This window comes from Marmota flaviventris, chromosome 16 (genome assembly GCF_047511675.1).
Source record: "Marmota flaviventris isolate mMarFla1 chromosome 16, mMarFla1.hap1, whole genome shotgun sequence".
Taxonomy (NCBI): Eukaryota; Metazoa; Chordata; class Mammalia; order Rodentia; family Sciuridae; genus Marmota; species Marmota flaviventris.
The window spans coordinates 64,764,309-64,836,397 of record NC_092513.1 but is presented as its reverse complement, the minus strand read 5'-3'; the positions used below and the strand labels follow the sequence as shown (position 1 = coordinate 64,836,397).

The 72,089-nt window shown below is 37.7% G+C and overlaps 1 pseudogene; it reads right to left on the bottom strand.

Annotated features, from left to right (window-relative positions):
- Positions 1-37,552: 37,552 nt before the first annotated feature.
- Positions 37,553-57,102, bottom strand: LOC114080238 (rho guanine nucleotide exchange factor 28-like; annotated as a pseudogene).
- Between the last annotated feature and the right edge of the window lie 14,987 nt (positions 57,103-72,089).

Below are 72,089 nucleotides of genomic sequence, written 5' to 3'. Positions count from 1 at the left end.
ATAATTTATGAAATCTCATCTGAACTCCTATCATTGCATTAAAACTTTGTTAGCTTATACTATTAATCTTCAATATACCATCTACGTCTCAGGTTTATTCCAATCACATAATCCCATAGTTGAACATTGAGTTATTTGGAAAGATTTTAAGATACAATGCTTTCCAATAAAAAATGTTGAGTATGCTGTCAAGCCATATAGCCTGCACTGGGCAAAGAATAACATGATTATAAGCATAGAATGGGCCAGGTTCCTAGCAATACGTCATGAAAACTTGCCACTCCACTGATATTTTTATAGAAAACCACACAAATAATAGCGTTATCAGTAATGGAACACAGAATATTTTTCCCCAAAATTAGAAACACACTTCTAATCAATATCTCAGTAGAGGTACTAGCTACGGCAGTTACACAAGAAACATTAAAAAGTACCTCCAAATTAGAAATGAAATAAAATTCCATTTAAGAAAAAATTATTAGAATTACAAAAGGACCTCAGCTGGGTTGAAGACTATAAGATCAATATACAAAAATCAATTATATTATTATACAGTGCCAACAAAAATGCAAAACTAAAATTAAAAAGTTCTGTATACAATAACATATAAAAAGTTCTCTTTTCAATAATGTAAAAAGAATATAATATTTACAAATCAAGTAAACAAAGAAAGTGAAAGATTTATACTTTAAAAACTCCAATCTGAATAAATGGAAAAATAATATCTCATATCCATGAGCCAGAAGATTTAATGTTGTCAAGATAAAAATACTCTGCAAATTGATCTAAAAAGTCAGCATGATTCCTATCAGAATTCCAGGTATTTTATTTGTAAATTAGACAAACTAATTTTAAAATTCATATAGAATGGAAATGACACAGAATAGCCAAAACAGTACCAAAAAAGATGAACAAAACTAAAAGATTTACATCTCTTTATATCAAAACTGATGACAAAATAATAATCATGGCAGTATGGAACTAACATAAGCATAAACATATAGATCAATGGAATATAGTTAATCCCAGATATAAATCCATATGTCCATGATTTTCAGCAAGTGTGGCAAGTTTATTCAATGGAGGAAAAAAATAGCTTTTTCAACAAATGAGTCTTGGATAAGTGGCTAGCTACTCATGCACAAATGAAGTTGAATTCTTCCCTCACACTGTATAAAGACATTTACTCAAATGGATCAATGCCCTCATTATACAATCTAAACCATAAAACTCTCAGAAGAAAACATATATCAAAAATAAGCTATTTCTATACAGACAGAAACTACATTAGTTGTGGCTATGGTTGGAGAGGGGAACTTGGGGTGATAGGAAGGAGATAGCTTCAAGGCTTGGGATTCCTTACAGATTATGGAACTACTTTGAAATTGACTGTAGTAATGCTTGCACATAGCTTCCCCAAGGACAATTAATTGTACACTTTAAGTGGGTGAATTTTAAGGTTTGTGAATCTGTGCATAAATGTAAAGCTGTTTGGTTCTAAGCAAACAAATAAAAACCATGTTAGGTGGAACTAAGTCTTAGAAACAATAATGGAGAAGAGCTCTCATGTATATGGAACACAGAAAGAACTTGCTCTGACATGCTTACATTGAGTGAAGCACTATATTGTTAATATGCATTAGCATTGTTCTCTTACTATTCACTGTAGGAAAATCTCTTCTCATTCCTTTTTTCATATGTGGTAATTGGCTCCTCTGAGGGATCCATGGAAATGAGAGAACAGGAAAACTACAGTACTACTCTAAGAATTAAATATTTACCCATAATATTCCTTATCATAAAAATATATTACAGAGTAAGTAATGCCATCAACTCACTTTTTCCACCAATTCTTTATCTCACTCTTCTCCTTTTTCTAATTCTTTTTTTTCCTTCTCTGTTTCCATTATACTCTCCTCTTCTTTCTCTTGGTCCTCTTCTCTCCAATGCCCCTTTAGCCCTTCTTTCTGTTCTATTTGACTTTAGTTTATTCATTTTTAGCATTAGATAGAAGTGAAAATTAAAATAGGTCACATATTCCTATATGATAAGCCCAAAGTCAACGTAACTGTGTTTTTTTTTTCCTTTCTTTTTTTTCAAGCAAAGTCAATAATTAAGCTATATGGAGAGTGTCTTGTATGCTTCTTCACTATGAAAAAAAAAAACCAGGGTAATTATGCTGGACGATTCTTTTGTTGTTTTTGTTGTTGTTGAGAGAAGCTGTGCTGTGCATTGTAGCATGTTATGAGTAACCCTATCCTCTCTGCATTCTACATGTCAGTATCCTGTCCCCCATGGCCTTGACAATCAATAACATGTCCACACATTGTCTAGTGTTACCTGGGGACAAAAATCTTTGCTTCTTGAGAACCATTACAAATGAGACCTGCAAGAAATTTTCTTTTTCTTGCTTTACTTACATTGTATTGGGGTATGTTCTTTTTTCTTTTTAAATGAAAATTAGAATTTGAAATATATTTACCAAATCTGCAAATGGGCTAGAAAAGTAGCTTAGATTTTTATTTTATTTTTACTACAGAAAGCAGCTCCACTGATCTTCGGAATGGGAGTGAAAATTTTCACTTTAACGTTTGTACTATATTCCATATGTGATAATGACGTTCTGTCATCTTTGGTTTTCTCTCTGAAAATCCAACAGGGCCTCTTATTTTCTTTTGCTTTGCAGCTCCTGTACCCACTTTCAACTCACATCAAGTAGCCTCTTTTTTGACTTTAAAACCAGCTAACATTCAACATGTGAAATATTGACAAATCTGAGCAGATTCTGCTATTTCTGCTATAACTTGAGCAATGGTTTACCTAAAGACACATTATGAAGGAGACCATAGTTTCTCTATGACTTAATTTTTGTCTGGCTATCAATATCATCTCCCTTTCTACCTCCTTAATTCCAATTGTCAGGTCAATAAACACTTACTGGATAGATGCAGTGTGAAAGGCACACTGCAATCTTCAAAAATGTCATTAAAAGATAGTGAGGAAGGGAGCAGCTAGAGTAAGCAGAAGACTGGAAGAGTTGTGAAGGCAGGTGAGACCTCACATACCAGCTGTTACCTGCACTCCCATCATGTTGTATTTGAATCAAGTCTCCAAAACAATTTCCCAGCATCCTATCTATCAGGGAAACAGGCATGCACCACCACCAAAGTAAAATATTACCATTTGAGTTTTTCATTTTACCTTACACGCTATTTTAATTACTAGAAAGCTCCTTCTTTCTGCCATGACTGCTTTATTTGACAAATTTTCAACTCTTATTGGTATTGAACTTCCAAGATTGCATCCAGTATTTTCTATGAATATTAACATCAGACATATTTGAACTCATATTATGGTTTTTGTACCCGCCAAACTTTTCTAGGTTAAAATGTTGTTTACTCCCTACCGTTTGTCAAATAACATGACTCAATGCCCTACATGTAATGAAGGTCTTACTTCAAAGATCATTTTCAGTCTCTAAAATGTGGCATGCTCAAATTCCAACACAAGACTGCAGTCACCATCCAGCAACTAACACCCTGTGTTGTTTAAGGCAAAAAGGATCTAGGAGATGGGTGCAGAGGGTGGGACCACCTTCATAAACCCAGTGCAGCAATATACCCACCAGTGAACAGAATCAAAACCAGAGTGCCTAGAGAGGTAAACCACCAGATTTCCAGAAGTCTCACAGCTTTTCAGCAAGGCCCAGTCATCCCTGAGATGTGAATAAATTTCACCCTCTAGCACTACAAGGCATATGTGCAAGGTCTTGCTCTCCTAGAGTGCAATTATCAAGCCAGGCAGGCAAAAAAAATGTCCTTTGGGGTTGGTGAAGGGAAAGATCAAATGAGAAATATATCAAACATTTTTTTCTTTTGAATTAAACTGCACAGTTTAAGCCATATTTCAATTATGAGCTTGACATTACTCTTTAAGCAAATGACTAGAGTTAACAAGAGAGCTACTACATTTTTAATACATTGATTTTCTGCTTGGTGTAAACTCTAAATAGCCAATTAGAAAGCTTTGAATCATACAGACTCAGTGTACCTAATACCTTCTGCAATATATTACAAACTGGAAACATTCGGATCTTTGAAGGTGAAATGAATTGAAAGCACATGGTTGTTACAACTTCAATATATAAATAGTAACGACTTACTAGCTCTTATCTGGTAATTTAAAAAATTGTCCACATTTGGTTTTGCACATCATCTAATGCGTAAACTACTGAGCTTAAAGGTATAAAGATACACAGATTTATTTTTCAAAAATGAATGTGAAATTAAATGAATACTTAATTGAACAGTTTTCAGTTACAGAATATACTGATGTTGCCCTCCATTATTTTCAGAAGCAACAGGGTATTTCCACTGCTGTGTCTCTTGCTTGCATCTTGCCATGACACTCTGGTTTCCACATTGAGCCAGGGCACCCATTTTATCAATCACAGAAATTCTCATCAGCTTAAACAGTGTTTTTTGAGTTAAGAATTAGTTGTCTTTTCCTAGCTTCATACCAAACACTCACAGTTTGACCTTGTAGAAATGGTCTCACCCCTCAGTACCCGAGTGTCCCTATCTATAAAATTATATTAATGAAATGATAACACATACAATGTCACCAAGAAGGGTAAAAATCTGTACTAATTACATTAGTACAGATTTGTTGTTATAATTATAGTTTCAGGAAAGGAATGCCTGTAATGCTTTATAAGACCACCTCTCCATAAAAAAAAAAAAAAAACAACCTAAAAAAGTACTTTTCACCAGATTTTTGTTCTGATATTTAAACATTATAAAAGAATTGAGAAACTGTAAGGGGGCTTTATCTTTCTGTGTGGTATGATTATTTAGTATATAGATTGCATTTATTGATGCAAAGCACCTTCCAGTAATTTTTGCAAGATGCTTTCCTTGTGCAAATCTTTTGAGCTCAGAAAACTCAAGCATGGTCAATTCATAGCCATGCAGCCTAAAGAAACGGAAGCAATTCTAGAACAAGATTTGTACCTTCAGTTTCCCTGAAGGGAAACATGTTAGTGAACTCTGTCTTTCCTTTCACCTATACTGGCCCTTCCTCTACTCCTAGCACACCTTCCACAGTTTCTTTCCACTGTCAGATGTAATGGCATTGTATCACCTTCTGTTTCCCCAGAAGGGGCCTGTGCAGTCTCTCCTCCACCCAGTTTTCCCAAGCAGGGCCAAGAGCTCCAAGTCCTTTGCCATTTTCCATATTACAATATGACTCAGAGCTCTAATTTCAGGAATCTGAAATCATATTGAGGCTTTCATAATTTTTAAAGACTGTTTTTTTTAAAAAAAGAATGCATTACCCTTCTTGTGTGTCATTTGTATTTTTAAAATAAATGAACAACTTTTGAAGCCTGATTTCAAAATCTCCATGAGGAAAGGGACAGTTTTATTGAGGCAGCAGAATATCCCCATATATTTACATATCACACTTCCTCTGCAGTCACACATCTAACTTCATGTGTAAGGTCAGCTCTGATATTGCATTATGAGAGAAGGTAGATAAAAGCTCAGCCCAGTCTACTTCATCAGATTCCACTTCAGGAATTAGTCATGCTCTGCTTGCTTGTGTTATGTCTGAATTGTCTTTTGTTTCAAAGATAGCTAGAGAAAGTTTAGAGAATACAGAATTGAAAGTGACCGAATAAATGGAAATATTTTCTTTGGGGACATCATATAATCAGACTCTTCAGTCTGTAAAAATCAAAGCTGAAAAGGCTCAAAGTCTACAAGTCTATAAAATTGAAAAGAATAGAGAGAGGATTGAGATGGACTTATTCATCAAATTCCAGAACAAAAGGCCCCCTTTGAAGCTTGAAAAGGGAGGAATTAGGATAAATGAAATCAACTCTTCTTTTTTTTAACACAGTGGGGGATAAACTTATGGAGCTCATTATCCCAACTATTGCTATTCATTAAAAATATAAATAGACTCAGACAAAGATTCATATCTGAATAAAGATCAGTATTAGGTTACTAAGGAAGGTCTGGTTTTAGTTTAATGGTCAGGTGCTTTTGCTTCATTGTTAGCCACATCTGGTTTAAGTTCTAGTTCTGCCCTTACCTGAGAGACGGCTTAACCTTCAAAGTCCCAGTATGTATTTTGCAGTAGAGATAATAACAGTAAGTACACCTTAGGATTATTGTGATAGTTAAATGAGATGGAGCAAGTTAGCTTCATAATGGTACATGATGGTGAAGATGATGGAAACCAACAGTAGAGGGGAAGAGAATAAAGGAGAAGAAAAATAAGAAGGAGGAGGACAAAGTAGAGGAGGAGATGGCAGAAGAGGAGGAGAAAGAAGTGGGAGATGAAGAAGAGGATAAAAAGGAAAAGATGAATGATGGTGTTAAAATCTGTTCAGGTTGATATCTGACCATTCTCAGCTGAATCCAAAATAGCATATCCCTGACATTTGTAGGACGTCCTACCCAACAAAGAATTATATGGTTTAGAATGAAAATAGGACTTCATTTGAGCAATACAGATTTGGACCATAAATCTACAGTAAGATGATTTCACTCACAATTCTCTTAATTATGGGTTCTAAGTTCTATTGACACACACAAACATGTGCATGAGCTCACACACTGCATGAATATTCACCCACACCTTGACTCTTTTGGTCCAATGAATCCTCATTTTTTTAAGAATGTGAACAGTTATGTTTGTAGCTGGATATGACCATGAAACTCAGTGAAATTGAGCAATTTCTATTTTAAAATATAAACTGTCTTTTGGTGTACACAAAAATCTGAAAGAGTTTTTCTTAGTTTTCATCCTTTTCTATTGGTACTGGAGCTCTGACAATGGGAGCTACTGGAACCAGACAACAATAAGTGGAAAGAAAGAAATTCTATGTAAAACACTGGAAAGTGCAACTCTGCATACTCTCAACTTGCAATACATTAAAAATCAAGCCAAGCATTTTTTTTTCTTTTTTCTTTTTTGAGCTTCTTCACAAAGGCCTGAAGGAAGGTATTATGTCTCCACTGGTTGATCACTAATACTGTTTTGCTTTACATTCTTGAAACGTTTTTCCCCATTTTTAAAAATTTTTTAATTTTATAATTTCTTATTATGTTTTTTTGCTCACACACCATATGGCTCTCCATTTTCTTCAGATATATTCCTTTTTCCAAAGGAAAAAGCAAAGCCAACTACACCTCCACACTTCTTTTATAATATTCAATTATAAAGACTCACTAGAATAGGCCACTCCTGCACACATGTGTGTGCACTCATACACACACACAGAGTGAGTGCTCTCTTTTCCTAGGGGAAACACACTTCTAATGTATGTGTGGGGCCTTCACACTTCAGGATGAGGTACTGATGTGCAATCTTCAAGTCTGTTCTACATAGAAGGGGGCAATGGGGCTGGGGGCTCTTGGATAAAATATTTGTTGCAGTTCAAAGCAAGCTGTCCTTTCTGTCTGTCTTTTTTTCCTCTCTCCTTCTTTTTCTCTTTTTTTTCCTTCCAAGATAAATAGAAGTAGAAAAGACAAGCAGTTTTGGTTAGCATTTAAAACGTTGTCAATTTTTTAATGAAAGCATAACCTCCAACCTTCAACTTCACACAAACTGGAGACAAAGTTGCAAATGCTAATATACTTGGCACACTTTCTCACACTTGTCCTTCCGTGAACTTTTCTTGTTGCTAATTTGTTATGTCAGCCCATATTAGTAGGTTTCAATAGTCCAAACTGACAAGTGTGGTGACCCAAAGAGAACCAGTGTTTGGAAGATCTTTAAATCGAAACATGGAAGCTGGGAAGTTTATTAGCTGTGTACCTGTAGTCCTATCAATGTGACTATTTTAGCTTGGAGGAGTTGCCGAGTTTCAGCAGTAATCTTCAGAGTCTTTCAAAATCCCTTTCTGAATGTGACATTTTTATTTAGGTAATAAATGCCTGCCAGTTAATCAACAACACTTATTGCAGGCAAATGATATATTTACCTAACTTCAATTGATAAGACCAAGGATAACAAAAGAAATACAGAATGAAATTATTTTCATCAAAAAGCATACTATTTTAATAGCAAAACAAGAAAACATACATGAAAAGAAGACACGACAACACTGTGAAAAGCCAGGCATGGTGGCACACACCCGTAATCACAGGAGGCTGAGACAAGAGGAATGCAACCTGGAGTCCAGTCTGGGCAACTTAGCAAGACCATGTCTCAAAATAAAAATAGAAAAAGGTGGGGGTATTACTGAGTGGTAGAGAAGAGCCCTTGGGCTAAATTCCCAGTACCATGTGTGTATGTGTGTGCACACAAACACACAAACACATACACACACACGTGCATACACACTGAAAAAAAATCTAAGTAAGTTTAAAAAATCAAAAGAAAACTGCTGAGAGGGATTGCTAATGGTGTTGTTAAGTTCATGTACAAGTGAGTGCAGGTTGGAATGTCTCTCTCAAAACAGACAGATGTTCCAAGAAAGTGCATGACAGCTTGTGCTCTCCTACCATTGATTTACTTAGAAGAAGCCAAGTAGCAAAACAGATGTATCAGGTAATCCCTGGCAGCACAAAATGGAGATTGAAAACAATGAGCCACACTGCACATGTAAAAAAAAAAAAAAAAGCAAAAAATGAGATATTTGGTTGTGGAGAATTTTACTTGAATCTTATTTAAATGTCAAAAAAGGATCACTAAGCTTACTCTTACAATATGAATTGTCATCATGAATCTACCTAAAAGTATTCAAAATCTTATGTTCACCAAAAAATATGCACGCAGATGTTTGTGGCAGTTTCATTCATAATTGCCCCAAACCTGGAAACAACAAGATAATGGTATGTAACTAGATAAATTTGTACCTTCTGATGAGGAAATACTATTCGATGCTGAGAGCCATAGCCAAGTAGGAATGACACATGGCATTTTTGTGAAGATGCTGGTAGGATTTCCCCTTCCTCTACTGTTTTCTCTTTGCTTTCCACTATACAAAGTCTAATCTGGGACAGAAAAGATCCATTCTTTATAGGACATATCAGGGCACATACAGGATTGCCTGGAGCCCTTAGTTTTGGCAATGATTTAGCAGATAAAACTACACATGACATACATATTTTCTCTACACTAGAAGAAGCTACAAATTTTCATAAAAAGTTCCATGTCAATGCTAATACTTTAAAAAAGCGTTTTAAAATAACTAAGGAACAATCTAGACAAATAATAAAACAATGTCAAAATTGTGTGACCTTTTTACCACAAGTTAATCTAGAAGTCAATCCTAGAGGATTGATACCTAACCATATTTGGCATATGGACGTCACACACTTGCTAGAATTTGGAAAATTAAAATATTTGCATGTTACAGTTGATACTTCTTCCGGATTTTTGATGGGCTCCCTTCATGCTGGAGAAAAAACTAAAGATATTATAGCTCATTGCTTACAAAATTTTGCCACTGTGGGCTTTCCAAAACAGTTAAAAACAGATAATGGTCCTGGTTATACTTCTACCTCTTTTAAACAATTTTGCTCATCATTTGGCATTACTCATATAGCAGGAATCCCATACAATCCACAGGGACAAGGCATAGTTGAAAGAGCTCATCAAGCTATTAAAACGTACTTATTAAAGCAAAATGAGGGAATTGGAAAGGGGTATAAATCCCCCAAAGATAAACTTAAAATAACCCTTTTTACTCTAAACTTTTTAAATTTGGATTGATCAGGGCTCAGTACTGCAGAAAGGCATATGTGTCCAAAACATGTACATAAGCCTAAGGTACTTTGGAAGGATATTCTAACAGGACAATGGAAAGGTCCTGACCCAGTGATTGTCTGGAGTTCGGGGTTCTGTTTGTGTGTTTCCACAGGGAGAACAGCAGCGGATTTGGATTCCAGAGAGACTAACCAAAGCGATTTCTACAGACCAAAAAGAAGATGATTTGACTCAAATCCATAACAGCTGATATCCAGAGCTCCAGCTTGGCTCTTCTTACATCTGCAACAGTGATTAACCCAGATGCTTTTTTCAATATCTATTTTATTATTGCCTTTGGCCACATCATAAAGTTTTATTTTATTTTTTGAGCTCATACAGACCTAGGTTAATGTTTTTCTGATCAGTTTTATTTTTTGACTGTGGAGTTTTTAAACATTGCAATGGAGATTTCACCTGTGTAAAGCTATAAGGCCTTTACTATTGTCTTATGTGTTGTATGTTTGTGTGCACACTTGTGTTTTGTGTTGTATGTCTGTATGTGCATATGTCCATATATCATATATGAGGAGCGCTCATGAAAAAATGGATCTGAATTTTTTTTATTCATGTGATTTTAATGGTTTAATTTAAATTGGGTAAACAGCTGTTGAGGATTGTTTTAATATGTGTACAAATAAGGAGGTTAACAGATCTGTTTGTTTACTTTCACCTTTCCTTTTCATTATATTTAATAATTCTGTTCAGGATAATGTAAATTGTTCAGAAAATTGTTTTCTTAGTACCTGTTGGAATGTTACATATTTTTTTTAGCCATCATTGCCAGAATTCCTATCTTCATCCCAGTGCCCATGAAGACAAAGATAAAACCAAACTATAGCTTCTTTGATAGCTATCACAGTAAACTGTATAAACTGATGCATCAATGAATAATAACTCAACAAGTAATGCTCAATCGAGGAGTCAATTTACTTTGGGAGGAAATGGACATATTGATAGATTCCTCCGCTTTGAACTGCTTGCAGAACTTGCCTGGACTATGTATCACTTGTATACATTGTGAACTATCTGTTGGTGCAGCGAATTGTGCTAGTGCTGGCGTATCTTTGCTGATGGTGTCACCGGTGATACAATTTTTCCAAAGGAGCCATCAATTGGCTTGGTGTCGTGGCATTTCTGTATCCTCCTCCCTTCTGCTAGTGATGGTCTAAAATTTGGGAGCCACCAGAGGTGAGGCAAAGAACCTCACCCCCCCACTGGCACCAAGGCCAAATTTGGGGGCCACCAGAGGTGAGGCAAAGAACCTCACCCCCCCACTGGCACCAAGGCCAAATTTGGGGGCCAACAGAGGTGAGGCAAAGAACCTCACCCCCCAATGGTGCAAAGGCCAAATTTGGGGGCCAACAGAGGTGAGGCAAAGAACCTCACCCCCCCACTGGTGCATAGGCCTATCCACAAGTTTGGCTGTATGCTGGACTGGTAGTCAGTGATGGGTATGATCCAATTGCAGTGGTACCAACCTAAGACAGGAGGCTGACACCAAGAGGTCAGCTCATCTGTTGACGGGTAAGGACCATATGTTGTATTGGACAACCTAACAGGCAGGGTCCCTAAGCCACATTGCTTGTTGTTTAATTAAACAGAAGGGGGGAGATGCTGAGAGCCACAGCCAAGTAGGAATGATGCATGGCATTTTTGGTTGAAAGGTGACCCCAGCAATCCATTGAGATGATGATTATGTTAAGATGCGCATTCAATTGGAGATTAGACCCCTGCTGTCTGCCTAGGCCTGCTACTTTGGAGCTCTCGTGGGACTCCAGGAGAGTTCCCATTGGTTGGGGATGTGCGGTAGGAGGGAATTGCGGAGGAGGGATTTCCTGTTGGAGTAGTGTGTCCAGGGAGGAGCTGCATGGCGTGGTTCATCATTTTATCCCGGGAGCGTGTGTGGAGTGTGCTGGTGGAGTTCAGAAATAAAGTTTATTCCTGCTTCAGCGGCTCGTGATTTGTGCCCAGCTAGACTGCGGCATTTCAACACTAAAAAATTGAGCTATTGAGTTATGAAAAGGCATGGAGGAAACAATCTTAATAATTGAAACAAGCCATCCTGGGAATTCTGCATGATCCCTATATCATGGGATTCTGAGAAAGGCTCAACTGTTGGAACAGTGAAAGGATGAGCAGTTTTCACAAGGCTGGGGACTTGGGAGATTATTAGGCATAGCACAGAGGACTGAGTACAGTGAAATTATTGTAAATGATGGTTTAATGATGGATGCATATTTTTAGACATTCACTGTAACCCATGGAATGTAAAAGACCCAACAATGAACCATAATGTAAATTATTGACCTTGGGTGAGTGTGATGTCACAGTAGGTCCATCATGTGTTACAAAAGCACTGTTCTTCCATGTGAGGTTGATAATTGGAAACTAAACATGTATGGAGGTAAGGCGTAAGGAAAATCTCTGTTTTCTGTGTCTCTAAAACTGTTCTACACCAATAATGTCTTTTAAAAAAGGCAAAGAAGACAGCCAAACTAGTTTCTACATCCAGATGATTTAAAACACTATTCTTTAGGTCAACCCCAAGTGTGTTGCACTTTCCCTCTCCCTTGATTTCTTTTTCTGTCTATTTCTCATTTTGATTCATTCATTTATTTAAATGTCAAAAAAGGATCATTCTACCAACTCGAATGCTATGCAGGGCCCACTTGCAACAGGCAGGACATGGGTTGTGCAAGATAGGGAGATGCAGTCAGAAAGAAATCTTCAGTCTTGAGAATTTTACTTTTTCTAGAACTTTCATGTGTCACCTAGTTTCCTGTTTTTCCCTGGGAATAAAACTTGTGGCATATTTTGCTTTTGGACTTTATATTAACCTATGGGTTTAGCTCATCAGAAGTAATAAATACTCATTTCAGTTTATGTTTATGAATTGTAACAGGGATATATGGTTCTTTCTGGGCAAATATATATTCATTCTCTAAGGATGTGTGATTTTCAAATTCACCCACCACCTCATGGAGGTTGATTTATACTCTGGAGAAAACTCTGCCATTGTTGTCACAGTAGAGTTTTTATTAATGACAAATGTTAAAAGTAAAGCATCTTGTCAAAAATGGAATTTAATAAACACTGAATTTTATTATAAATTGAAATATGCAAATCAGTAGAAAGAAAATCAAAGATGGAGACTCTTAACATTTTAATGTGCCCCCAGCATGCTTTAAAAATAATAGTCCCTTAAAAATATATAGTCATAGAGGTAATATAGATAAGCTGACAATAAAAATAATCATATTTATATTGTCTTTTCTCAGCCTCTGTATTTAACTCTAAAGTGTTAATGTTGTATTCAGTGTCTGGGTTAATTTAGGCAGAAACACACACACACACACACACACACACACTCATCTTTATGAAAAATAGTAATTGTACAAGAAGATGAGATAGAAGAATTAAAAGTAAAGGTCATGAAATTTGATCATCTCCATATTTAAGGTTACCCTAAGTACTCTGCAAATAAAAAGGTTCTTTAATGCCATGCCTGCACTTTCATCTCATTTAATATGAAACCTGTGAAAGATTGTTCCAGAAGTCATTATCTTCAACTGTTGAGAGCATAGATCATTTCTAAGTGACTGAAGTGTCATGAAACTCTCAATGGGATCCTGCTCAGGATCTGATATATGTCTCTTGGTATCCATCAAGATCAAATGATGTGCAAAAGAAAAGAAAGACAAAACTTTAATTTTTTTTTTTTTTTTGTGTGTGTGTGTGAAGTTTTCTTCCCACTTCAGAAAAGCTACACTAAGGCAAATTAGTTGAAAAACTGAGGCCCAAGAAAACCAAAATATGATTTTACAAAGTCATGTGAGAGTAATTTTTAAATATTCCTGAGGAAAAATATAGTATATACCTTCTTAAAAATGATTCATAATGCAAATATTTTCAATAGTGAAAGTTTCATGACTCATACCTTCTTTGTTTCTCTTCCCTAGACACAATTTAGATAATCCATGTAATGAGTATGTTCTGAATGGGTAATATTCATATAAACACAGAGGAGAATTTAAAATACATATATGATAAATTTAATTTTTAAAAAAGAGGTAGTAGCTGGGCATGTGCTGAATGCATGTAATCCCAGCAGCTCAGGAGGCTGAGTCAGGAGCATCACAAGTTCAAAACCAGCCTCAGCAAAATCGAGGCACTAAGCAACTCAATGAGATCTTGTTTCTAAATAAAATACAAAACAGGGCTGGAGATGCTCCCCTGAGTTCAATCCCCCTGATACCAAGGAAAGGAAAAAAAAGAAGAAAAGAGGTACCTAGCTGGACACTGTGGTGCAAGCCTGTAATTAATTGCAGCAGATCAGTAGGCAGAGCCAGGAGGAGCAAAATGTTGGGGCCAACCTGGGCAACTTAGAGAAGCCCTAATCAACTTAGTGAAACTCTGTCTCAAAATAAAAAAATAAAAAGGGCTAGGAATGTAGTTCACTGGTGAAGTGCCTCTAGGTTTATTCTCCAGTATTAAAACAAACAAACAAAAACAAACAAACAACAGTCAGCTGACTTGAGTGATTGGTGAGAGCATTCTTGATGAGGAAGCATTAGAAATGAACTCTAAAGCAGGGAGAGGTATGAGAGGGAATTTCAAAGTGAAAGAATCTCAATGGTAATTTCATAGAACACAAAAACGTTGCTTGCAATAAGAAGAGATTATCATTGAAAATAATTTTTGTCTGAAACAGTAGGTTGGAACAATTTTAACAGGCTAACTGATTAAAAATTTGGACTTGAGGCATGAAAAAGATGACCGAAACGCATACAAATATTTCTGAAGAACAGCCAGATAAGATGTGGAATTTGGAAAGAAATGGAGCTGAAGAAAATATTTTTTTACCTCTAATTGTGTTTTCATTATTTTTTCAAAAAAACAACAGACAAACCCACTGGCACTTCTGATTTGTGTGTATGATTGTGCCCAAATTGCTTTGTGAATATTTACCATTTCATGCAAGTTGATTTTTTTGCATGAGTCTAATAATTAAGTTATTGAAACAGTTCTGTTTGTATGATCTTTAACTTATCACACCTCCCTTCAACTTTCTGGAGGAGAAACTAACTTGAATAAGCAGAGTATATTAAAATTGTTTTGACTTTAAAATTCCACATTGCATTTTTTGCACAGTCATCTGGATTTTTGAAATATCTTTAAGATCAGAATGAAGCAACTTGGATTTAAATATTGATGTTCATAAGGGGTAAACTTTCACTGTCATAGTGTTGTAGGAACAAATGAGGCAAGGCACCAAAGACAGCAGAAAACAGTTTTATTTGGCTGCAGCCAGGTTCAGAGGGTACAGCCTTTGCTGTAATCAATCAATCCCCTGAGCCCCCAGTTCAGGGAATTTCAGAGTTTTATACCCAGCATGTAAGGGGAGGGGCTCAGAACCTCACAGTCTGCAGAAATTCACATAAAAGCAGCTTTTTCTTTCACTATTTTGGGCAAGTTAACTCTTCAAGGACAACACCTGAGAAAGGGAGAGCTTCTTCTCCCCTTTCTTTCCTCCCCCTGCCAGCTATTACCATGGAGCTCAATTGTAACTTATTGTAACTTAAGCCCATTTTTAGTTTATCTTAATAATGTAGACATCTCTGTGAAGCCCAGCTCAAGGCCAGAGGCCTTGTTTGCACATTTCTTCAAAGTACTATACTTGATATGTTTATGAAAACTAGTAAGGGGGTGTCCAGCACCTGGAGTGCTGGTATCTTCTCAGCCAGTGGCCAAGTAAACAGGGTGAACTGTTCCTATGAAAATAGGAAGTTTATCTACAATGGACTCTTTTTGCTGACAGTCCTAAAATCAGCCATGGTGAAGAGGCCTTTTCTGTGGAGATAGTGGGTGCCACTTCAACAGCAGTTGCTTATTAAGAGTGGCCTCAGTGCTGAAGAAGGCAGGAGAGGCTACGGGGAGGGCTTTGTCTCAGCTAGCTTGTATGTGTTCATTTCTCTTTGGAACATCAAAGGTGGAGATCTGTCTTTATCACCATTTAACCAATGTGTCCTGCTTGGGCACCTGTTCTGACTCACTGACCACTGTGCCAGGGACATAGTGTGAACATGCCTAGGACCTAAGCCACATTCTCTGTGACATATTTTCTTGGTCCTGATACTGGAAGGGTTTCAAGCCACAGTTCATCAGCATCTTTCAGCCCCAGCTCAGAACCCCTCACCTGGGCATTTTGATATAAATAGTAAAATCCTTTCATCTATCAGCTAGCCTGTCCCTGGAGCACTTGGATCACCAATGACTACCACTTACTGGAAGGAACACTTCCTTTCAGTTCTTTAAAGACAGAAATGGCTCACTCTTGATGAGACATGTTGCCAGATAGTCTTTTCCATAGAGGACAACTGGGACATCTTGCTTTCTGAGTACTATGGGTCTCTGTGAGAAAATAACCAGGAAATATTTTCATTTTGTTCTTCAGAGAGGTAGGACAAGCCCCAGTAGCCTAGGAGCCCTGCTTCCCTCAAGTTTAGAGTGGGTATTGGAGGGTGAAACATCAGCACATCTGAGTCTTCCTTCAGGGCTCTCTGTCTCATTCCTGCAATAGCTCCATTGGTAGGATGGCCTCCCAAAGCTGGCAGGCCCTGAGACTGGTGGAGGGTGGCTTTGCACAAATTTGAGAGCTGCCTCCAAGTGCAGAACCCTAGAAAGGATGGAACTCAATAGTGCCCATCAATAGCTCCTAGCCCAAGCGGTAGTACCACATCATGCTGTCACACCAAGTGGTAACTGATGTTCTGACTCTACCTTCCTCAGAGGTGAGGCATTGATTTCCTTTGTGGGTACCAGTTTGATAATGAGGTGTCTCAGAGGCTGAGGATCCTCTACAAGAGATAGAAGAGGCCAGTCCTGGATCATTTGTGCAAGGTCCATCTCAAGAGTAAAAAGGAAGACAATGACAGAAAGAAACACACATTGTAAGGGTGCATTGGGAAGGATAATGAACACTTGGAGAATTTTAACGCATTTTCTTTGCAAGGAGGTGTGGGTTCCTGCCAGGCACCTGGTGGGGGGGGGCGTTGTGACCACTCAACCTAGATTCTTGTGGTGTAATAGTTCTAAGAATATCGGCTCTCAGCCTGTAGGGACTCTCACAAGTGGGATCTTAATCTACTCCTATGCTGCAGATTTAAAGAGGATATATTTATTCAGGATCCTGATTTGAAATCCATGTATCTTATTCTTGCTTTAATCCCTATATCTGCTTTTAAGCTAGATTTCATTTGTTTCTGCTATTTATTATGCTGATATTTGAAGTAACAATCATCCATCCAAAGAGAGAGCTAAAGTTAACTAACCAGAACAGTCGAAGTCATGACATATTCCTTTAAAACAAAGGGAGTTCTTAAGAGAAGCCAACATGGCTTTTCTAATAGATATAGGTTGGAGGGAGATAAATATTTGCCAAATGGAAAAGCATGCTGGTGAGGAAAGACAAACTGTTTTTTAGCTTCTCAAAAGCCATGGAAAATAGAAACCATAATCATCAGGGAAATTAAAAAATATATATCTTTAAAGTTTCACTTTTTGGTAGTCCCACAGAGGGGTTAAAATTTAACACAAAATATACCATTATTTTTTAAGCCTTCATTTTTAGAGATGGTTAACTCTTCCAGTTGATTTTTCATGTCATGGAGAAAGCTGTTAGTAATTTTAACCCTGCCTAAAGAAAACAGATCACTTCATTTGTGAGCAAATACTCATTGACTGGGACAACAGCACTATAATAGCATGTATCCCTTTCAAACTCTGCAAATTTTTAAATAAGAGTGAGAATTCAGTTAAAGATAGTTGACTGTATTATAGTCAGATGGCATTCATACACTTAATTACAGTATATAAAAATAAACTTTATTAGTTTTAAGACTTTTGTATGCTAACAGAATAATATAATTTAGCTATCCATTCTAAAAAATGGTGTATGTTACTAAAATTGTATAATACACTGGAAAGACTGCCTCTTTTTTGGAAGAGAGATTAAACATTTTTATAATTGCTTTGTATACAATTTTAATATTTTTATCACATTTTTAGTTATTTAATTTGTAAAAAAAACCTTTACTTTGTAATTGCATACAGAAAATAAGGTATTGATTTTAAACTTTTTGAAGCTAAGCAATTAGGTACATTTTTAATAGAAGTCAATTGATCTATAAAATGAAATTAAGTTTCATCCTGCATGCAGAAGCTACCTGTACATACTGTTTCGCACTTGCTCTTTTAAGTTGCTTTCAGAAAGCTAATATTCAACCTTGATGGGTGCTACATCTCGTATGATAGTGGAAAATATCTGAATTGGGTGTTTGAGTCGGAGTCTGTTCTGGGAAACTCCTCTGAAAATTCAGTTTAATTCAGCTATGGAAATGCAGACACTTCCAATTTATGGTACTTTTATCAGGGGTTTTTAATAGAGATAATACTGTACTTAGTGAGCACACACACCAATGTGCACATAGGAGAAATGTGGAAATTGTACTGTAATGAAAGTGAATTCTCTAAAGCCCAGTTGAAAACTAATTGTGAAACTTCCAGTGGAAATGCACTACAATTGCCATTTCCCATTTAAAATGAACAGCAGTACAAATGGCACATGTGCTTAAAGACAGAACTTGCCCACATGGTCTGAAATGAACACTTGGCTCTTAATAGTTCACCTAGGAACAAATCTCAAGGTGCATATTGATAATTAAAGTAGATCCTCAATTGAAGATCCCTGCATGTGCTGTAACCGAACTGCTCTTTCAAGTTATTCTCAGAAAGTACATATAAAGTACTGTTGATTCCTTCATCTAACAATTTGATAGAAAGAATTTTAACATGTTTGCATTATCTTAGTGAGAAATGTGGGTCAGGACACTGAGATATGTGAACAACAGTTTATTAATGGCACCAACTGCTCAGAGGGATTATTTCCAAAGCCTGAGCCCTGAGCATACCAGAGCTTTTACTTCTATACATAAGTTACTCCTCAGAAAAAGAGAAGGGGGAGGAAAAATACTTGTAGAAATATGGGCTGTAAATTTACTGAATTTGATATAAAACAGTCATTTTATTTCAACGCTTCCCCCTTTGTAAAAGGGTGTGTGGGGGGTGGGGGTATATTTTGTTGTTTATCTCTCTCTCTCTCTCTCTCTCTCTCTCTCTCTCTCTCTGTGTGTGTGTGTGTGTGTGTGTGTGTGTGTGAGAGAGAGAGAGAGAGAGAGAGAGAGAGAGAGAGAGAGAGAGACACAAGGGGCAAACATATGCAGTTGAGAGAAGAAATAAAGAATGAACTTGAACTCATGCCATTTTCAATGCTTTATTCACTCAAATCACTCAATACAAGTTCACTCTGTAGGTTCTTTTTTCTTTCAATATTTGATTTTAGTTGCAGTTGGACACAAAACCTTTATTTTATTTAATTTTTATGTGTGCTGAGGATTGAATCAAGTGCTTCTCAAGTGCTGGGCAAGCCCTCTACCACTGAGCCACAACTCTTGCCCTTCTATAGGTTCTTAATCAAGAAAATAACATTTTTAAAAAAAAACCTGGGCACTGCAATAGACATAATCAATTCAAAACAAAGAATTCCAAGTCAATTCTAAGCACTGCAAATATACTTAATCATGACAAACTTATTATAGACATTTCCTCTTATTACAGACATTCACTCTAGATCTTGGGCCTTAAATCCAGCAGATGCACACTCACTCAGACCCCAGTGATCAGGTCAGGAATCCATGGAGGCTTCATCATGGCATGAAGCTGATGAATGGTTGAGGAGATGGTTTTAAGGAGAAATCGCTGTTGTCATCAGGGTCAAGATGTGGCTGTAGAGTTGGAGAATGGTGAGGACGATGCAGAAGATCAGGTAGATAATGAGAAGAGTTTGGATGTCAGTCCACGTGTCCTCATCGGGCTCTCCAGCATGGGGACATCAGTGTGGGTTGGTTGAATGTCTCTTCATTTGCTACATCATTTATAATAAATTTTGGGGTTTCTGCTTGCCCTTTCAGTCCCTATCACATATGACTGGGTTTCTTAGTGATGTCTTTCATTCTGGGGTCAGGACATTGGGTCTGTTGGTTTCTGTCCTGATCTCTCACCTGTGACTTTTATCAGGGCAAAGGCAAATGATGGTGACTTCACTCTGAGTTTTATCAGGGTTGTAGAAATTGACTTATTTTAGAATACCATTCCTGATGACAGTATTAGAGGGCTCTGTAAACTTGTCTGGTAGGGACTCCAGTTTTATTTTAACATAGAGTTTTAAAATGGAGTTGCTTAGGCTAAGGCCATCCTCACACTGTGTATGTAGACATGTTCCCAAAATTTAACTTACACTGATTTTACAAACAAAAATATTAGAAACATACAAAAATGTTTCTTGAGGGTTTATTTCAATTTTTATACTTAGTTTTGTAAGGTTGTAATAATAATGTATCAATTTGTTTTTTATCTAAACCCTCTAGATGAAGATAGTAAAATAAATTTGGAAAGTTTATCTAAAATTAGCATAAGTAAATAAGCATTAGGAAAATTTCAGTTTTATGCTGATTTGATTTAGGCAAGGACATATTGTATGGAAGTGCTGAATTTTTAAGAGAAAAGTTCCTGAAAGTAATAATCCCAGAGAAATAATAATTCCAGAGATAATAAGTATTTTCAAACACTATGAAAGTGATGGAGCTCAGAGATCTATAAGGAAGCAGGTGATGTCTGGGTTCCAGGGGAAAGAATACTGAATAGACTAAGGTCTTCTCTGACAGGGTGAGCAAGTGGAGATGGAAGGAAAGATCTAGAAGGTGCAGGAGGGTGGAGGACATGCTGGCTGGAGGGTGGGACAGAGGTGTGGTGCTGACTCCTCTTCTTGTCCTTCCCCAAATGACAGGATTCCTTTGTGATGAGAGGGCACAGCTCTGTGACATAGGCCTGGGCCCTACTCCTCATTGCTGAAGAGAATTTTCAGGACTCATTTGTCCAAGTGACACAGTGCAATTTAGATGATGGAGAATCCTCTCTTTCCTCTAAATAGTGTTAATGCCGCATGGCTGAACCCCAGCTTCACCACCTGGGCAATGGATATGATCCTTGCCTTTGCATGTGGACTGGAGCTCATTCTCCTTTTATTGCCCTGCCTCCAGGATAATCCATCCTTCCCACCACCAAGGAAAAAAGAAAATCTCAGGAAGGTAAGAAACCCTCAGGTCACACTCAGCAACAACAACAACAAAAAATAAATAAATAAATAAAAAACCAAACAATTCTCTATTGTCTACATTTCTTTCCACTTTTCCAAAATACTTAGACACACTTCACAAAAGAGAAATCCCAGGACAGAATAAAGGATAATTTTGGGGTAGGCAGGGCAGGGCAGGGAGAGTGTGCACACTAAGATTTCTCTGATCTGAAAGTCTCAGACCACATAGAGAGGTCTGGATTCCTGATAGTGCTGGGAACTTCTGGAGAAGTACAAGCCCTGAGCACTGCTCTGTCACCTTCTCCTGGTAAGTGTCTCTGGAACAAAGCTTTTCTCTGTATTGGGCTGAAGTGGGCCTGAGGGCCTCCATCACAGGCTCTCAGGTAATCTCTGGCCTTAGGAAGCAGAAACTTGCCTGGAAGCTGAGAAGAGGTTGTGTAAATGAGTACATTCTTAAGCAGAGGATCAGTGACTTAGGACATTCATGGTGTAGTTTATTTAGAAAATCCCCTTTTGTGCTTTCCAATGAGAAAAAAATGAAAAAAAAAATAATTATTGCCACTTAAAAATGTTCTTGAATAAAAGGGTTTCCACTAGCTAACTGTAGAAGTTATGTTGTTCAGAAACATGGAATGTCTACAACAGATCTAGGAGAATCTAGGGAAAACTGGGCCGCAGCCTCTTTTTCTATATTGTCTGTCAGCATGTGAAGGTGAAGAAGGTGCTCTTTAAGAGCAGGAATAATAGTGGAACTCTGAAAGGTAAGGCCCTGCCCTTTTACCCCAGAGGTGGCTTGTTATCCCATTTCTGCAAGAGTCAAGAGCAGTGTCCCTTAGGATGTTGGTTGCAGAGAACTGAGAGGGAAGATGCTGGAAAGGAAATCATCATACCAGAGATACTTCTCAGGTTCTGTGCTCAGAAGGAGTGGTGGGCCAGGGGCGGGTGATGTTCAGTAGGGTGGAGTGGGTGTCACTGGAGCAATAGTGCCTAGATATGGAGGTGGGACTTTAGGACCACCTGTGGTCAAGCTGTTTCATTTTGTTAAGGCCAATTTCTCTTTGAGGTAACCAATCCTTTCTCAACTATAAGGTGGTTGTGAGGATCATGGAGGTTGGTAGAGGTAAAAACATCCTCTAAAAGACAAAATTTGGCTCCTCCCAGAGTCTTCATATTACTCTCACTGGCCATTTGGACTTGGACACTGAGGCTTAGCCTCCAGTCTCATCTCTCATGACGTCCCCCAAGGGGACATTTCATTTAATTTCCTATAAAAATCTGGGATCCTCTCTTCTCTACCACAATTCATTTTCCATTTCTAGCTTCAGGCAATCATCTGAAGAATCTGAAGGAGATACAGAATCTGATTTTACTTCTGCAAAGGTGAGTAACTTTCCAGTTTTCTAGTGTTCTTCCCATCAGGATCTGTAATTTAATCCCTGAGGCTCAAGGATGACTTAGTAAGAATACTCCAGATTGGAGTAGAATGTGACCAAAGCGCTGGTGGGAGGAACAGCAAGAACTTGATGAAGCCAGCATGTGGGGCAATGGAGGGTCCACACGCCACAGGTGTTCATCCCTGCCCAGCCTCTTGGTCCTTCCTGCTCCTGGTTCTAGCTTGTGCCTCTTGTCTCCTGTAGTCTCCTAGGGAAGCTCTGGGACAAGGACAGTGCTCCTCATCTGTTACATGAAGATACCCCAGGTAAGGTGTTCATGTACAAACCTGCTGGAGTTCAAGACCCACCTAGTCAACATTTGAAAGATCCTTCTACCATCCCACCTCCATTAGCTTCTCTACCTCCTCTGACCAAACATACTCTTCCTCTGGCCTCATCCTTATCAGAAGAACATGAAGACAAGTCTTCCTTGAATAGAATCTCACTGGATATTGCTCCACAGAGCTCTCTTGCAGGTCACTCATACTGGGCATCCCTGCTCACAGCCATCTCAGGCCTAGACTGCATAAGTTATTCAATTTCATTCCTCTCCTCATGGTGGGCAACCGATAAGCTCTTATATTTCTCTACTTTGTTACATGGAAAATCCAAGCAAGAACCATCCATCAGTCTCCACAATCCATCAGATTCCACACTCTGGGTATACCCCAGACATTGGCAGGTAGAGACTGGAGGCCTCTCTTTTATCAACTCTGATGTACAGACACTGCTGGAATTGCTGATCACCAAAAGAGTAGAACTAAAAGTGTGGAAGAAAAATTGCAAATATGAGTCCTCTTTCAAACAAATGAGTCAAGGTTACACCGTGTATTCTCTGGGAAACATGTTGGAGTCACTGGGTAGCAAGAGAGACACAAGTGCAAAAACCTTCTGGAACACAAAAGAAAAACCACAGCAGCCTCATGATTCTCAGAAATTTCTTTTACCACAAGGTCTTTGGGGGATCTTCTCAGAAAAACGTAGTCAGCTATTCTGGGGCCTGCCTAGATTTCTCTGCTTTGAACTGCTTGCAGTACTTGCCTGGTCTATGTATCACTTGTATACATTGTGAACTATCTGTTGGTGCAGCGAATTGTGCTAGTGCTGGCGTATCTTTGCTGATGGTGTCACCGGTGGTACAATTCTTCCAAAGGAGCCATCAATTGGCTTGGTGTCTTGGCATTTCTGTATCCTCCTCCCTTCTGCTAGTGATGGTCTAAAATTTGGGGGCCAACAGAGGTGAGGCAAAGAACCTCACCCCCCCACTGGCACCAAGGTCAAATTTGGGGGCCAGCAGAGGTGAGGCAAAGAACCTCACCCCCCCCCAATGGTGCAAAGGCCAAATTTGGGGGCCAACAGAGGTGAGGCAAAGAACCTCACCCCCCCACTGGTGCATAGGCCTATCCACAAGTATGGCTGTATGCTGGATTGGTAGTCAGTGACGGGTAAGATCCAATTGTAATGGTACCAACCTAAGACAGGAGGCTGACACCTTGAGGTCAGCTCATCCGATGATGGGTAAGAACCATATATAGTATTGGACAACCTAACAGGCAGGGTCCCTAAGCCACATTGCTTGTTGTTTAATTAAACAGAAGGGGGGAGATGTTGAGAGCCATGGCCAGTCAGAATGATGCCTGGCATTTGGCAGAGGGAATGTTTGAAAGGTGACGCCAGCGAACCATTGAGATGATGATTTGAGTTAAGCTATATATAATTGCTGTGATGCTGGATTGATTGTATTGTATATTTGACCTTTACTACCAGGCAATGGGGCGGCTCTTGCTGCCTCTGGCGCCCGCTACTTTGGAGTTCTCCTGGGGATTCCCGGGGAGAGTTCCCATTGGTTGGGGAAGTGCCAAAGGAGGGTTTTCTGGAGGCGGGATTTCCGGTTGGTGTGTGGTGTGTCCTGGGAGAAGACCGCGTGTGTGGCGTTGGCAGAAAAGTGCACGTGCAGTGCCGGTGAGAGTTGAAATAAAGTAGTTGTTGTTTGAACCTACAAGGCTTTGTGGCAGCTTGGTTATTTGTGCCCAGCCAGACTGCGGCAAAAGCTGAACTGTGCCTCTGAAGGAAAGGAAAGGAGGGAGGGAGGCTGCCCTCCACAGCATGTTCAAAGGCTTAGGCCAGCCCTGGCCCTGACTCAGATCCTGACCTTTTACATGCCCATGGGGTACAAAGAAAAAAATCTACCTACAATGAGATGACTTGATTCTCTTGCCCCTGATACCTTACCTCGAATGCCAATAACTCAATAACAACAGAAAAAAAACAACTACAGAGGATGTTTCTAACTGCCACCATTTATCCAGAACCCTCTCTGACTGCAGAAGCTGTTCTCAGGCTAAACTCTAAACAGGACATCACACAGCTAGGAAGTTATTTAGCTCTCCATTCAAAGGACCATGACCTGTGAAGACACCTTGCTTAAGCAGCTCCAGAGTCTCAGGGTTCCCATTTCTCAGTGTGCCAGAAATGACTTGTGCTTTTTTTCTGAGGTAAGAGAATCTGGATGTTTAATGCTTGCCCTCCCAAAAGTGTTCTACATTTTGAACCGTCACTTACCAAAAGAGAAAAAAATACAAAAGCAAAGACATCGTGAGCCTTTCAAAACTGACAACAGTTATTACAGAACTGGGAACCTTGTCCATTTAATCAGGCAAACACAAATATCCCCAACAGATTTCACTATCAGAGCATATCAATCTAGAATGTTCCCCATCATTTTTACCCATTGGGAGACAGAGTATGTCTGTTGGTGGCCATGACACACATTCATACGCTCCATTTTTTTTTTCTCCAGCCATTGAATGAAGCCACTTCTAAATACAAAAAGCCCCAGTTCAACTGTTCATGTAAATATCACACAACTTCAAAGGAAGAAAAAAAAAACTCTTAAAACTTCTATGTAGCCGAGTGAGCAGACACCAAAGCTGTTGTAGTCACAGCCTTCTTTTCAAAAAAGAATCTGGCCAGGGCAAGAAATATTACATTGAGATCCTTATTCATCTGTTGAACAAGGATCTGGGAGGTGACTGCTGAGAGTTGTGACAATGCCAGGCACACTGGAAGCCCTTAATCCGTGTAAGTTTACTTCTTCTGGAGGTGAAACATGTAGCAAAAGGTCCTGAACACTGATGGGCCTGAGAACCTAGGAAATCCCTTTAATGGCTACAAGAGACTTGTCCAAAGAACAAGCCAGGGAACCAAATGCATAATAGGATGAATTACCTTAAATTAAATTGTAGGCTTGAGTTTAGGAAGATAGAGGAACAAGTAGGAATGGTGAGGTGGGGAAATCGTGTGTGTGTGTGTTTGTGTGTGTGTATGTGTGTGTGTCTGTGTGTGTGCGTGTGAGAGAGAGAGAGAGAGAGAGAGAGAGAGACAGAGACAATGCAGAGATTTAATCAAAATGCTTTCAAATTAGAACAAAAGTATAGTAGAAAACATTTCTAACAAGAGCTTGTTGAGCCTGACGGTAAAATGGCCCATGTTGTAATTTCAGATATATTGCTGGATGATGTTGTGGTTGTGCGTCACCTGGATAGAAACTCAATTTCCTTCTCTGTGTCCCTTCTTGGTTTCTACCTGAACTATGCAGGCAAGGTCAGACAGTCTGTCTTTGAAATTGGAAATCGTTCCATGATTTCTGGCTTTATTACTCCCTTTTAACCCTGAAAGAACTCCAGCACAGCAATAGTGGGCTTCTCAGGGCCAGCCACCTTTTTCCACACCTTTTACCCTAGAGAATACTTTCATCACATAGAACCCCAAGCTGAAAGAAACATTTGTGAAAATTAAACATTGCTGATCCCAAAAGCAGGATTCTTGGGGTATAAAATTAATCATCCAATTCCATTTATGATCAAAATGCCTGTTAATAAGAGATAAAAATTGAATGGTTTATTTTTAATTAACATAGAAGTATTAATACAATCATAATTTTGGTCCACTAAAAATCAAATACTATTATAATGAAAAAACTTCAGACTGCAAAGAACCAACACTGTCTCTTTTGACATAACAGAACTAATTTGATCCTAACCAAATCTATGGAAATGAAACAGAATGAGTATTACAGTTATTTACATTCTAGTTGGCATGGCTGCTTTCTCTTGGGGATACATGGGGCAAAAAAATACCCAAACTGCTGAGGGACATGCATACATGGAGGAATGATAATCAGGGGCAATTCCCTGAGTCTCCTGATCTTTATCCCCTAGTGGAAACCTGTTTGTTGACATTTGTATTTATCATCTTCAGACTTTGCTCACTTAGTATTGGAAATTCTAACTAACAGGGAAGAGAATCAGTCACCCTCCCATCAGCTCATCATTATTATTATTTTGAGCCAACTCAATAATTGGCTGTTTTTAAAGATCAGTCTAAGACTCCATGTGTGAAATACAACTGTGTGTCATATTTAGAATGAATAAAGTAGACCCTAAACTATGAAGCAAATGAAATCTCCTAAACCACAAGGTGAAATGAAAAAACCCTGGGCAATTCACATCCCCTCTGAACATCAGCTCATGAAGGATTGAACTGAAATCATCACAAAAGCCTCTCAAACTTGTTACATAGCATGTGAATTTTTACATGTGTGTTTTGGCAGATTGATTTATCAAGTAACATACTAGAAGTTAAAAAAAATGTGTTTTCCTTCCTTTTTTTTACTGAGGAAGTGCAATCAAATTCATTACCTGAAGCTGTACTTAAAATAATGTTTTTATGGTGGCAGTCAGACATTTTTCCACCCCTCTATCTTTGGTTTTCCCAACATATTTGAGGCAAGCCCACACACAATCCTCAAAGGATAGAATTCGGAAGGCTAACTAATGAGTTGAAAATAACATCCACACTCATAATCTACACTTGATCTCTCCTCTTGTTAAACCTCATAGCAACTTTCATAAAGAATAAATTTGTGACAAGCAGGAAAGTGTTGTCTATAATGTAAAAATATTGAATTAATGTAGTCTTGGCCTTCTTCTGAATAAAAACACATTTAAAATCATGATCATTTTCATTTTTAAATGAAAATTTTATTTCAACTCAAAATCACTGTGTAATTTTCATCATAAACAACAACTACCAAAGTATGAATTTAGCTCAACTGTGTACCCAATGGCCAAGAGCCCAGAAGTCCAGCACCAAAGCATGTTTAGTCTACTATCAAAATCACTTATAACACAACACTCAAGCCCCTCACGTCTCATCCATCCCATTCCATCCTTTTCAACGGGGTCACAGAACAGAACCTCATTCCTTCCTAGTCTTGGCTCTGCCCTTGTTTATTTTAATCAAGTGCTCTAACTTGTACTTCTCATGACTATATTCCTCGTGCACATTCCTAAAATAAAAATTCACACTTTCCTAGAATAACTGTATCTGAAATATCTATGATTTTATCATTAATGTTCCAACTCTGCAAAATAATTGTATTCCCTATTTAGTGATTGATTCATGCTTACACTCTGAAACACTGAAAAATCATTTCCTGATGGCATTACTGGCAATCACTGTTTTTTCTGAGGAGCATTAATGAACAATATTTTCCATCTAGTGGACAACTTTTACTGTAGAGAACTTGAGGTATCTTCAGAGCAAAGGAAAATTGGTCTCTGTCCCTAATTTTGCTCAATTCAATTTTCCATAAACAGCCACAAACAGGATGTGAGCCTCTAGCATGAAAACCAATCTGGAATTGATATCTGAAGCAAAAAAAAATCTAAATTAGTTTTATGATTTCCCTTTCTATTCCTTGGGTACCAATATTACACCTGAAATAAAATCATTGAAATGCGCTTTGGAGCACGCGTGTGTGTGTGTGTGTGTGCATATACGAATTTGTCAAGAAAGCAAATTGTGTTATAATTTTTTTAAGTTGTGATTGTGACAGTTTGACTTTATTTCCTTCATAATCAACATATTTGGAATATTCTATATTGGTTTTATAAGTAAAGATGAAAATAAACAAAGAAATTGAAGTAATCAATACAATGAAGACAAAATTATATTAACAAAAAACAGTGAAATGCATGAATCTGCCACCTGAACTTTGATGGCTCTCACATTTATCTTTCTCTCAAGAAGGTGCCATTGTTAAGTCATGACCTCAAAATCAGCAAGCCTGAGGGGAACATTTTTCACCTCATCCTTGAGGCGCATTTCAAAGTGTTTTTCTAAGCAGGATATCAATAAGTATTCATAATAAAAGAAAACAGTGATCATATAAGATGGTGAAACTCCAGGTAAGTCAAGATTCTTATTTGACAAACTGCTCAGAACTTGAGTACATTCATGAATATTATAATTCCTCAAAGGAAGAAAACAGACACTATGAGGCATACCCCCCCCACTCAAGAAGCCTTTTCTCGATAGTGTATCTTATAGTATTATGTTCCATGTAACACCCTTTAGAGACCAGGTCATAGAGAACTATAAGTCCATTATAGACTGAGAGAGGAAAAAAAGTAAATAATTGAGATGCTAGAATAAATTAGGGGTGAAAAGTGGAAATAGGTTAAGTTTTCCAAATTTATAAGCTCATAACCCAATATATAATGTCTATAGGAGACCCAGGCAATAATCATCAATGGCTGCTGAAACTATTAAGACAGAAGCTGATGGGAAACTTTATAAAAGATCAGGCTGGCAACATCTGAACCCAGGGATCAATCTTAACATCTTAAAGAGAGGAACAGACATTGTGTGTCACATGACAGGATGCAATAGTAAACATACAATACCACCCATGGAGATATTTTCATGTCAGAAAAATAAGACTTGCATTGCATCCAATCTCTGTTTCCAAATACCAGTTTATAGGAACTAAGGAGTAGAAGAATACATTAAATGAAACCATGGGAATGTAACCAGAAAAGTCCAGAGTTGGGAATATTTTTAGAAAAAAAAAACAAACAACCTGGTCTTTCAACAAATGAACAATGTGGTCTTTTCTGCACATAAATTATAAGATTAAAGAAAAGAGAACATTAAAAGACTCTTAAGAGAGACAGCAACCAAACACAATGTATGAAATTATTTGGATCCTAATTTAAAGAAGCCAAGGGGAAAAGACATTTGTGAAACAATCAAAGACAAATACTGACAGCATGATTTTAAGTAGCAATTATCAATATCATTTTAGATATGATAACAATATTATGGATATGTTTACAAAGCAAGTCCTACTTTTAGAGAAAGATACTGAAGTATTTTGGGGTGAAATTAAAAGATTCCCTGGATTCATTTAAAGATAACTCAATATGAAAGAAATAGAAAAGGACATCCACCCAAGACTGGCTGCAAGTTGATAATTGTCAAGTTCAGTGTAGGCAGATGGTATTCATTAAATTATTTTGCTTTTGTATGTTTCAAATTTTCTATGATAACATTTTAAAATCAATAGCCTTCCATACATTTGGACTACAATATTATAAAGGCTTCTCTGCTATTCCAACAATGTAGCTTCTATATATATCTGATATAAATGGAACACTTTGGTGATAAATGAGAGGCTTCCTTCTGATGCTGAGCATGTTTGTATCAACTTTAAGGCAACTGTATGACAAGTCATTGGCAAGTGTGTCTATAGGCTTCTATCTATGTAGAAAGATACTACAAATAGTGGATAAAATGAATATGGTTCATTTGAGTTTATACGATAAAAATGATATTGATTTAGGTATAGTTCTTGCTCTTATCTAGAAAATACAGTAATACCTTCTAGGTGATTGCAAAAATAACTTATTTTATACCCTGGGTGTATTTTCCATTAGCAATAAATTGATAATTTTGTTTTGGAATTTTGGCTTTTAAAGTTTGAATTCATTTAAAATTTTTAAGTGACATTTGAGCCAGGTGCAGTGGTGCACCCCTGTAATCTCAGTGGCTTTGGAGGCTGAGGCACGAGCATCACAGGTTCAAAGCCAGCCTCAGCAACAAAGTGAGACTACAAGCAACCAAGGGAGACCCTGTCTCAAAATTAATAATAATAATAATAATAATAATAATAATAATAAAAAGAGTTAGGAATGTGGCTAAATGCCATTGGGTTCAATCCCTGGTATCAAAAAAAAAAAAAATAACATTTAAGAAATACAATAGTACAGCTAGTTCCAACAATATATATTGTCAAATGAGTGAATGAGTTGTGAATATTTGGCTCAAAAATTCTATCTACTGTCGTGAGAGTCACAGGGAATCATTAATGTGGAATTCTTATTCTTAGAAAAGACCTTAAAATCTCATTTTGTTTGATCCTTGTCCTCTTGGCAGAATCAAACTGAGATGAAACAAAGCTAGAACTGCATAACCAGGCTTCTCCCACTAAGCTACTACTATTGTTTGATCTTAGGTAACCATATAGTGAACTTTCATGTCCTTATTTCTCTACTGAGGCATGTGAACTAGGTGGAAGACCTCAAATCTCCCCACAACACTGGATGACATTCACAGCAGAGCACACAACCACATATTTGCTCAAATTATTGGGGGTCCCACACATAAAATAGGTCACAAATTATTAGTAATTCCTGAGCTACTAAGTACATCAGGATGCAAGTGAGAACTGCTCGGGCAAACCTGAATTTTCTCCAACTTAAAATGATACATGTCAAATGTCAATGGTTTACAAACTTAAGCAATTTCTCCATTATTTCTAATGTATTATTCAGGCTTTCACAACTGATCAAAACAGATGAAGGTTTATATATTTTGAACTGAAAAATTTCTTATATTTCTCAGAACACTAATGTGGTTTATGTTTTCATCATTTTTTTCCTGTAAAGTCTCAGTATTTACATTTATTTTTTAAGGTACTTCAAAGTGATCTATAAATATCCAGGCATGTGGAAAGCCTTTAAAATGACAAAACAATTCATTGAGTACTTGTTAAATTCCAGGCACTCTTCTACATGCACACATCTCTTATACAAATGGTAGGTATACTATGGATCATGGCAGAGGAAGCCTAAAATAAACACAGACAAATCCAACTAGAAAAGTCAAGAACACAACTCAAGAATGTGGAAAGCAAAAGAAAATTTCCCCAAATCATAATTATTATCTTCAAAGAAATATTTAAGAGAATTTTCAGCCACAAAACAAGATTCTATAAAATACTGACCCCTGAGAAACAAGGAAAATATCTTAGAAATTAAAATTACGGTAGTGATTTTTTTTTTAATTGACATAACAGCAGGATGTTCAGGAGAAAAAAAAAGGGCTGGGGTTGTGACTCAGTGGTAGAGTGTTTGCCTATCACATGGGAGGTCCTGGGTTTGATTCTCAGCACCACATATAAATAAATAAAATAAAGGTCCATTGACAACTAAAAAACAAAAATGATAAAAGAATATTTTTTTAAAAAAAGGATAAAATAAAATCTCCCAGGAAACAGGACAAAATGTGAGTAATCACCTTGAGACTAAAGTCACGTCATTCTAGAGAGGTCAAATATGTGGTCCAGAGACCGTTTGTATGTGTGTGTATGTGTATGTGTGTGTGTGTTTCACTTTTAAGCTAAGGATGACCCAGAGCCAGGCCTAACTTCTAGAACTATTCTTTTCTTGTTGTTGTTAATATGTTTTTAAGACATTAATGGGCCTTTATTTTGTTCACTTATTTATATGTGGTGCTAAGATTTGAACCCAGTGCCTCACACATGCTAGGCAAGCATTCTACTACTGAGCTACAACCCCAGCTCCTCTAGAACCATTCTTACTAACTGGACGCCCACTTTGGCAGCCAGATAGGATGAACAGGCAGCCACGGGATTGGCTGGCTGACCCCCAGTCCACTCACCTGCTGGTTTTGCTCTCCTGCTGTTTACTGAGCTCCATGTGCTAAGGCGGATGGCCCTGGCCCAGTTGGCTCACAGGGCCAACCTGTCCCCCAGAGTATACGCCATCAGGAACTACCAATTAGCACTTGAAGCTCACCAGGCTTTACGAGGCAAAGGTCATGTTTCCTTTTCCTGGTTCAAAAATCTTCAAAAGGCTAAAGTCAATCAGCTACATTTGTCAATGAGGAAGATTAAAACTAAGCCTTTGTATCCAATTCCTTATATTTCTATCATGATGTAGATTTCCCAAAAGCAATCAGTACTATGATTTCTGTTACATATTATCTAAAGTGATAGTCAAGATTCTAGAAGAAAGAGTAGTTCAATGGTTTCTCAATTTTGACTGCTTCAAACTCATATAGATATATTCAATGCCATAATGAATGTTCCCAACCCTTCAGTTTTGGTTTCATTTAAGTAATCTAAACACACTCAATGTGTTTTGAGAGAGCTCAAAATTCCCAAAGTCCCTTATCTAAGGCCTCAGCTGGCAAACATGAATTTGTGGTTTAGGTTATGTAAGTAGAAAATAAACCTGTAGGGTATATTTTTCTGCCCTAATTTCCATGTTGATATAGATTTAATCACTCTATCTATAAATATATATAAAGGCATTTATCATAGTCTTGTCATTAAGCAAATTTTTAAAAACTAAATTCAAATCACTACCCTAATCAAATAAAAAAATTAATAATGCAAGTAAATTATAGTTCAACTTTGTGCATTAAAAAATCAGGCTTTTGTAACTTTTAAAATAAGCCTTTTATCCCATTAAGGGCTGAATTGTGTCCGTTAAAAGTTCACATATTGAAGTATCTCCAAATATATTAGGGGACAGAGCCTTTAAGAGGAAAACGAGTTAAATGAGGTAATTAGCACAGGCCCTGATGCTATATGAGGCTGTAAGAAGACTGAATCAAGATACAGACAGGCACAAAGGGAAGGCCATGTGGAGACACAGGGAGAAGAGCTATCTACAAGCCAAGGGGAGAGGGGCTCAGAAAAAAAAAAAAAAAAACAGCCCTCCCTGCACCACCTTGATCTTAGATTTCTAGTCTCCCCAACTGTGAGGGAATACATTTCTGTTGTTTAAGCTACGGGGTCTGAGGTAGTTTGTTATGGCAGCCCTAGAAAACTTATATAACTCCTTCCTCAAATGCACCTTTGTCCTCCAAGTTTATGATATCTAATGCCAATTTCAGTTTCATGGGAGATTGCCTGAAGGTCTTTGCAAAGCTTCTCTCCACACAGATTACATAAATAAGGTGCCAATATCTGAGTTATGGAATATTTTTTAAACACTGGAAATTACCATATTCTCATTTTTTGAAGACTGTTGCTTAAATACTAAGTATAGCATAGATTTTCATTTAGAAATTTTCTATGTACAAAAAAAACTTGTTACTGAAAATTTAACACAGCTGTCTATTTTTTTACAAAAACAACATTGCTAAGATGAATTAATCTGAAGATGACACTTTAAATTTTTAAAACATTTTGCTGGGTACCAAAATCTAATATGTAGTAAAAGAACACCATTTGGAAATTCAAATTTAATAAAGTTACTTTTTTTCAGTACTACAGGATTACCATATAAAATTTGAGTCTTGATTTAAATTTTATCATATGTATTACAGTATTATGTTTAACTGCCTCACAAAGAATTGTTTAGGTAACTTGAAAATATAGTATGGAGATACAGATAGAAATATAATTGAAGGAGAATACTATGAAGATTTTTGATTTCATAAAATGTTTTCTTTATTGATTAACAAAAAAGACAAATAATTTAAATTAATAGATGCATTAAATATGTTCTAGAATTTTCAAGTTAGAAGGAAAAAAGTCACAGCAGCATTTTTTTTTTCTTTTAGGGGTAATGCAGTTGAGAATCTCACAGGGCCAAATACATAGCAATCGCCCCACAGAGACTTCATTGCTTAATTTGTGTGTGTGTGTGTGTGTGTGTGTGTATGTATGGTTTTGGCTGGTGTCCCTCAGAAGAGGGCAGAAAAAGTTTTTAAACCAACCATCTCTTCTATTATGAAGAAAGTCAAATACGAATTTGGATTTAATATGCAAACATCCAAGAATTTTGTCCATGGAATAACTTCCAAAATTACAAAGTAAACTTGAAAGTGCCACCTTAAAAATATCTGCCAATAATATGGGATTATTATTAAACATTAGGAAACAAAGTATTCTTAAGAAAGGGTGCCTTATGAGGAAAGAGGGAAACTAAAGGATATTAATTATATCTAAAGATGCTCAAGCTCCATGTAAGAGTTGGCCACCACAATCCAAAGCACTTAGAAATTGTTTCCAAATGTAAATATTAAAAACAAAGGGAGGGAAAGGAAATAAACAAAAATAAAAACCTGGCCCTTAATCATGAACATCCTGCCAGTCATTACAAAAAGATTTATTTTATATCTACTGCAACTTAAGTTGAAAGTGCAACTCAACCAGGTTCTCTAGAAATTAATAATTTATAATGCAATCATTGAGAGCATGAGCCAGTCTTTCTGGGTTCAATTCCCATTTCTCCCATTTCCTAAGATGTGATCTAGGACAAGCTGCTTAACCATTATGCATCCTAGTTTCCCCTCTTAAATGGAGATAACCAGAATCATGTCAGTGGGTTGTCATATTAAAGGAAGTTTCTCCATATAAATCCTTAGTGAATGAAATAACGATGTGCCATATGGTTATTGGTGGTAGAGTAATTCAAACTAACCAAAATCAGAGCAGAGTGAGTATAAAGTGACTGGTGAGGCTGGATTGGGGAAAAAACAAAAACAAAAACAAAAAACAATAAAAAATGATGAAAATTCCAGACTAGGTGATTTCTAAACACATTCACAAATTTTGTTTACATACAATTTTTTGCATCAGCCTTTATGTTCCTGAATGTTCCTTAATGTTCCTGAAATTCACATCTGTTGATCTGAGCTGGGCTCATACACAGTATTGGACCAGACAATAAAGCAAACCATCTTTTAAGGTGTTGCCTGAAACAGCTGACCTTAGGGCCTATAGATGAAATAATAATCAGCACAGCTGATGGTTAAAGTAATGGTTAAATGACAAATTCACCAGCCCAGAACATTATGGGCAAATATTGTTGGCCAGCATACTGTGAACCACAGGGACTAGATTCTCAGTAGTGGTCTCTGTGACCACTCATCCAAAGATTCAGTAGTACAGTATGAAAGGCACTGGACACTCTGACTAGACCTTGACTCCAGCACACAGACTGTGCTCCTAACCACCCAACACACCAGGGGCCTGCCTCCACCAGCCCTTCCCCCTCCATCACTGACCCCACACCCCAGCTGAGACCCTGGCCAGCAGCTGATATTCTGCTACTTTCATTTATAGTACTGTGAAAGGTCTGGACCCATTTCAACAATGTTATCTGGCCCTGACTGCCCTCTTAAGAAAATATATCACATTTTCATTCCACTTCCCTATCACCTCCTATTCCCTGTTCTTCTGTCTCTTTGAGAAATTGTTTATCATGCAAATATAAATAGGGTTTTTTGACTAGTTGCAAAACTCTGGTGGTTAACAGTGCACATAGCATTTCTGATCCAATCTGTACTTATATACACCAGGATGTTCCTGAGAGATTTAGGCCAAGGTTGATTTCCCTCCCTGCTGTAAATGTGCTGAGTGTCCTTGGCCTATACTGGACATTCGATTTCTTCAGCATAAGTCCATTTTCTCAGCATTTCTCTTGGCCCTATCTAGCTCTTTACAGGCAGATAGAATAGCTTTGTGTATAGTCACTGTTTATTTCCTTGGTACATTTTCTATCTACTGCAGGTATGCTGCCAAATGTTTAAAAGCTTTCTACTTTGAAGCACAAGGCAATAGAAAAAGATGGCAGATACACAAAACAAGTAAAAGAGAAATACTTTTCTTAAACAAAAGCTGAATGTGGTTAAACTCAAACTGAGTTTTTGAATTATATCAAAGCCAGGATGCAAAACCACACTGACAAAAACACATAAAGCCCTGTAAGTAGCAAGTTAATGAATCAGAAGAGCAAAGCAACATGTGCCTAGAAAAAAGCACCCTGCAGTGTGGTCTCCACAGTATTAAACTGCAAGATAATACATTAAAGAAGTCCTATTATCTAAATTTTGCTTAACCTTTTTTTTAGTCAAAACTATTAATCCAATGTATTGTTCTCTTTCATTTAAGGAACATTTGAAATGATACTTTTAAGAACTATTTCATTCTCTCCTACATGCTGACGAGAAGTAAGAATATCACAGCAGTGGCTAAGTGGTACAAAAAATTATTCACTATTAAGAACAAGATCTTCTGTATCAGCAATAAATCAACTTGAAGGTAGTGTCAGAATTATGATTCCCTAATTGGAAGAAGCTCAACACCTTCAAATAATTTTGTTGCTGAAAAATCATCCTCCCAACTGACAAACTAATATATATTAGTCTCAGACACAAGTCCATGTCCAGTTCTAAAGATCTCTATACACTGCTTGTTTTATGTTTCTGAAACATTTTACTGTCAGTGATTTATTTCAGGTCCATGTGGCCAGCCATTTGTTTATTCTATTGCATACCATCTGTTTTTCAGTAGAGAGGTTTCAAGTTCTTCTCATTCCCTACCTCATATCCCACAGAAAACAATTTATGATAGACATAGATTTAAATCATTTGGATTCACGTTCAGTTGGAAACTCGAGCTGCCCTTCCTTTATATTTGGCAAATGCTTTAATGGGATTAGCAAATTGTGTTATTATGAGGTACTTATAGAGAGAAGACACCTTTTTTTACAATGACAAATGATGTTAACAGTTTCATTTTGGGTGTTTAATAGCAGTACAGAAGATTTCTCTAATGTTACAGGAAATTGCTGTGATAGACCATAAAGTCTTATTGCAAACACTGTTCATATCTTTTATTTCTGAGAGTCAACGGATATGTGTATCAGGATATAGCAGGGTCTACAGTGGGGAATAAAGAACAAGTTGCTTCACTTTTAAGGGGACATGACCCTTTGGGCCCATGGGCCTAAAAACCACCTGGTTCTTATGTGTTCGTCTCATTTCCTAAACCCTGCATTCGTGGCTTTGTTTTTCTAGATGCTTCTGAGAGAAGGCCATCCCCAGATTTCCCCACAGAAAAGTGTGTGTACAGACTCCAGCTCGTCATCACCAATTGACTCCCATATTAGGGCTCACTTTGATTCAATCTACAGAAGAGCCAATCATTCAGAGAATACAATTTCTTTTTGAAACTACACAGGCGATGTGTAAGGTGTTAATTACCATATTTACAAGAATCCTTGCTGCTTTCATGGAGAGGAGGTATCTGATGATAGGGCCCAACAGCTGTCCACAGTTCATGGTTGACGTCTGAAGGCTGAGAAACTTCCGTCTTGAGGTTTACTTGATTTTCACTAGTCCTCACCAAATCAGAATTAGCTATATTTGGGGGGTAAGTGGCATCCTCGTGGATCTCTGATGGACTCGGTTTACTGAAAGTGTTAAGTGACATTTGTACTAAAGCTTCATGTGTGAGGAGTGAATTTTCATGACACAAACCCTCAGATCGATTAAATTCCATTACCTCTGTAAAGAAATACAGAAAAAGTACTATAATTTATCCAGCAACTTAAACAAATGTAGTAACGTGTTTATTTCTACTAGAATCTCACAATCAAGACCTCAATAAGAGTGACATCAATAAGAATATCACCATTTACTCTTTCTTCTCATTCCATTTAAATGAGCTAGAACCAAAGCTTTCAATTCACTATGTACAATGTCTTTTATAACAAAGCTGAAGTGTCTTAGACTATTAAAGAGTTTCTACTTTATTTTAATCAAAGAGAGAACATTTTAATTTTTACTAAATAAAAATTGAAAACATATCCATATATACGTAAGGAATTTGCAATAAATGTAATTTAGCAAACTTGAAAGAAAAATCAGATGCAACACAGTTCTTTCTTATATACTCATTAGCTTTTACAACTTCATGCATTATCAATAAAAAGCATACATGCAACACATATAGCACAGAAAACTAAACTCCTGGGATAATGGAATTGCCAAGCCTTGTCAGAGAGGATGAAAAGAAAACACATAATCTGCTGAGAAAGATTTCATCCTACTCAGACACATCCCAGGTCATTAATTAGCACTGACGCAAGATAGAAAAGATAGGTAGAAAGGAAACAAAAGGGTGAGGAAAAGAAACTGTATCTTTAACTCCAGAGCCTATGGGAAAGCTCCTCTCACCTTTTATCCCCAGGCCAGTTTCTCCTCCACACCTGGAACAAACTGAATCCAGCAAAGTAGAAAATGAATAATTACTGACAAATGTATGAATCGTAGAATTATTATAAATTCACTCATCTATGAAAATTGCCTCATTTTGATTAAGCTCAAGTGCATTATTAGCTTACACAATGTATTTTCAGACTAAACAAAGGGAGATGTAATATTTTTAGAAACCTATAATCTAGGATACATTCCCAATGTTACCTACGGATCAGATAGAGGAGACAACATGGAACTAAGGGCCTGAGAAAGGCCAGGCTCCCATAAATGGCCTCACAATCACCAGGCTGAGGCCATTCCCAATTACATTTCCATGCCCATCTGAGACCCCAAAGCTGCTTCTTACACTCAACAGCACTGCTCTGAAAACACATCTGCACTTTCACTTTCTTTTGGCTTTTGCTTTTCACTTTCTAAGGAAGCACTCCCTCTTTGCTAAAACCTGATTCATTCTTAAATTATTTTCTGTGATAGGTCAAGAGCCTGGAAAGTAGAGTAGAGGTATCATCTTTCTTTGGACAGATCTCTTTGAGTCCCATTATGGTGACAGTGCAAATCATGTTAACTATTATTAGTGATATGGATTTGGAATTTAATCTATCCAATTCACAAAGAGAGAATAAGCTTAGCATAACAGAATAGTGTTTTATTTGCATATAATATATATTCATACCTAACTGGTGTATGAATCATAGATAATAGAATATTCTTATTATATCCTATAAGAATAGATTATATAAACAGGGTCCTTAAAATACTGGAAAAATGGCATGCTCACAGTGAACATGCTTCTAAGGCAAACCTGCCCTCACCTCACTGGTCAATCTGATTCTATGTTCCTTCCTCAGGGAAAGGTGTCTCTGAATACAATGATCCAATAGAACCTTGGTCTTTAAAATTTCCATGTTTTAAGTCAAGACACAAGCATTGCTTCTGAAAGCTCCTAGCTTTTATTATATACTAATTTGAGACGCTTTTGTGAGCTCTTACACAACAATGAGTAACACCAGTGTGTGTATAGCATCCTGGGAGGACTGAGCTTGCCTTTGAAAGCTGCTTCGACACCCTGGAAGAGCCATACCTCCTTGCTTCCTGGTGGAAAGGCTGCTGGGAGTCTACTCTGCTGGCTGTGCTTCCTGGGACACTGCAGGCCCTGTTGGGTGCCCATGCTCTCTCTCTCTCTCCCTATCCACCACCCTCTGGCCCTCACTCAGCCACTCCAGGTTTTGCTGGTACTCCTGGAGCTGATGGTCCAGCTCACTGCAGTTCTTCAGCAGAAGCTCCTCCTGTGTCTGGCACTCCCATTCCTGCGCCTGCAGCCAGCTCTCCTTAGCCTCTTGCTCCCGCTGCTGCTGGTCACACCTGCGGTGCCAGCGCTGCTGTTCCTGCTGGAACTGGTGTTGGAGCTTATGGATGTTAGCCAGCTCCTCACACTGCTTCTCCAGGTTGCGGGACTTTTCCTGGTCTTGGAAGGAGCCGCCTCACAAAGAGCGGCTGGGAGCCAGGCTCTCCTGCTGGAGAACCAGCTTGTGGATCTCAATGTGGCTATCCTGAATGGTCAAGGAGGCCTATAGGGCAGCAGAGGACAAATGAATAAACAAGCTTGTGTATTGTTTGCCTCTTGGGTTGGAAACATCCCTGAACACAAAATGTATAATCAAACTATTTCTTTTAATATTCTGTCCTTTTTCCAAATCACATGTAAAGACAGACTTTGGCATTTCAAATAGGTTTATCTTTAGTTCTTAATGACATTATCTGGGAAATTACAGAGAGAAGAAATCATGCACAGAATCAATATCATTTTTCCTTAGTGTCTGAGGGGATTGGTTCCAGGACTCCCTTAGTGTTTGCACATAACCTACACACATCCTCCTGCATACTTTGAATCATCTCTAGATGACTCATAATTCCTAATACAATGCCCACACATCACTTCATGTGCACAAAGCCAGTGTAATACTCAGCAAGATGCAAACTCAAGTTTTGCTTTTTGGAACTTTATGAATTTTTTCCCTACATTTTCTATCCAATGTTGTTTGAATGAAAGGATGCATAAAATGTGGTTACAGAAGGTTCATTTTACTCAATCCCTTTTCTGGAAATGTCATTGATTGCCAGCTATTGGATAATATTTAAGTAAGTCTACTTAATAATAATATAGTACATAAACTCATAAGACTCTACATTCTCATTCTAGACCTCATTCTCTTTCTGAGTTCTCCCTATTAATAAATGAATAGTCACATTAATTTTAAAATCTATGTAAACCTAGTAATATTTTTTATTTGAATCCCAAACCAGAAATTACTTGAGTCACATAGGTTGCTTTCATAAAGACATAAAAATAAAAGTTAACTATTTGGAGAGATTTGATAAATATCTCTTTATAGCATAATGTTTAAGGATAGCAGTTAATGCTATTTTCAGGATATATGTAAGTGGCTGAATAGTCTGCTTACTGTTATGTCTTTGCATTTTCACAGGAAGGTCATGCATAAAACACTAAGCTGAAATTCATTTGTTTAATAGATTGGTAACAGGAGGCTGGAATGATTAAAATAGATACTCTAAATCCCAGAGGACTTACCAAACATATTTTAAAAAAACATTTTGAGTTATGGTATCTGCCTATGAAAAGTTTGGCAACATCACAGAAAATAATTGCCAAGATTTGGATAGATACCACTAAGCCAAAAAATTCTCTGTGAATGTCCTTGGAAGCTTTTCATTTTGAAAGTTCCCATTTAAAGTGCAAAGATGTACAGAAGGGGCAGATTGAAAATGGACACATACTGGGTATCTGGGTATGTGTGTATTTTGACTTATATGAGAAATCATTACTCTCTTAGGAATAAATTCACATTTTTCCTTTCTAAGAATTTTTTAAACAGTCCATATAACATATGCTGGGAAGATGGGGGTTTGAATATTATTAGTTCTTTGTTCAGCAGTTTTCTATACTTTTGAAAGTTAGAGAACTAAAATATATTTTAAATGTGTACCCGTTTTAGAGTAAGACTCAAAAAGACATTAATGGGGCCTTTTGAAATGAAATTCATATTTTTAGATTTGAGAATTATTTTTAAAATTTCAGGCTCCCTTGAATATTTGGTTAATGACCTTTAAGAGCTGTTAGAGAACAATGATTATCATTGAGAATAGATGATATTTAAAATGCTCTTTAAATATGAAATAATTAGCACATAATAAACCACTCAGGACTCGCTGACCTGGCAGAACATGGGCAATGATAACTCTCAGGTAAGGATTACCATTAGAATAATTCAGCATGACTATGAAGACTTCTTTTGTCTACTTATCATTTGAGATAAGACTATTTTGTTCCCTTACACAGAGGTGGGATTCAAAGATTGGATATTCATTTCCCAAATTAAAGTTTGCACTTATTTTTAGGAGAGAACAGCACTTTTTTAGGAATCCACAATTCATTCTCTCTTCACTTATTTTGCCAGAATATCTGTGCCTTTTCCTTTTTTCACTCATTCTACCTATTTTCTGACCCTATTCTCAAATGATAAAATTTCATTTTCATCTCATTCAGACACGCTTATGTAAAAACGTTAAGCATGGATAAGAAATTCAGCTTCTAAAGAGATGACTGTACCATGAACGAAAATCTTTCAGAGACCATATCCTTATTTTTTTTAAATTTTATTTATTTATTTATTTATTTATTTATTATTAGTTGTTCAAAACATTACATAGCTCTTGGCATATCATATTTCATACATTTGATTCAAGTGGGTTATGAACTCCCATTTTCCCCCCGTATACAGATTGCAGAATCGGTAGGGAAAGGGAGAGAGAAGGGAAATTGCATGGAAATGGAAGGAGACCATATCTTTAGAGGAGCCAAAAAGTTTTAGCCTGGTTGAAAAAGTCTACTGTAGACTTTGGTGTTTCCCAAGTGGCTTCAACCTAATGCATTGAAAAAAATGAGGTCATTTAGGTCACAGGGCATTTTGAAACTTGAATCCACTTGGCTGCATTCAGAGTTGAATAGAAGAGAGATGAACTTGTATTTTACCAGGTAACACAACCCAGGATGCTCAAGGTTTTTTTATTCCTTAGTTGACATTTAAAAGAAAGCATATTTTTAAACATATTTGTTTTACATGATAAATTCATCTCTAAGAACACCTATTCCAGATCAGCATCTCTGATGTAAGGCACTAAAGGCAATTCCACAAACTGTGAATAAGGAACTTACTATCACCACTGTTAATTAACAGACTTTCAGAAGTTTCATCTGAAGCAATAAATCAAGAAAATGAAATTGATAGGACTATTAAAGAACAGTTAAATAACTAATATTTTCAAATTTTTATTTTCTACCTGGGATATACTTTAAAGAATCAAAGGGAAAGCTATTAAAATAAAAAAGTTAATTGAGTATACCAGTTAAAAAATAAATACATAAATATCAATACCTTTACTTACAACCATTAGGGAAACATATATATAGTGCCTATATGAAGATATTCTAAATCTTTCTAACAGAACATAAAATAAGAGATAACTGGCCCATGTTCTTAGACAAGAGGACTGGTTATGGCAGAAGTTCCAATTCTCTCCAATTTAATTCATAAATAAAATAAAATTTTGATTTTGTGGCCTTGGTAGGAAATAATTGACAGAGTGATTCAAAAGTTCTGGTAAAAGTATATGTAAATATATGGAAAAATAAGAGGAGACTAGCACTGTCATATATTCAAATGTAATCCAAAGTTTATTCATTAATCAATGTGATAATAATGAAGTCTTGATGTAATTGGGTTGAAGTATAAATAAGGACACAACAAATGCAGTATGATTTAACATTTTTTGGTGACAAATTAGACTTAAACTTCTTTTAAGATTCAAAAGGTATACAAATATGAAATATGAATGAATAATAAACCAGGAAGGGTTAAGAAGTTTAGTCTCACTAGTAATCACAGAAATGCAAATTAAAATAATCAGATTCTTGACCCATTTTCAAATTGAAGAGAAAAAGACAGAAAGAAAGAGAAAGAAAAAGAAAATAGTTCTAGTAATTTATCCTGAAGAAACTGGATAAATTATGGCTACAGAGATCAGCATACAAGGATGTCCACATTTTGTGCTATTAATAGTACAAAAGTGTAGTTAATCAGTGATTGCATAAATTTCATAGACTTGAATATTACATATTCATTGAAAATCATGCTACTGCAGAATAGAGGATGGCACAGACAGGTGTTGCTAACATATATACACAAAACTATCCAGAATCTGGAGGGATGTGCACCAGATGATGGTGGTGATTCCTCTCCACAGACTCACAAGCCATTTCTTTTATCTATTTGTATTTCCAAATTTCTTCAAATCCTTTTTACTAGATAAACATTGATTTTATAGCATTACAATTTTTTTAATCAGTAAATTAAGCAACTGGGTGCCCTGACCCTCTTTTTTTGTGCATGACCTGAGGGATCCCTCAGCACTCTAATCCTCAATTCAAACATATTTTTATGCTTATTTTTCCTTATAAGACCTTTGAGAATAGGTCTTGTGGTCCTTTTGCTTTTGTGGACTTAACCCTCAGCACAGTGTCCAGCACAGACAGAGGGGGTATTCAAAAAATGTTAAGCAATGGGGAAAGGAAAAAAAAAAAGAGTGGATGGATTATTTAACTGCTCCTAAATGCTCCTAAGGCCACATGTGGAAGTGAAAAAGTTTAGGTGTGAATTTAAGTTTTCACCAGAAAATGTGAAGTCATGCTACACTCACCTAAGAGCTTCATTGTAAATGTAAAGCCAGAACATATTCATCACTATTTTCTAAAGATATGAACTGTTTTATGGTTTCAGAGAAGAATGGTATAAAATGTAGTAGTGGTGTTGCCTCATGATTACAAAACCAGGTGAAGTTCAGCTCATCTGGCTGGCTTACTCTTAGGGGGTTGGTATTCTTCTGAGATCACTTACTACCTCTCAAGATATTCTAATTTCTAAAGTCTGGGAATCATCAAAGTGAATTGCATTAAGAGAAACATTCACAAGGTCAAAGATTAGCAGAAGGTCGTTACCTGAAGGTTATATAAAAGACAGGTTAAATTCTGTATAGCTTGTACAATCTGAAAAATAAGATGGTATATATCAAATTCTTGAAAATCTTTCATTAGCTACAAATCAAAAAAGCATAGTCATATATTTAAAGCATACATAGCTTACCTCTGACTGTGAAGATTCTGAAAAACATCTATATTTCATCTACAAAACATAAAAACATAAGAAAATGAATAGCCACTCTACCTTTTGAAAAAGCTGTTCTAAAATGCATGACCTGCATCCTCTCTAAACTCAGTTACCTCATCTATAGTGACTCTGAAGCCTCCTAGGAAGAAAAACCTACAGGAACCCCCACTTGAAAGCAAGAGCCTCCCTCATGCAAACTTGGTGTTAGGGATGCATGGCAAGTTTTACCAAGCCAGGTCTTAAAACAAGGGAGGACTGAGAGGAAGCCTTGCAAGGGACACATATTTACTGCATGCAGACCGCACTATAAACTGAGCACTCTGTGCCCAGGTTGAAGTTGTCTCCTGAGTCACACTGACCCCTTACATCCTAGAGGCCAGATTTAGAAGACAGAGAACATTATATCAGGCCTCCAGCTCCCTGCCTCACTGGCTAAAATAGTCCCTGGTTGGGATAAGAAAACTGGTCTCCCCCAGAGCCTGCCTCAATTAGACTTCACTGGGCCAGTGCAAAGACTATAAATGAGGTCACAGGAGACATCTGTTCCTTGGGAAGTGGGTCTATGCTTCATTCTTTGTCCTGCCCACAGCACACATTAACGGAACATGTGGATACTAAGGGTTTCCAGTTTCCGGAATTGAATTAAACTTTGGTTATTCATCTATTGTCTATCTTTCAAATTGTACGTAAACCAGTGAGAAGCAGGACTTTGCATATTCAATATTATATCTGCAAACCTAAGAATGATGTCTGGCATGCAACAAACACTTGAATTTGATTGCACTCCACTCAATAAGTACTGATCACCCACTATCGACTCTATGCTTTATCCTATGGGAGATCATTTGACTCCCTGATCTCCAAGAGCCTATAGTTTCCAGTATGCTGCTTGTTTTCATCTGAGAAGATCTAATTTTAAGTGTAAAAAACAGTCAGCCATGGTAATGTTCTCAGGTAACTTTCAGCTTGTTGTTAAATGCAATCAGTTCAGGTTGATGATGAGCTAAACAGATCTTCTCTTCCCCCATATGGCAAATTAAAAATTTAATTACTGAGAAGACCCTCCAATAGAGAAAAGACAAAGTCTGAATAAAGGAGATGAGATTTAAAAAGCATTAGATCTGTGATCAACCCTATGGAAGATAACAAGGACTAAGTATCCCCATTCTTTAGTGAGTTTTGGAGTTTTTGCTTTTCTAATGCTTCTGTCCTTGCCCATCCAAATTTTATTATTTTTGTAGCAAGAAATCCAATGGTATAGAATTTTTATACTCTAAAAATTAAACACATAGAAATGAGTTGCCTTGTGCTACCCAAGAACTACCATTACTAGTGAGAAAGGAAATTGCACATTATCCTTTTAATGGAGTTGGTCTGCCACCTTGTGGTTCAAGAGCATAACTTCAATTGGTGGTTAACAGGATTTCTGCCATTGGGTTTTTGGAAGTGGGTGGTGGTGTTTTGTTGTTTTTTAATTCTTTCAGTAATATGTTTTAACCTTACCTTATTAAGTGAGATAATTGGAAACTATCCATTATACAATTTTTAAGAGTGTGATTTCAAGTGGTACCTCAGTTTAGTTCCTCAAAATGCCTTATTAAGTGCCAAATTTTCTAGATAGGTTAATACAAAGAGGAACCTGGACACTTAATCTCGATTATCCTCCTGTGACTAAATCATGAGTGGGAGCTGCTGTGATGGCTTTCCATTCAAGATTAAACTATCACTGACCAACTCTTCCTACCTCCCTCCCTCTTTCCTTCCTTCCTGATAACATGAAAACAGTTAAAAGCTACAAAACAGATTTAAAAGTGAAGTCTGTACTGAGAAGGATGAAAAGCAGAAATATTTTAAGACACATAAGTTAGAAAGTTTACAATCAGTTTTGTCACATTCACTTGTCTTATAAAGTTTTAAAATTACAGTTGTCTTTCCTATGTTTTTTTTTAAATCTTTGAACTTTTTCTCCTAGCCATATGTAATACATACATCACCTTACACTGATTAAAGCTAGACCCTTTGAGGCCCTTTCACACATAGTATTTCAATGAAACAGTGTCTAATCAGGACGCTGATGAAAAAGATATTTACTTTGTGGTGCTGTTTTTTAAAATTCTTTATTTGATGTCATATTTTTAAGAGAGAGAGAGAATTTTTTAATATTTATTTTTCAGTTTTCAGTGGACACAACATCTTTATTTTATTTTATGTGGTGCTGAGGATCGAACCCAGTGCCCAGCACATGCCAGACGAGTGTGTTACCACTTGAGACACATCCCCAGCCCTTGATGTCATATTTTATACCAAATACAAAATGCTACATTTACCACATATAGATGACATACACATTTATGTTCTTTCCTACACTGGCACATGCTGGTACTTGATAATGGGCCTCATTCAGTGCAATATCTGCACTTTGCCCCTCTGATGCCACAGTCAGATGTCTCCCTTTAAACCACAAGTCAAGTGGTTTGTCACTTGGCCTTATCACTTCCTTCATGTCTGCTTTCATAGCATTATATCAAAGAGGCCTTCCCTGGCCACCCTATCTAAAATGGAACCATTCTAAGTCTGTCACTCACTATCTCTTCTGCCTTGCTTATTTTTCTTTATAGCACTTGATGCAGCCTCCATGTTTATTTCTTTATATTTTGTTCTTCAGAAATTTAACTTCTTGGAGAGCAGGTATTCATGTCTTGTTCTACTATATCCTAGCACCAAGACGATGGTACACAACATATAGTAGGTACTCAATAAACATTTTTTTTCATTTGTCAAAACAAATCTTTACAAAACAACCTTCCTTCTTTCTGTGCTGCTGCCAGTAAAGAGGCTGCCTGAGGAGGCTCTCCTGGATCAGGCTTAATAAGGAGGTGAGGTTCTAGATGGACATCCTCAAAGCCACTCAACTCCCCCAGTTCAGCATAGATATGCAGCTTTACCTCCAAATATGTGCAAATTTGCTGGTCTTGATTACTGAGTATTTCTGTGGAATAGAATTTACCATAGAAGTTTATCACTACCATGAATACAACAAATTATATACAAATTCAAGTTAGGAGATAAAGATGCTACTTAGTTAGTGAGTTGTGTGATCTAAAAGGTAAAGCTAATTCCATTGGGTATGACAGACCCAGGTTCAAATCTTGCTTCTTCTACTTAGTGACTGTGGCCCCCAGAAATTGACTTATCAACACTCTCAGCTTCCTCTGCACTTCATTCCCCTATTTCCAGAAAACCATGCAAAGTTCTTTTTTGTTTATGCAGGCTGTTTCCTATTAAGACTAGACACCCTGCTCAGGAATAAAAATTGAGGCAGCCCTGTCCAGAATGAGCGAATTCCCACAGGGGAAAACAACACAAATAGACATACAAATAAACACAAATAGACTGAAACTCCTAAGTCCTCAGCCAGTCATGGTCAAAACCAAGCATGCTGGCTTATTTCTTTGTTTCTAAACACCCAATTTCTGTGACCACCCTTGCATGCATCCTTCTCTCCTGATTTCACTATGTTACAAAATTCTTAAACCTAAGAAACCTTAACCAAAATCTAATCCAGGAGTTCTCAGCCCTCTGTGCTCCTCAAGATTACCTGGGGGAGTTTAAAAATACTCAGGTCTACTCTGCACACCTCACTGATTCTGAGTCAGTTGGTTGAGGATGAGCAATCTCCTCAAGTGAGCTAATCTTACTTTACAGATTTGCATTTGATGGCCAGACCTATTGGGTTCCTTGTGCAGTCATAAAACTACAATATGACAGTGTTGGACCTAAAATTAAACCATCAGGAAGCAGTTCCAATATTCATCAATACCACACTGCCCAGTTACTGTTTCATGCATGCATTTCTGTGTGTTTTAATCATTAAGGTAAAAGAAGGAGCTTGGCTAGAATCAGGATGTTTTCCTGGAAGATGGTCAGTGCAAGCCTCAGAAACACACAGTTAACCTTCCATTCATGACACCAGGGCTTTCCCAATACCCAACTAGCACACCATGACCAGGGAGCCAGAAGGGCCCACACCATACCTTGACATTGCTGAATTCTGGCCACTCTGGCTTCAGCTTTCCACTTCTCTTCATCGGATTCACTTGTCCTTCCCCCTTCTTCTTCTGGGCAACTTTAAGAGACAATAGTCAAGGAACACAACTGAAACTAAATCCAAGTATGTGTAGGATCATTAGGAAAACATGGAAACTTGGTAATAAAATTAATTTATAAAAGCAAAAAAATCAGCATAAAGAGAATTAGTGATGCTCCCTGGCCAAGAGCTTGGTTTTCTTGAGAGAAAAGGACTGTGAAAAATATAACATGATTCTCAAAGTCAGCAGTGTAGGGTGATTCAAATATTCCAACACACACACACACACACACACACACCCAACACCCATGTTTGGTACAAATAAGATAATATTTTTTAATTTTTTACAACATTTGGGTGTTTTAACAGGTGAGAGTAAAAGCATTGGGGGGTGGAATTAGGGAGCCATACTGAGTGGATACAGTGGAGATAGAGAAAGTTTACATAATAGTAAAATCCAACTAATCAAATTACCATTAAGAGTGATGTCTTGCACCCACATTTATACAAACTGTCCTTGAGTACCCAAGAGAAATAGATTGATTTAGAACCTTTAGTTCCACTAATCTAAAAACATTTATTGAATGATTCCTCAATACAAGGCACCCAGAGGTATGCATGACATGTCCCTGCCCTCAAGGAGCTTCCAATCTGATGAAATAAGCACATATATATGTACATACATGTAAAAGATAAGATCCACAAGCACCAGATAAATGCCTTAGAGAGCAAATGCTAAGTCTTCATGAATCAGGTGAGGACAGAAGCTGTACCACAGTGCACAGGCAGAGGGAAGGGGAGGGCACTGCATGCAAAGAGGAGTGTGGACTACAGACCTGCAGGTGATGCGCTGTCACTATCACAGGCAGGTGCAGGGGCAGGGAGGAGACCATTCTGGCTGAAGCAGCATTTTCATGCAGGGGAGACACGGTTTTAATATATTTTCCCAATTGAACAAGCACATTCCATGGACCAAAGACAGAAGGCAATGTTACCTTTCTACTGCCTGTTGGATCCACCTCATCCAGTTATTCCGTTCCTCCTTGGAATTGGTGTGATTTTCATACATCTCGGGACCAGTTGATGAAGCACTGATTAGAAACATTCCTCTCTCCTCATTAGCAACTTCTCTAGCAGTAAGCTTCTGAAGGGAAATAACGGATGGTTTCTAATCCCTACATAAAATAGGAGGATGTGCAGATGAACCCGTGTCGATTCTAAGGGTCACGCTGAACACATGAGCCATGGAAACACAGGACTAGGGAAACCTTTATTTCACTTCCCACTTTTCAAAAGAGCTGAAGAAGTCGATAAGATCTCTAAGGGAGAGGGTATGGAGAAGAAAGAATAGAAAGAAAAGGTTTAGGGGAATGTTTGTGGTTAACAATTAGTGGTTTAAAAAGTCAACTTTTTAAAAAGACAGAGAAAAGTCAGAGAACTCATTTAAAAAATATCAAAATGCTGTGGTCAGGGACGAGGGATTTTTCTATGAGGACATGAGAAAGGAAATAGTCTCTAAAACATGACAGATGGAGAAGGATGATGGACTGAAGAGTCCCTTGAATTTGGCAATTAATAGCAATATAGTTTCAGTGATTATTTAATGGGCACAAATCCCCAGATATCAACAACATTGACTATAAAAAAAAGGTAAGAAAGAGAAGGCCAGACCTTACATTCCCCAGATGTCACCAGCCTCTTCTGCTATTGTCCTGTACAACCCAGCAACAGAACTGCTACAGCTCTATCTGTAGGTATCTCTCCTCACCAGCCAAATAAGCCGATTAGTGGACAGTGTGTCTAATTCATCTTTCTGCGCCAGGCACACTGTCTTGCACAGAGCAGGCACACAACAAATAGATTTAACATGATTCCACTGGAGAGAAATAGGAGGAAAGCCTAAAATGTGAAGCCACACTGTGATTCAGCCACCTGTTCTATGGACATTCACTGTAGTCCTTAGATGCCTCACGTGCAGTTCTGGTGACCCAAAGATGAAGACAACCTTGATTGACACTGACTTGGACCAGGAGCTGAAATAACGGCCAAAAGAATGCCTGCCGCTGAGCAGTGTGGGGGCAAAAATGAAAACTTGGCTTTGGTTTGTGGCTCTCGACACTGTTTACAGAGCTGGCTGCAGTATGTGGTTTACTTTCTCCCTCATGGACTGAGTGACATTTTTACCCAAAACATGCTGCTCTGTGCACTGCTGCTGGCTCCTTGGCACTGGCTTGTCTGCCCTCCTGACTCTGCAGTCATCACTGCCAGATCCGAAGTTCTGTGCCAGGGGGGACCTGGAGTACCTCCTCCATGTTTTTTAAAGTAGCATGAAAATATAAGATGGGACAGACAGACAATTGGTCCACCTGGTTCTGTGTTTGGCCTCTGAAAATGGAAGCAAAAGCAATTTTGTGGCAAGCCTTCTTCAATATGGCCTTCTGTAATGAGGAAAGGTCTTCTGAGCAATGTTGTTCTATTACAGCCCTATTACCTGAAGTATCATCTGCCTCCCTTGATTCAATGTACTGTTTCAACTTTCTCAGATTACAAGGTTGATGGTGTCTATATGTAAAAATTCAGAGTGGGTTTAAATTGCTTAAGACATAAGCAAGAGTGAAATCACTTGAGTCAGAGTTATTGGGGGAGGGGCACTGGCAGAGTAAGGTTTTGTTTTGTTTTGTTTTTATTTTTTTTGTTTTTGGTGTCAGGTATTGAACCCAAGGGCATTTAACCACTGAGCTACATCTCTAGCACTTTTTATTTTTTATTTTGAGACAGGGTCTCACTAAGTTGCTTAGAGCTTCGCTAAATTGCTGAGTCTGGCTTTGAACCTACGATCCTCCTGCCTCAGCCTCCCAAGCCACTGGGATTACAGGTGCCACCTCACCTGGCATGATAAGATCTTTAAAAAGTGAAGAATAGATAAAGGGATATAAAGTCTCACTCATTAAATAACCTTTAGGCCAGAAGATACCATACCGAGGCAAGCCCATCACTACTCATAGTAATTATGTGAACCACTAAGCTGCAAACAAGAACTCAAATTCCCAGGATAAAAGGCAACATGGCTTCTCTGGAGACAGATATTAAACACTGGTAATGCAAAGATGTTTATTTGTGCCATAGCATTTAAAAAACATTTCTTACAAAATAAGTTGCTAACATTTAAAAACGGAGAGATTCTACCATTAAAAAAAAAACCTCTAGGATTCTGTGTGCTTGGTAAAACAGAACATTGGCAATACTAGGTACATATTCTCATTTAAAAACACTGACTATGGCTGAGTATTGGCTCTGCTAAGCTGGAATGTGTATCACTAGTTGACGACAGTCTCCATCATTCTCTGCTGCCTCCGCCACACTGACTCCTTGATGCTGAACTGGGATTCACTCACTTCCATTCCTGCCCAATCCCTATGGACATATGAAGCTGAAGACCAATGATGCAGGGAAAGACAAAAAGGAGCTGCTCCCTTTAGTTCTGTTATTATATCATATGCACTTTGCACTGATTCTGAACTTATCTATACATTTTGTAGGTTTGGTTCCCACTCATTCCCAGCTGAGTCCTCTTTAAAAACAAACAAACAAACAAACAAAACCATCTGGTAAGGACACTACTCTATCTTCTTACTACTTTCAGATACTTAGCTTCTGGCTGTTTCCCAGTTCATCATGTCTTCTATAACATGCAGCAGGATAAACATCTTAGTACTAATGAAGGTTTTTCTAAAGGGCACAAGGAATGAAGAATCTCTCTTTTTGATCTGAGAGTGAGAATAATTTTCTGAAACATTAGGATGGGAACTAGGAAATGAGGGTATCTGTGTACCCCTAGCTAATGCTTCAATTCTCCAAGATGTTCACTAAAAGAGATTGATGGCGCACGGACAGATATAAGAGATGTCAGACAGATGTAACTAAAAGGTCTATGAGCAAACAGCAGGGTGCACTTGACACTAAGGATAAAATCCTGCTTTCTCTTTTACTCCCTGCTATCACCCTTATGATATGAATGCAGAAACAATATTAGCAACATTTTACTATTGTTCATGGCCAAACACATTTTACCAAAAACTAAGTAGTGGCTGCCTTCATTCTGATATTTGACTAACTGCATTCCAAACTGCCTGTTTAAAGTTAAGTGTGGTCTATGGGTGGTCTATGCAGATCATGTGAGATAAGAGGCCCAGATCCATATCTCAAGTCATACTGTAAGTTGAGCATCATGGCTTGACCTTCATCCATATGCTATATTGCCTAGAAAACAAGATGATCGTCTTCATACTGTATCTAATTCTTGATTAATGTGCCAGTCATTTGGCTTGAAATACCACCCAAGAAGCAGGATTTGCTTCTCTTTCTGGCCTTCAGTTTTGAAGAAATCTCAGTTTCTATAAAGATATGCTGAGATTTTCCTTCTTCCAGCCTGGTTTGAACCATCCCATGGATTAATCAAAACTGTTCCCTTCACTTGCCATTTTTTTCTCCATATTCCTTCAGAATATCCCAGATACCAGAGAGGCAGCTGGAAAAATCAGCAAGTTTTCATGAAAGTTGCAATAGTTACAATGCAAATGCATCAGGGACATGGGGCTTGTTGAAGGCTTCTTGTCATCCTCTGCTTTAGCTCTGTGAAAAACATTTCACCTTTGAACAACTCAGCATGGCTGAGCAGAATGAAGAAGCCTCTCTAGCCAACTGACACATACCAGCAAACACTGCTCCAGCCATCTCACCCGAGAATCTCATCACCACAGACATGCTTCTTTGTTTTCTTGGAACAGCAAGATAGAAACTTCATTGAGCTTTGAATTTTCCAAAACCAGATGGAATAAATGCTATCTGCTAATGTACCAAATAGCATGTCATTCAATGGATAATAGATACATTTTACAGAGCCATCACTGTACTGCCCCTGTCAGTATTGTCTCTTGGATTCTTCTTGTTAACAGAGCCTGATGCTCCATGATGCCCATAAGAAGTAAATGGATGCTATCTTCCTTCTCCACACCATTGTGGACTACATAGATGCTATGTAAGAAATGTGATAAATTGTTGGCTTTCACTAAACCTAATTACAACTCAATAATAAGATTACACATTACAAAGGTAAGTGTTATTCACGACCTTAGTCATCAGAACCGGTTGTAGTAGAAATAAGAAAGAATCTTCTTCAGAATCTTCTTCTTCAGATGTCAGGATGGTGTTCACTTGTTTGGCAGAGGGAACATTATAGTGACAGTTACAAATGGGGCCAGCAAGCAGCACAACAAGGCAATCCCAGTAGGAATGGAAGGAGCAAGATGCTGAAAGTGACCCTTTGTCCCCAGCATTTAACATTTCAGTCATTAGATCTGAGAGAAGGATATAGGGTTTGGGGATAAGAGGAAAGACCGAGATAGACATAACAGAGAAGTACCCGGGGTTGGGGGGCAGGGGGTCTCAGGGAAGTGCCTATTCACTATCTAGTACCAAAGTACTACAATCTTTTCACAATTCAAATAGTTACTAAATCAGCTGTAAAATCACTAATAATAATGGAACTATATGAGGTGCATTTTATTTCACTAAGAATTTCGGGCATTTTTTTCCCCAAGGAAATGCAGAATGAAGTCTTATTAAAAATATGCATCATATAGTCATATACTTACTACCACTACAAAGATGTATTTCTGGTCTTTTTCTTGTAAAAAGCACAGCACATCAGATAGAAGTATAGCTAGGATATCTTCAAAGAAAAAAAAAAACATTACTAATGTTAGTGATGCAAATCATATTTCAAATGCCTTTATTAAATATTCTAATTTCATGCTTCCAATTTAAATAAATTGAATAAAAATTAAGTGACTCAGGTTAGTCTAATTATAAAACTTTTATTAAATCCCCAGTATTATGATCATGAAGGATATACAAACAACTTAGTAAAAAGCCAATTTTAAGTGTGCATGTTTGTATGTACAACTATACATATACATACAGAATTTAAATTGAAGATTTCAAAATGGATGGAAAATATCTTACAGAAAGAAAGTTATAATAGACTGGAGCAAGCCCTTACATTTAGGGGAAAACCATGCTCAATTAAAAATGTAAAAAGGGGACTGGGGTTGTGGCTCAGCAGTAGAGCACTCACCTAGCATGTGTGAGGCCCTGAGTTAGATCCTCATCACCACATAAAAATAAATAAATAAAATAAAGGTATTGTGTCCAACTACAACTAAAAAATAAATATTTTTTAAAAATATAAAAAGGCAGCTTCCACATCAACTTATATATGAAAACCTGCTCCTTTGTTTCATGGAGAGTTGAGTGAAGTTTGAGTGTTTAGATTTCTCTTGCAAATTGTTTACAAAAGCCCACCTTCACTGGAACCACTGCACACACAGGCTGACCTGCACAGTGAATCTCTTAAAGGGACAAGGAACAATCAGATCTATGGATAGTGGTTAATGCTTTTTCAATACAACGTTGCAACCTGTCAAACAACAAATCCCATTTCAGACATTAGCTGAACTTCCAACAAAACCTGATCATCCTCATGTGGATAATGACCTTGATTTTAACAATTTAACTAGAATTTAACATTTTCTTCCTCTTGTTGATCACCTGAGAACATTACTACGATGAAGTGTTAAAAACAAGGAGACCAGTCCTGTAGCTCTTATTCCTGGCTGCAAAGCAGACTTACCTGGGGGAACTTTAAAACATCCCTCTGAGCTGGTTTTCATCCCTTCACTGACAAAATCAGAATCTTGGGAGGAGACTTAAGCATCATTGATTTTTTTTAAGCTCCAGGGGTGATTTTAGCGTGTAGCCAGAGTAAAAAAGCCTGGGTCAGGCAAGGTCCTACCTATACGACCTCAAGAATGGAAATCAGCTGGTTTAGAGTCTAACCAGATTAACAGAATTGAGTTAATGCCATGAGCAAAAGGTAGCCTGAGGAAGTACTTACAAAAGGGCCAACAAGCAGGTGGATGTGTGTTACAGTGCTCAATAACAAAATCGATATTCAGAGTTTTCTCACTTGCTCCCTTCACAGTCTGACAGCTTCAGGCTGACGTGGCACACAATGGACCCTACCTGTGTAGGTATGATAATACCTTGCTATCAACACAACTGACAGAATAATATTCCTGTGCCAATGATGAGCAGAACTCTCAGCTCCTTTAATTTTAGACATCACAAAGATGCACATTCATAAAAATACATAGGAAAGTTGTTGGTCGGGACAGCAAATTCCCATCAAAGACATGATCACTGGTCACACTTACCTATTGAACTTCACAACTTGATCTTTCAACTGAAAAATCAAGCGTCTGTGTATGCAGTCCTGCCACTCAGAACCATCCTTCCTCTGAAAACCTGTCTTCTGTTGCCTGAACAACAGGAATGAAGGGAGGAGTGGGTCTGGTGTAGGCACCTTTGAAACGTCCCATGGTGGTTTTCTAGTAAACGAGGCCATCGTACAGCAGGGTCCGCTCTGTACTCATCAGGTCCTGCTTTCTAAACACGTGGCCATTTTTCAGCTTTGTGTACATTTTGTTTTCGATCTTACTTAGGATCTCAAGCCATTTTTGTTTTTTCTCATATTTGTTGACTTTCAGACCCATGGCTGCAATCATGTCTTCAATTAAGCAAAGAGCTTTGCATAAGTCTTTATGTTCTTCAGTTCTTTCTGCATGGGAAAAAGAGAGAAAGAACACCATACAATAAGCCACTGAAAGAACACCATCCAATAAGAGCACTAGAAAAGAAAGGGTTTTTTTTTCCTTTAGTTATTAAATATAGTTATATCCAAATAGCAAAAACTCCATGGGAAAAGTGCTGGATTAAATTCAAATACTACATTATCACTCTGCACTTCCCACTCCCCAAAACGAAACATTAAAATACTTGATTATAAAAGATTTGCATTATTAAATATGTTTTAGGGGACAATAAGATAGCTGAGTTCTATCCCCTGTAGTAGGAAAATTGTCACAGCCAATTCAGGGCTTCCTTACACCTTCCTAGACACAGCAATCCAGTAATTACTGCACCAAGTTTCTAAGAACTGAAGCCATCCGTGGCATCTAGTCTCCATCCTCTTACAAACTCAGCCATGGGTAACCTGAGTGAACTTCAGATTTATTTGCCTTCCTGGATCCCTTCTTCCATAAAAAAATAACATTCAAAACTGTGTTTTCCAGCCATGTTGGCATACCTATGAACATTATAATTACAATATTTTCTTTGAGGTGGATGTGTGTTACAGTGCTCAATAACAAAGATGACGTTCAGAGTTTTCTCACTTGCTATGAAATAAATTAATCTATTTTTTAAGAGCTCCAAACAGTGCTTAATAGGCAAGTCAGTCATGCTCATGTCACCAGAGCAAATGATTATCAATTCCAGTAGTTACACTTTCAACCGCTGGCCACATGCTCTCATTTCTGTATCACCTTAAGAAAGTACTCTGGAGGAGTTTCTGAAATAGCCTCCTGAAGATGCACAGAAATGAAGTGAGCTCTTTTCTGTATTTGATGATAAGGTCACCTAAATGATGTTTATGAGGTGACTGGAACTCAAGGGCTAAAGAGAAGATGACAAAAGAAAAACTGAGAGAGAAACCAAAGACTCTCTAGAGGCTAGAACTGAAGAAATATATCTTAGAATGAGCAGTCAGTGGAGAATGGGAATCAACCCTCAAAAGGGTCTAAATATTTCCAGGATATAAACATCTTCATAGATTTGGGAGGGTCTGATCAGAAAACCTCAAGGAGCAGATCCTGATGCCCATCTGTACAAGGAAGATTTTCTCTCTCGCTGCCTGTCAAAGAACACACCTCACTTCTTGACCTGCACATAGCCCTTCCTCCACGAAAGGTTCTAATTTCTTAAAAGCCTGTTTTACTACTAGAAAAGCTAAGTAGAGAAAATCAGAGTTGAGTTACAAGGTCAAGGAAAGGTCAAGAAGAGGCTCTATTTTGACAAATTACTTCTTGCAAAGCTTAGTTACCCAAAGAGAACAGCATGGACTTCCCTGGGAATCCTGTTAAAAATGCTTGCTTTGGGCTCTGCTCCAGACCTACTCATTCAGAATCTGCACCTAAACAAGGTTTCCAGGTAAAGGATATGGCTAATATAGTTTGAGAAACACTGCTGTAACAGAGTCATGGAAACTAATGTCCTCAGAAGCTCAGGGAGTGACTGACCATTGGTAAGGTCTGACCTGAGAAGGCTTCCATTTGGTCACCATGCCACTATGCCAGAAGGGCCATAACTTACAGCTTCTAACATACATTAATTTATTCATTCTACCAGAAATTTGGTGTGGGATGATTCTTGGAGTAACACTAGTTGATTACCATGATCTGACAGATTTTAGTTCTCATACTACTATAGTAAACTTAAGAGAGAATATATAAACTAAATAGCCTTAATTTTGCTTTCATTCCTTTACTGAGAACAAAATTTATGAGGCTTATCTTTTTGTATTATTTTTATATTTTTTGTACATTAAATTATAGAAAGTAATAACAATGAGACATAAGAAACAAACTATAATTTTTGCCTGGACTTAGTTCTAAATGTGACTGATAAAATGCAAAGAATAAATGATGTATGTCTGCTCACCTAGACCTCTTCCAAAGAGAAAAGTTGAGTTTTATAGAGTGGGCATTTAAGATCTCATTACCATTTCAATTGTTTCTAAGTCAATTGGTAATAATAATAAAGGCTATAACAACAGGTTCCCTTTATTGAGCACTTTGCTTTTGCCAGGTTCTTTCTGCTGGGCACTTTCCCAGACAATCTCACTTAGTACTCACAACAATTCCATATGGCTAAGATGATCATTCTCAGAGCACACTGCAGAACCTATAACAGAATGGTTTCAACTTGGTGCCAGACTCAGGCTGGTCAAGCAGTAGAATGCTGCAGGGGCCAGTGCAGTGAAACCCCCAGGGTGGGACCCAGGGCTGGGATATAAGCAGATCCAAACACTTAGCTTATAACTATGCATTTCTCTACACTCCCCTGGTGTCCTTATTTCTTCCTAACCAGCCCAGCCTCCAGGCATGTCCATTAAATGTATATTTTTGCTTCCCTCATCCTTTTGTCTTGCTCACCCTTGCAAAACCCAGACCCAGTAGGCTCTTCTGTACTTCACCAAGCTGAAAGAGAAACAGAGACATGGTCTGCATTCAGTGCAGCCCCAGCTCAGTCCACAACACTCCATCACCCCATGACCACAACACTCCATCACTCCATTTCCATCACCCCAGAAATGGAGCCATATGCACTCATTCTCTGGGTCTGTACTGACAGAGATTCTTGGCTGGGCCAAGTAGTAGTCATGTCCCTTAACTCTCCTCTATGCTCCTCTGTGCACTTCAATATCAAATCCAGACTGAGAAGATCTCCAAATCTGATCAGGCTCCTCAGCCTCTGCTATGCCCAGGTAACATCTCTGATCACCTAGGTCTATCTTCATAGAATCTTTGGTTGGTTGACCCATAATACCTCTATCTCCTCTTAATTCATTTTCTATCCACTGTTCCCCAACCTGCTTTTTGACTCTCTGTCCATTTGTGTTTGTTGTATGCACAGATTAGCCTAATCTCTTTTTCCCATGTGTAGTGGTATTACATTATAGTGGTCCCTATACCTAGTGCATCAACTGATCAGGAGTAAAGTCTTTTCTGCCATGTTTTAAGATGTGTTGTGGAATTGTTTCTTTACTTAACATCTCAGTCTTTCCTACACATTCCCCCATACTCTGGAATTTCAACATCCTCTTTAGCCTAACTTCTTCACTGATGGTGTCCTCTCACTCTTTCTTGAGCTACCCTGGTAGCTGTATCTTTTCCTTCAGAATACAACATATTGTGAGGCTCCTCGTCTAAAAGCCAATAGTCATGGCACCCCACTTGCACCTTATTCCTGTACTTTTCTATCAGAAAATTGTCTGGAGATGGTTACCTACATGAGCTTATCTTCTCATAGCCCTCCCTTGATGTTGGCTTTGTTCAAGCTGCAGTCTCTGGGCCTGTATTTTCTGGGACAATGGTCCCCTTCTCCCATCTGCACCTGCTTAGCTGATGGTCACTTTGGGCTAACCCCTCCTCACTGGCTCTTCTCTCTCTAATCCATGTACCTTTCTTGTCTCCAATATTAAGCATAGGTGAAAAAAGGCTACTACCCAGTTCATTCTGCAGAGATTCCTTAGATCCCTGCTTCACACCACCACTCACACCACTTCTTTCCAGTGAAGTTCCCTCTAAGCTCTTGAATTGATTCCCAGCAGGCCTCTTTAGGTTAATGTATGCCCAACAAAACTCTTCATTGTCTCCTCCCTACCTCTGCCTCTTCTTTAACAATCTCTCAACTACAAGTTTAGGGTAGTTTATGAAGGGCTGACTAAACTTTGAAGCCCTACATGGGTGCCTGTGCTACAAATTCAGACTACCACACAGTAGAGGGTTGTGTTTGAGTCTGGCCAATAATTAAATGTACATCACTAACTTTATTGTTGCTCTGACAAGACAGGTATAGTTTATTTAGGCTCCTGGTGTCAGAAATGTTCAGTTCATGAACAACTAATACCATAGCTCTGGCCTGAGCTGAGGTTCAATGTCATGGAGGAAGGATGTGGTGGGGAAAAGTAGCTCCAGACAAGGTAATCAGAAGGAGAGAGGGTGGGGAAGAGAGAGAAATAATTTCATTTCATCAGGGACACACTATAAACCCCAAAGGAATGCTCTCAGGGTCATACTTTCCAACCACATCTACTTGCCGACAGTTTCCATGCAGATGATTCATGTAGTGAATTAATTCAATGTTTAACTCTATCATTATATAGTCATTTCACTGATAAGCATTCTTGCATCATCTCATACATGAGCTTTTGGGGGAAACGTCATATCTAAAGTACAACAATAATAATAAAATAGAAAAATTAAAAAATTACATTGTAATACATTTTAGGTGATTGTTCTCTCTCTCTCTCTCTCTCTCTCACACACACACACACACACACACACATTCTCTCTCAGTATCATATTATATTTTACTCACTATTCTCATTACTCTTGTGTTACTTAATCCTTGGAAATTGAAACCATGAATACGGGGAGAGGTGTATCAAGAGAGACAGAGACACAGAGAGAATACAGCAAGGGACAAAGGACAATCATAATGGTAGCAAATAAAAGTGTTCAAAAGCCTAGTGACAACTGTAGTTAAATGATCTTAAAACAGTGGACAGCCTCTCAGGGTGAAAATGAGCATCAGTTGTTTGTATTATTTATATAATGCCCCACAAGCAGTCGAATGTAAAGAGAATCAAAAGGAGACAGAAGCAAGGTGCAGAGGCAAAGTGGCAGAATAGCAGGATGGCAGAATGGCAGAAAGGCAAAAAGCCCTTGCCCAAGCTGTCAGCCTTATTCACATCAATAGTTTATATTAGGTCAATGGCATTAGTAGTACATTATTGTGCATTGTGTCATTAGGCAGGTTACAGAGTTAGTAATATCATGAAGCTTATTCCTCAGTTACATACTAGCAATGTGCAATGTTAGGAGCTTTGTGTAGCTCTCAAGAAAGTCCATTGTTTAAAGTTATTGTTATGTGAACAGGTTCAGGCACAGCATAGCATGGTGAAACATTGTGGTTGTCTAACAAGAGAGTTTCTTTATTTCCAGGATCTGAGTGCCTGAGGTCAAGGTCAAGGCTGATAAGACTCTAGCACAGAGCCTCCTCATGAAGGCAATTGCCACAACAGCTAGGCATTGCACATGCATTTGTTATCTTACTAGTTCCTGGGAGAAACTACAAAACATCCCAAATGTGGAAAACAGGGTGCCCCCAAGAGTTTGCTTACCAGAGGAGCACTGTCCTGTACATTTCCACAGTTAGATCCTTACAGTCTAATTAGAGATGAGTTTTCATATGGGAAGTTCTATGCATAGAGACCAAAACTCATGAAACTTCTGAAATAGACTGAAATGTCTGTGGGAAGCTGGGAGGGGCTTTCTTCCAGCCAGATGTCTCCTCCTGGGGTAGAGGCAGTACCTGTGGCCTGCCTTATTTCTCGTTGACCTTGCAGGGCCTGCAAGGGGGTCAAGGACTTCTCTCAGGCCACAGTGAACTTATTCAGCCCCAGGCTGTACTAAAATTTGTACAAGCTCAATAAAATGGCCATTTCTGGAAACATCTAGAAGCTGTACACCTAAGAGCTTGAAACTAAGTCATACCTTAAAGAGGGGAACTGCCATATAAGTGATTAGCCTGTTACATAGACAAAACCACTGGTATTGTGACTATACTTTTCATTTCTAATATGGTCTCTCTTTTTCTGATTGGTGTGAGCTAAAGAGAGTTTTTTAAAACTTGCTCACTGATAAGTGGAAAAAAAGGAATTTCTAATTAAAATCCAGAGTACATCATGGAGAAACCTTTGTGAATGTTGTGTGTGCATGTGTGTGTGTGTGTTTGTGTGCATGTTTCACTTGTAGTAGGAATCATCACCATCTCACCATTGCTACTTGAATTTGAACAGTAATCTGTGCTCCTAAATTTGAACTAAGTTTCAGAAAAGTTACAAAGTGAGAACATACCTTTGTTAGATGAGAAGAAGTGTGGTACTGTGTCTGTCTTTACAATCTGAAATGTTCCAGATGAAATCATCCATAATGCAACTGATAGCTTTTCATGTTCAAGGAATGCTCTTCACTTAAAGTTGTTACAGCTATGCTGAAATTGCTGTAAATAGGTGTGCAATAGTGAATGCATACAGATTGATTTCAGGTACTTGAATGATCACATTTCTCTCAGTAGTCATGTGGAAAATTTGTGGAATATATTCTGAAATAGTTCATTAGAGTAACATTGTATTTCTAGATATGAGAAACAGGGGATGTAGGAAGTTTACACTTTGAAGAAATAAAAGCACTAAGAATAAATATATTGCTATATACAAATTATTACTAAAGGAGATTTTCCCTCAAGAAAAGCATGAATAAAGACCTAGGTGGAAAAGGAATTCAATTTTATGTAATATATTACACTTAAAGTTATGTTCCTCAAACTTGAATTGGCAAAATGTGAAACAACAAGATAAAAAAGTACCATTATCTTATTTTTATTATGCAACTTACTATATTCTTAAACAAAAAAATACTATATATACATAGGGAGATCAATTATATAAAATTCCATTTCTCAATGTATAGCTGTTATACTAATTATGTTTTTTCTCTTTTTAATTTCAGATTGCATTTCTCTTACAAACTTTAAAACTATAGTTCATTAATGCCTATACAAGTATCAATTCCAATATAAGAATGGAAATTAATTGAAGATAATAAGGCTATTACCTATAGAACACACAACTTGTCAAACTTAACTTTCAACATCTATACAGACTCGCCTTTATTATTTTGTTGCTTAGCCTATTATTAGAGACAAAATCAAATTATACATTTGGTAAAAAACAAGGCTTTCTTTTACTGTGATGCCCTTTTCAGCTCAATAACATTGACTTTAACAATCTTCACAAGTATAACAAGTAACTTTTGACAATTTTCTTGGCCAAATAAAAATCTTTATTAAGTACAAAAAAAGTACCATTAATAATGAAATAAACTAATTTTATTAGCATAGCAAGAATTTTATGAATAAATGAGAAATAGTTTTATTAAAAAAGGCCTAATTATTTTGCTTCATTTTTATTATTTGTGATATTTAATAAAATATTTAAAAATCTATTTGATAATCTCAAGGTTTAAATGATAGCCACATAACAATGCCCAGAAAGACAAAGCCTTGCTTCATTTAGGTTAACTTTTATCATAAAATATCCACATCAAGTCAATGTATTCTTTGGGATATATATGTATATAGATAGATAAATAGATATATACACAAAGACACACTTACACACACACATATCTTCTTATGACAATGCAGAATTCCCACTATTACCCCTATTGCACTGATCTTACAAATAGATGGGAATTAGCAGCATTAAATGAATTAAAATAGTCCTAATAGAACTTTTTTTTTTTTTTAATGCACCAGTTCCAAGTACATCTGGCTAAAGAAAAAGCATAGTGAGTGTCTGATCTGAGCGTTTAATCTTGTTTTGATTTTCCAAATTCCTCTATGGGAGTTTGTTTGGAGATAATGGCTGTTGCTTTCAGTAGTTTATTCTGGTTGTATTTCATGATTCTACTTTGTGTGTTTGTATGTGTGTATGTCCATGTGTGTGCAAATACACTTGGAAATAGAATTGACCAGTGTACAGTTGTAAATGCTGAAAGCCAAAATACTTTTCAAATTCAGTTCTATAGCAATTTGTTTAGAAATTTCTGTAATTGAACAAGTCACAAGTTCATATTAATGGAAGTAACAGAATTGATGGAAAAGAAAAATTCTACAGTTCCCACTGTATTTAGTGACTTCTTTTATTTGCATATCCTTTTATTACTTCCCTGCTTATATCTCTTTTTCTATGTATTTAGTTATAATGTGAACACAATCTTCTTCCTACTTTTTAACTCAATATTAAAACATTTGCCTGGCTATCCCACTCTGTCTATACCCAAAGACTTAAAATCAGCATATTCTATTATCTCAGCCACATTAATGTTTACAGCAGCTCAATTCACAGTAGCTAAATTATGCAACCAAACTAGGTGCCTTTCAGTTGATGAATGGATAAAGAAATAGGTATATACACACAATGTAATATTACTCAGCATTGAAAGAGAATAAAATTATGGCATTTGCAGGTAAATGGATGAAGTTGGAGAATATCATGCTAAGAAAAGTAAGTCAATCCCAAAAAACAAGAGGCTGAATGTTCTGTATGATAAGTGAATGATGATCTGATCCATAATGGGGAGGGGGGCATGAGAAAAATGGAGGAACTTTGATTGGGTAAAGGGGAGGAAATATTGGGAAGGGGCATTGGGGTAGGCAGGAAAGATGGTGGAATGAGATGAATATCATTACCCTAGGAAAATGTATGACTGAACACATCGTGTACAACCTGTTGGGAAAAGTATAAACGGCAGCCATACCCCAGAGAAAAAACCCCAACATGGCGCCTAAGGACCTCTTCTTCCTACGTTCTTCTTTTCTGCAATGGTGCGAAAAGTTCCCGCCCGTGTGAACTCTCCCGCCGGCGCCAATTTCAAATCTCATTGGCGGGGAACCTTAGCCCCAATGAGAACTAATTCCTGGGCTCTGGAGCTGATATCTGGAAGAACTTGCCAATAAACGGGTTGCCTGCCATTTATCTAAGCCCTACCATCTTCCCCTTAGTTCTATATAAGCACACAGCTTTTTGCAATAAAATTGGAATTCTCCCGGCGAAGTGTCTTTGCGTGGGGAATTCTTTCACAATCAGAGAAATGAAAAGTTATACTGCAATTGTGTACAATGAATCAAAATGCATCCTTCTCTTGTATACACCAGAAAAAAAATGGTGTGTGTGTGTGTGTGTGTGTGTGTGTGTGTGTGTATACCAGCTATTGAACTCTGGATACTCAACCTCTGAGCCATATCCCCATCCTTATTTTGTATTTTTTTAGAGACAGGGTCACACTGAATTGCTTTGCACCTTACTTTTGCTGAGGCTCTCTTTGAATTTGTAATACTCCTGCTTCAGCCCTTTAAACTGCTAGGATTATAGGTATGCACCATTCACACACTAAAAATTTGGTTTCTTCTGATTATTTTCTGCAACAAGTACAAATATGCCAAGATAATTTTAGATATCTTAAAATCAGTATACTAACGAAGGTGTGAATTTTTTTCCCCATCATATGCCATCACAGAGAAATGAGGCTTTTACAAAAATTCATTTCCCTTAGTTTTTTTTTTTTTTAAATCTTGTACTAAGAATATTTTGTAAGCAGAAGTAATAGGAACCTGAGTGAAAATATGGCTTTTTGGAGCTGAGGTTGTGGCTCAGAAGTAGAATGCTCACCTAGCGTGTGCGGGGCCTTGGGTTCAAAACTCAGCACCATGTAATAATAAATAAGTAAAATGAAGGTATTGTGTCCAACTGCAACTAAAAAATAAATAATTTTTAAAAATATGGCTTTAAATATAAGTGTATATTTCTGTGGCTCAAATTCAGGATTGAATGAAAATTACAGAATTTTTTTTTTTTGTTTCTTTCTGAGAATAAATACCGAAAAATTAAGAAACACTTTGTTACAATTCAGGATCTCTCCAATGATTAGGAGAGATACCAGATGGAAATAAATATTTTTGTACTTACAGATTGGAGTCAAGCATTGAAAGAGAGAAAGAAATAGAAATAGAATGCAAGAGAGCCCTGTGTCTACACTTTTATTGGGTTCAAGGAATCATCCAAACAGGTGTCCTGTGGGGAGTTTTAATTAGTGGGTTTAAAGCAAGCAGGCAGGAGTTCCAGGTGATCACACTGTGACTGAGTGATGGTCACTGTGACAGATTTGCACTGTCTGTGTAGGCTGTGGGGCTCAGTGGAGAGCTTCAAATAGTTGTAACTTTCTGTCCCATGGGGAGATGTTCACCAAGAAGTGGATGTGAGTCAGATATCTAGATAGACCCCTTTGAGGATCTAGGAGGATTAGGAGGTCTAGGAACTATGTCAAGGGTGAATGAGCCCTGATTCTGACACAAAACATTTAAACATATTTAAAATAGATGTAGAGTCAACAAAAAAAATAAAAAAAATTACCCAGACTCAGTGGTCCATGCCTATAATACCACTACTCAGGAGGCTGAGGTAGGAGTATCACAAGTTCAATGGCAGCCTGGGCCATTTAGTGGAAACCTGTAGCAAAATAGAAATTAAATTTTGGGAAATTTGGGGATGTATCTCAGTAGTAAAGCATTTGCCTAGCATACAAGTAACCCTGAGTTCACTCCACAGTACTGAATGTGTGTGTGTATGTGTGTGTGTGTGTGTGTGTGTGTGTATAAATTCACTACAAACTTTAAATAGCACTGCAATTTTTAAAAGCTCAGTGTAGAATGTAGAAAATAACATGAAACTTTTATTTTTAAACCTTTTATGTGGTAATCACTAGAAGTCACAAAATTTATAAAATAATATACATTTTTAGCAAGCAGAGCTGGGATGTATAGTAAAAATGAAAGACAAATAACATGAAACTCTAAGAAACATGAAAAATTTGTAAATCTCCAAAATATCAATTTTGGCTCTTTTCTCACTCAAGCCTAGTAACTTGACTGACTGGTGAAAGATCATAGAAGTGCTAAAAATCATAAAATTATTCTGCCCTTAGGTGTTCCAAATCCATTGCAAGAAAACATAACTGGTTGTAATTTGTGTAACTACTGATAGAAAATAATTCATCCTCAACCAATTCCACATTTTGAAAGGGTAAAGTTTCTAAGCTGCAAAGCCTGAGTTAAAATGTAAAGGACCAGGCATTGTAAACCTGCTTCTAAACTGCAAAGCATGGGTTAAATTCCTGAGGCAGTTAAGACAATGCCCTACTGGCCATTTAGTTGATTTATAGCCTAAGATCCTCTGCAGTCCAGCACGTACACACCTCAGGGCCTAAACCAATCAGTTTAAATGTAACCCCCTCCTTAGGAATGACCTATCACTCCAGCTAGCCCTGTTCCCGCCAATGTATGTACTAATCAAGTCTAAGAACTGTTGTTTGACTTTCCCGCGGTGTATGGTGATTTGTTAAAGGAGACTGTGATGTATGTAAAGTCCCCGCCCTCCCCCAAAAAAGTGTACTTAAGCATTGTTCAACCCCGGCTCTGGGCTCTGGGCTACTCCCCCTTCCTGAGTGAGCCTGGAGCCTCAGCGCACTGAATCGGATCCTCAATAAAAATCCCCTTCTGCTTATTGCATGAAGTCAGTCTCTTGGTGGTCTCTTCCTCCGGTGTTAGCTGGGCCCTTACAATTTTGACAAAATTTTCACTTTATAACACTGTGCATTTGACCTTTTCTGCTCATTAGTAATCTTGTATATACTGGGCCTTTCCAGGCTGATCCTTTGAAACCAAATCTCTTGTGTTTTTTTTGGATGATTCTATTGTAAATGTCACCCCCCCACTTACAAAGGTTTCACTAACTGCTGATCTAAAACAGCTTAGATATAACCTTAAATATTAAGCTACTATACAACATGGAACTCTTCACAAAAAGAAAGATTCACATAAATTATGTCACAATTAATTTTAAATCTTCTTAATGAGAAAGGGACATCATTGTTGAGGTTACAATTTGTTATAACTTTTACATTCTTCCAACACCTTAGCCTCATAGCTTTATTTGACCCTAAAAAATAAGTGGCTCTTTTTGGTTTTCCTAGTATGTTTTCTGAAGTTCATCTACAAATTTCTACATCATGGATTGACCCCTGGGCTTTGTGAAAGCCACAGTTGTCTTTAGTAATTGAAAAAAAAAAAAAAAAACATTAAATTATACATAAAAACAAAAGTTAGCAACAAAAAGCCTAAAGTTATTGTCATTTAAAATATGTTCTTGATAGATTTACATATGAAATGGTGATCTGAAACAATGTATATAGAAATAAGTGTAACTTAAATTTTTAAATCAATGCACATGCCCTAAAGGGGCTCCCCTCCCTATCTTTTTGCCCATTTCACTTAAATGCAGCCAAATGGGCAAAAAGGTAGGGAGGGGAGCCCCTTTAGGGCATGTACATTGATTTTAAAACTTTAAAACCTTCTCCTTCTTCTTCAGGCCCCCTTATTTTCCACATCAACTTCCTTCTCCAATAGGCATACCTTTTTTTTTCTTACATTCCTTTCTCCCCTTTCCATCCCCTTTTGTTTGCCCTGCTCATGAAAGAAATTGTAAATTTCAAAATGTATTTTACCAGTTCAATAGAACTATATATTTTTATATTCTGCATAAAAGAGTAGTTATATTTTATTATGTCTCAAAATAATTTCTTAAAACATGATTCTGTTTAATGCTTATGTAATGATAAATATTATTTTCCTTTGATTCAGTGACCTTGAATGGTTACTGAAAGTTTACCCATCCCCCTTTGTGTATTCGTGACTTTAGTTCACTCTACACATGGTGGTTTTGTTGTTTTGTTTTTTGTTGTTTGTTTTAATTTCTATAGGTCAGAACTTAGGCTTTGTGTTCAAACATAAAACCAATATTTGAAATAGATGATTCTTGTAGAAAATAGACACTTTTAAATGCTCTATTCTTTACTGTGATTGTTAAATAATTTCCTTTGATAGTATTTTCCCCATCTAGTATTGTGAACTCTGATGTTGGCTGCATTGAGTCAGTATAATTCTCACCCTCTCATGTGAGTTTTCCTAATCAGAGTGAGTGGAGACTGTAGCTCCTAGTGAACACTGGTGCATGGGAGAGATGTCTGTTGGGATTGGGAAGAGGGACAAGGAAAACAGTTGCATTCCAAGCAAGTTTTTTTTTAAAGAATGCTTTTACTTTTAATTTTTTTCAGTTGTAGATAGACTCAATATCTTTATTTTTTAAATCTTTTTATGGGGTGCTGAATATTGAACACAGTGCTTTACACCTGCTGGGAAAGTTCTCTACTACAGAGCCACAACCCCTGTCCCCAAGCAAAATTTTTGAAGAGAATGCCATTTCAACTCTTTTTCAGACTATGGGTTAATATATACAGATATATTATAATCTCCAGAGAAAGTTCTGTGTGTATCATGAGGAAGCATCAATGGTAGGTAGGTGTTCTTCTTGTGAAGGTGGTTGCCTCTGGAGCAGGGGAGAAACTGGAGAAATACACATGCTTCCAATGCTCTGGGTTTAAAATTACATGTAATCCTAAGTGTGGATCTTACTACCTCAATTGGCACAGATGACATCAGAATCAGACATACCCTCAAGTCCACCATGGCATTCAGCTTAATTCCTGCCTTTTAGAGACAGCCTGTGTTTTTCTTCAAAGGGAAGGTCTTAAATTAAACTCTGGGTATCCAATTTTTAGGAATCAACAAGGACTTTATGATTGATAGAGGAGGAGGAGGTCCGGACATGGACACTTCCCTTCCACCTGCTTTGAAAGAGGCAGCTGGAGGGTGTAATTACAACCTGCTCGCAACTTGTCTCATATTTCATCACCTCCCATTTCTCACCTACCCTGACTTCTAGGGCGTGGGGATTACTTGGTACCTCAATAAGCAGGTAAATTATGTAAATATCAGTTCCATAAGGAACATTTGTACAATTAGCAGGGAATTTCTGTAAAAAAAAAATGGAAAATACTAATGGAGGAAGATATAGAAGGAACAGCTAAGGTTCTGAGATAGGCCCACAGTGAGCTATTTGAGTGGTCTTTTAGTTGGTATGAAACTATGGGGAACTTAGGTCTTTTCTTGGGAATGTCTTTACTTATAAACTGTGTGACCTAGGGCAAGTTGTTTAAACTCTCTGTGCTTTTGTATAATGGGGGAATGACAACTCTGCACAGAATAGAGTTACTGGGAAGATAAATGAATCCAAGGCCTCTATTCTAAAGACTTGACCCCCAGTGTGTGGCCCTTTGGGGAGTGGTTGAACCTTTAGGAGGTGGGACCTAGTGGGAAAAAGTTAGGTACTCCAGACCCTCCTCAGCTCTTTCTTTTTCTTGTTTCAAGGAGGTGAACAGGTCTCTTCTCTCAAAATTCCTGCCCTGATATACTTTGCCAACACAGGTCCAGAGTAACAGGGCCAAGTGACCATAGGCTGACCCCACTAACATTGTGAGTGACAACATACCTTTCCTCTTTGAAGTTGGTTATCTCCAAAATTTCATCATAGGAATGTAAAACTAACACATAAAAGCCCTCTGAGAGCACTGCTGGAAGAACAGGCCCAAGCCAGGGGAGCCAAATCAAAGTGATGTCACAGAGACCTGGAAAGGCATCAGCTTTTGCTGGAAGAGCAGGAAGTCCTTCAGGAGGGGCCTGCTTGAGGGGGTGGCCTCAAAGCTGCAGCCAGGAAGAAAACTAATAGTAGAGGGAACAGCCCCTGCAAAAGCCTCACCTGACAGATAACAAAACAAGGCCCAAGGTGCTTAATAAGACCAACTGTGCTGGAATTTTAACCCCACAAAGCCACTAAAAATTTACTTTGTCCCCCACCCTATCACTGTTGCTGAAAATCAGCTCTAAGACCCTATTCCATACATTTTTCTCTATGTATACCCCAATTACTCTACCTTTTCCTAGCTGTGCCCTGTGCTAGCAAGCACCACAGGTTCCAACTGTGAAAATGTTCCCATATGCACCATTTCTGCTTTTGGGCACTAGAATCTCCTTGAAATGCTTTGGCAGTTTGTCCATAGTCTGGACATAGCTTCACACTTGCTGTCTACTTCTGGGTCTGGCATTGCTGCCTCCTCTAAGTCTGACTGAGTCAACTTTTATTGGCACCTGATGCTGACTTAGCCTCAAATGTAACAAGAGGAGTCCAGACTGTACCAGTCATTTCCCTGCATGCATCTTTTGTAATCAGGTGGCTGAGATATTTCAGCTGCAATAGTGAGCTATGGAAGGCTCTGAGAAAGATCAAGTGTGAAGATGTGAATTGTACTTAAAGGACACCCACTGCCTGGAGTGCAATGCTGAGTTTTTCCTTCATTCTTTTACTGGCAGTGTTCTGCAGGGTCAAGAAGGGGATGTTCCAGGCACTTCTAGTGGTTGTGAAGTGGCACCCCCTTTCTCCATAGAAAAGCCCTCTTCACCATGGCTAATTTTAGGACTGTCAGCAAAAGAGTCCATTGTAGATAAACTTCCTATTTTCATGTCACCCTGTTTACTTGGCCACTGGCTGAGAAGATACTAGCACTCCAGGTGCTGGACACCCCTTTACTAGTTTTCACAAAGGTATCCAGTATAGTACTTTGAAGAAATGTGCAAACAAGGCCTCTGGCCTTGAGCTGGGCTTCACAGAGATGTCTACATTTTTAAGATAAGTTACAAATGGGCCCATGGTAACAGCTGGCAGGGGGAGGAAAGAAAGGGGAGATGATGCTCTCCCCTTCTCAGGTGTTGTCCTTGAAGAGTTAACTTGCCCAGAACAGTGAAAGAAAAAGCTGCTTTTATGTGAACTTCTGCAGACTTTGAACTTCTGAGCCCCTCCCCTTACACACTGGGTATAAAACTCTGAAACTCCCTGAACTCGGGGTTGAGGGGATTGATTGATTACA